At 34.9% G+C, this 60,948-nt stretch overlaps 1 pseudogene across 1 annotated transcript; it reads left to right on the top strand.

Moving 5' to 3' along the window:
* Positions 1-2,884: 2,884 nt before the first annotated feature.
* Positions 2,885-42,400, top strand: LOC149797146 (uncharacterized; annotated as a pseudogene). Its single transcript, XR_016421634.1, has 11 exons — positions 2,885-3,124; positions 11,480-11,894; positions 13,102-13,153; positions 16,620-17,090; positions 17,336-19,534; positions 20,164-20,339; positions 22,407-22,488; positions 28,490-28,644; positions 31,048-31,176; positions 36,935-37,219; positions 41,248-42,400. The product of XR_016421634.1 is annotated as an uncharacterized LOC149797146 (transcript).
* The last annotated feature ends 18,548 nt before the right edge of the window (positions 42,401-60,948 follow it).

The raw sequence follows: 60,948 nt of genomic DNA, 5'->3' as shown, positions 1-60,948 counted from the left end.
GTAGCTTTAACCAATATTCGGTCATATCGCTACGTCTGCAGTGTGACAGTTTATAGTCATGTCGAGCAATGGGGTATCATACCGCATACATGTAGCATCATTACCACTCAATCAAATTATCCTGATAGCAGGCCGACCAGTCCTAACACTAAGCTTTTAACGCTGAGAACATTGCAATATCATGTTTATGTCTTTGGTACGACTCTGTCGCGAACCCGCGACCATCTGAAGTGGACGCCCTAACCATTAGGCCAACTGAACGGTGGCAGCCAAGGGAAGATGGTTACGGAAATGTAGTCATTGTACTAGTCAATTCATCATCTTGGCGTGGATACGAATAAACATGAAACCAATCATTCCTTATAACATATAGGCATACAAACGTTTGAAACCGCTCCTGTGGCCTAGTGGTTAGAGCGTCCACATCGGATGCGGGAGGTCGCGGGTTCGAACCCCGGCCGAGTCATACTAAAGACATTTAAAAATGGTACTAACAGCTGACTCGCTAGGCGCTCGGTATCAAGAGGCTAGTGTTACGACTGGTCGGCCTGCTGTAAAGATACTATGACTGGGTAGGGCATGATCCTGCATATCTGCGGCATGATACCCCAGTGCGAGACGACATCACCATAAACTGCCACACTGCAGACATCGTGATGATATGACTGAAATTTGTTTACAGCTACGTTGAACATCGAAATCACACACACACACACACCACACACACACACACACACACATCAAACTTTTGAACAAGCGCAAACAGTTCAAAACAAAATTGTTTGATCTGAAAGTTTATATCACAAGGAAATCCATAAAATGATGTTAACCTAGTTGTGGCGACATGTATTAATAACGTACTTGAACGTAAACAATATATATATATATATATATATATATATATATATATATATATATATATATATATATATGGCATAATGCACTGGCATCTAAAAATAGCATGGAAAGTCCCACAAATTCCAGATATAAATATAGCGCAGTAGTTAGCATTGTATATCCACTGAAAGTATTGCACCTTAAACAAAGAATGGAAAAGGAATATACAGATACATTTATATATTGCTCTTGGCTAGTTAACTCAGTGCCACTTGTTTTAGCTGTGTCAATTATCCAAACATAGATGATTATCGGGATTGAGTGCAGCTGTCTTGGTTGTTGTTCAGAAATTTGCCGCATAAAACTTAATTAATATATTAATTGATGATCTGTTGAAGATTACTCCTAAAGGAAATTCCGAGGCTTCTAATAATATCGTCAATCAGTTCCTCAAATATAGTACGATCTAAATCCGAAAGCAATCTACGTATACTTCATTGATTGTGCACAAAGAAGCTCACACAAGAATGATCAATGTAAAATAATTACTTATAGACAGTAGTGATCCGACCGCTAAATGCGTTATGTAAGCTGTTTTAATTAGGTTCTTCACGCGTGCATTTGGTAGGCCGTTCTATACGGTGTATCAAAGGCATCCAACCGCTGATGTTAGCCATGCTGATGAATGCACATGAATGTTGAATTGTAAGCATATGACTCATGAGATGAACACCGACGAGACTGGTAATATAACCTAGTTCGGTAAAATTTGCCGGTCCTAAAATAACTCTTTGTTTACATCCGAGAAGCTAAAAGTTGTTCTGGGCAAATCACCAGTAATATCGAAATAGAAAATATAACTCATATATGCACATCAAAATATTTTTTGTTTGTTTCTGATGGTATACTATTCAGATTAGGAAGTTTATGGAAGAGATACACAGTCATTATTTTTGTTGAGAAGAGCCAGAAGATTATACCAATATCTCTCTCTCTCTTTCTCTCTTTAGATCGATCGACGATCAGTCGAGAGACTCATAATGGGTCGATCTAAAAATTCTCATACTTGTAAGATTGTATGATAATATTCTTTACACACACACACACACACACACACACTAGCACACAGAAGGAAACCCAACAATAACACTTCATATTTTGCACTACTCCTTAAAGACTTGAAGGTGTTGTCCAATGCCGTCCTGTTCCATTTCTTTGTTTTCTGTGCAAGAGAAATAGTCCTCAAAATTGGCACAGTTTTCGTCCCGAGGTCTAAATTGATGTTGATGACAAAATAACGTATCACGATAACCGTATTATATTCGGGACCAAACACTTAATTTTCTGGCACATAGGTCTGGGATTTTTTTCTCTCTTAATTTCCAGATCTCAACTAGCAGGAAAAAATACCTTCCTATATTTTACGGCAAACAAACACCGTATTATGTTAAAACGTTGATTCGAAGAAAATAAATTATTTGGAGATAAAATAAAATAAAAGGTCACTACTCAAAACTGCCAAACCACCCTCGGCAAATTTTAGGTCAGTTCCTTATTGTAGATGAATTTGCTAATTGTATGAAGTTTATTTTAATCGTTGTGTCTTTTTAAACTCTAACTAATGTGGGATGACTAATCAATTACGGACATTCTGTAAGAAGACATTAATCTGACATTAGAGAGATTGTTCATAAAAAGAGAAAATGTTAACAATGAAGCCTACAATTTGCTAACTACACTATTGATAGACATGTGAAAAATTAAGTGGCACGCTAAATTTCGGGCAATATATTATGATCTATATTTTAGCGTATTAAACACGCTGACTCTAGAAAGGAAACAATATTTGGCTGACTAGAGAAATTGAGTGAAATTAATGAAAACAACCGCTATCCTGAAAATCAGTTGATGAATATCGGTCTTACAAAAGAATACATGTAATTTACACATTAACATACTCTCGTAAATGACTAAGATAATGACAGTGAAACGGTACCGTAGAACGTACCACCAAAAATAAACACCACTGTAAAGCAGTATACCGATAATACCGCGTTCCTCTAGTGAGTACATAAACAAGTTTAACTCAGCTCCGAAACATTCGAATCCAGAATGAAATTTGAATGAGACTCGTCAGCAAAATTACGAAAATACGGGTAAGTGAATGTTGGCTCCGGTTAAATCTAAAAACAGCCCGTGAGGATTTATAAATTAAATAAGCTTCCAGAAATAAACGCCGACGTAGAATAATACATATTGTGTTACTTTGAAGTGACGTGAAGCGCAGGTAAGATTATGAAATAAGTTTGCAGTTGTACATTATAACTTTTCTGCTATAATTAACTCTTAGATTTGAAAACATACACATTCTTCCCAAGCCATTTGTTACAAAACTTTACAGGAAAGACACGATAACAGGGCAAAATTAGTATATATTACTGTTTTGTATTCCTGCCAAGCCAAAAACGTAGTGTATTATGGTTGCGTCATTTCATACAACGATTCATCTCTTACTAATTTAGTTTCCGATTTGTCCACTCTATACAACCATGTTTTGTGGATAGCCAGCACTTGAGGTAGGGAAGAACCGTAATCGATTTTGTCAACGGTCAAAAGATCGGAGTCCCTGTAACCATAAAAGAAAAACGATTACTGCACAATAACAGTAGTTCATCAAATACTCGTACTAAACTTTATGGATTGCTTGAACTTTCGGTAGGAAATAAGCCTGTCTACCGCAGAGTCAAAGGATCACTGTGACTACAAAGGAAATAGCTTTTGCCATAAGAGCATTAGTTCCACATAAGATACCTAGAATATAAAAAGAAATTTAACAAAAACGTGGATGACTTGCACTTGGTGTTCGGAAGGAATCCATCAATTTTTGAGTCAAATACTGTAAGAAGAAATTAAAATAGTTTATGCACACTACCTGTTGTTGTATGTCAAAGACCTAGACCATACGATGTGGACGGTTTGCACTTAAAACATGGAAAACTCCTGTACAATTGGGATCAAAAGCTCAGAGGTTGTGGTCATTGTAATTGAAAGCAGAAAAATTTTCATTTCACAATAACATTAATTTCATCACAGATGGTAACGAACACTTCAACAATTAGCTCTATGTAAAAGAATTGAACCTGAACTTGTAGATGGCTAGCAAGTGGAAAACTGGAAAACCTATTGCAATTGTGGTCTGAAATTCAAGGTCAGTCTGCCCATCTGTTACCAATAGTGTTTATGCACATGAACTTGAATTCTCTACGCTCTATATACCAAACGTTTTGGATTGTGGAAGGAATGGTCCTATCGTTTTCGAGGTAAAAAATCAAAGTTATTGTGTCTAACGAAAAATAGTTTTCGCACACTAATATAATTCTCCATCACATCCAACGTTAAGGATGAATTTCGCTTACATAATGCAGAAGCCTGTCAGTCTTAGGATCAACAGGTCGAAATGGTTTCTTCACTAAACGTGAAGTCTCGGCTATGTACCTTAACCAAACGTTGGTCATCACCTACAAGTTGGATTGGAAAGGAACCAAACGAGATTCGACCAATCAGGTCAAGGTTAAAGACACTTCTACTTAAGGAAGACAAGTGACTTTTTCATTATGACTTTAGATCTATTATGAACCTCAACCAAATTGCTTGGAGTGTATGTGCTTAACACGAGGAAAAGGCTTTCTGATTTTGGAGCTCAATGATCTTTTCGGATGGTTTGAACATGTGGCAAAAGCTTGTCACAGCTCAATGTCACCATTACTAGAAGTAGAACATAGTATCCGAACAATTACATTAGTTCTACGTTACAGACCCATAACAAACTTTATGGATCAATTTCGGTTGCGCTAAGGAAGGAGCTTATCAATTTGGGAATGAAATGGTCAAAGGTCAAGATTACTGTAGTTAACATAAACTGGTTCTGCAAAACAATGTGTCTACACCAAAGTTTTGGATGACTTACACATTGAGTAAGAATGAAGCTTATTGATCATCATGAGAAAGTTCAAGAGTTAAGAAAACTTTGAATGAATGTAGACAATTTTTTTTTAAAATATTAATAACTCTAGTTTCAGAAAACGTTCCTGTCCAAAATACATGGAGTGCGTGTACTTACGATATGAAAGATGCCTAATGACTTTCGGGTGAAAATGGCAAAGATTAAGGTCGCTGTGACTAAAAGCAGACAAATTGTTGACGGAAATAGGTTCACTGCTTGAACTTGTACTTTTATTAAAGTTTTCTTATAGCTTGCACATACACTAATGAAGAAACGTAAAGAAGACGCCACAATAACATTGGTTCTACATCGTGTACGTGGACCAGTCTTTGCAGCTGCTTTCCTCTGAATATTAAGGAGAACTGTTTGTGTATTTTAGTGTCACAAGATCAAAAATCGAGGTCAGTATGACTAATATAACAAATATTGTTTTTGCCCAATAACATTGTTTCCACATAATTGACCATAACCAAACTCTGTAAATTGCTGTCACACTGAGTATGAAATAATCCCTTGGAAATTTTGTTAAATCATTGTCTGTTCAAGGTCGCTAAGTCTGAAAGAAGAGGATGAGATGTGCTCATATTAATATTAGTTCTACATAACAAGCCTAGGCCTAACCTTTGGATGGTTTAAGTTTGGAGAACGGAAGACGCTGTCAATTTTGGTCAAGCTCATTATAACTGAAAGATAATACAATGTTCCCGCACACAATTGACGTTCCCAACATGAACCTTCACGAAGCACTTTATATTTCTTGTACATATACGAACAAGGAAGTCTATTGATACTGAAGTTAAAATGTCAGATATCAATAAAACTATCCTGAAAGATAGTTTCTGCAACAAACACATTACTTCTGCATAACATTCCTGGACCAAACCTTGTGGACGGCCTACACTTCACATAACAGAAAGTCAGTAAAATTTAGTGCCACAAGAAGAAAGAGTTGCTGTGAGAAGTACGAGATTGATGTTTTTGCCCCATTCATTATGCTATGGGTCCTCGCACATCCGGTATCATCTCCAACCCCATGACATAGTTGTCCCCTACTTTGGCCGTTGTCTGTGATTCTCTTTCTTTGTTCCGATGGATGTGAAACGTCAGATACAAACACACACGTGACGTGAGTATGTCAGCCATGGGGATTAGAGTCTCGTAATGATGTCTTTGTTCCACTGGGCAACGAATGTGACAAAAACTGAATTCCGTATTACTCTAGTCTGCAGTGATTGTGGAAACGAAAATACTACAAAGACAGTGTGTGTGTGTGTGTGTGTGTGTGTGTGTGTGTGTGTGTGTGTGTGAGAGAGAGAGAGAGAGATAGAGAAAGAGAGTGTGTGTGTGTGTGTGTGTGTGTGTGTGTGTGTGTGTGTGTGTTAGAGAGAGAGAGAGAGAGAGAGAGAGAGAGAGAGAGATGATGATGATGATGATGATGATGATGAACTCCATAGGCAAGTCTATGGTAGCGTTTAATATATATGCGCTGTGTGAAGATTTCTTTACTCGGCTTTTACTGTTTGTAAGTTTTCAACGGCACGGTTTGTTATTTGCGCTCAGATTCATCTGTGATTGTCCACTTCTGCCATCAAAGTTTCCAACTCTGCCGCACAGATTATTTTATCCTCAGTTGCCACCAGTTACAATTTACTGATGATATTTAGACTTCTTTGTGTGGACGCAAACAATTCGGAATAGACGCGTACTCGCATCGAGATTAATTTGCTCGCACCAGAAGAGAAAGAGTTACTATATATATATAGGTCCAATAATAATACCAGCTGGTGCACCTACAATGGTGGGTGTTGTCATGATTCTTGTCATACCAAGATCCACAGTTGTTGCTGCAGCAAACCCGCAAATAGCATGTACAATCAAACTCGCGGATTTGTATTTTACAATCAACGCAGTTCTCCTGGGGATTAGATTTTCCAGACGTTTTTCTGCTTCGATTATATTTTACGGTGGTAAAAGGGTCTGTCATAGTTCTTCTATTATTAGGACAAGCGCGTATTTCAATTGCACCATAGACAGACCTTGTCCAGTCTCACCATTACGTGCAGGAGCGACACGCACGAACACTTCTAACCAATCACTCTTTTTGTCATGAATTATAATTAAAACCTATCCCTCGGGAATACTTAACCCTCCGACTATTGTGCATTCTGGTGGTGTGGCACCATTTTTATTAAAAACAGATCGATTACGGCAGCACCGTTGACATCTAACGATCGTCTTTGTCGAATACCTGTCACTCGAAAAAATACGGCCATGTTAAATAAATGTCAAGAAATTCTCAGTTGTGTCCATTTTGTTCTATAATATTCGATGGTAAACGTAACTAGGGTGGATACATTGGTGAATGCTACTTCACTATTATAGAAACCATCCCGAAGAGGTTTTGCATCTGGTGCTGCAGTCAACGCTTGAGCATTGTCACGTGCAGGTGCTTTTTATCAAATGGTGTCTGATTTCATTGGAAGAAATGTTTATCTCAATGTTCTCAAAAAACCTTTGCCACTATTAGAATCTAGAATAACCTGTAATAATCTAGTGGGACATTTATTTTCGACTTATTCCATGGGTCCGCTAACTTGATTCTGATTAAACTTGGTTGAAGTGTTTGCTGTGATAACGTGTTCTAAGTAGCCCCAATAGCAGCGATGTAGCTTGCGCGTGAGAACCAGATGTAAAAGCTATTTTAGTCTTTAAACAGAATCATTGTTTTAAAAACTTGCTTAAAATATTTATAAAGACTTGCTTATTAATAATGGTTTTGGGTTGATATTAGCAGCATTCCTGCTTCTATAGCAACAAGTCATAAATAATTTTTTACATCTTCTACAAATCTCTCTAAGCATATTGTCGTCAGATCTGTTTGGAAGTTTCGTTTAGACATGGTTTCGCAAACTTTTGTCTAAGCTGGTCATCATAACAAAAACAGAGGCTTCCAAGGTACGAGATCAAATTGTCATAAAACAGCCTGAGGACAAAATTGAACACCGGCTGAAAATGCAAAAATCTGTGGTTAGACTCTCATTTAGGAATACAGAAGAAAACGATTGTGATGATATTTTTGTAACCATTACACTTCTCCGAAGACGTATTTTAATAAAGAATGACATTTTGAAATTGAGTGCAATACTTGTGCTCACTTTGATGACTATGGCAATGCATGCCATTAATGTGTGACTTGTTCTCCACAACGACTGGGACATTTTGATTAAACTTAATTTTATTAGCATATACTGGCAATTTTGTTTTGTGTGACTTCTCTAACAACAATATTGCTTCCACATCATTATATGTATGCTTTCAGTTTTGTCTCTTCATTCTCAGACTGACTGTCGAAAATATGACATGATTTAGTAGCAACTCTTTATAGAACGTACTGTAATAAACCTTTTGTCTGTAGAGTTTGTAATGATTAGGTGGGTTTCACGGCAATCAGGTATAAATAAGTTTTACAGTTGCGCCCTCAAAATTTTGCGAGGTAAGTAACTTAGATTAAAAATATAGTATTTTTTCCAATGCCAAAGTTTACAAAAAGTTTAATATGAAGCACACAGGAACATGACATTATTAGCACGTACTACTTTTTTCTATATCTGCCGTATAACAGATCATATTATAGTATGTGTTCGTTCGTATGACCGTTCATCTGTTACAGATTTAGTTTCCGCACAATAATCTTTCCAATATGTACCTACTAAGCTTTGTGGATTGCTTTACTTGGGGCAAGGAAGAATCTTAACCGACTTCGTCATATATCAAATATCATGGTCACTGTGAGTCATAGAAGAAAAATAGGTTTCCACGCTATACGATAAGTTCTGCACCACACACATTGTGGATGACATGGACTTTGGGAAAGGAAGAAGCAGGTCCACCGCAGTCAAAAGATCACTGTAACTGTTAAAGGACAATAGCTTTGCCACCATACAAATAGTTACACATAACTTAACTAAAATGTCAATGAATTTAAAGGTCCAATGGAAAGGTCTGTGACTGAAAGAAAAAATGGCCTGCATACTATCTTATGTTGTGCATCAAAAACTTGAACCAAACTATATGGACGACTTCCATTTGGAGTATGGAAAAACTCTTTTAAAACTGGGATCAAAAGCTTAGCGGTAATGGTCATTGTGATGGAAAGCAGATAAATAGTGTATGTACAATAATATTAATTCATTCTACGTCACAGACCTAAACCAACCAATAACATGGAAAATTGGAAGGTCAATTACAATTTGAATCTGAAGTTTAAGGGTTAGTTCGTCCAATTTTGTTCAATTTAGTTTATGCACATTAACTTGAGTTCTCAAACATCTACATACTAAACGTTTGGGATTGGGCAAGGAAAGATAAGATCGATTTCGAAGTTAAATATCAAGGTCAAAGAAAAAAATAGTTTCCGCACGCTAATATTAGTTCTTTATGACAGACCTATATCAAACATTGGGGATTACCTTCATTTGAATAGGGCAGAAGCCTGTCGATTTCAGGGACGAAAGGTCTAAAAATATCTTCATTTAAAGTTAAAGGTTCGATTTTATACTTTAAGCAAAGTTTGTGGATCACTTACAAGTTGGGCGAAAAAGAAACCTAATGAGTTTAGGTGAATCAGATCTAAGTTAAAACACTTTTACTTAAAGAAGATGAATTACTTTTTCATTATAATTTTCGTTATATCACCCACCCTAACTAAATTGTTTGGAGCGCCTACACTTAGCGTTTCGGAAAAGCTTGCTGATTTAGAGTTCAAAGATCTTCGTGGATACTTTGAACTTAAGGAGCTAGTTGAGGTTGTTGTCAATGTCTCTATGACTGAAAGAAAAAATGTTTTCATTAGTTCTGCGATACAGACGTAAGCCAAAAATTGCAGACGGCTTACGGTTGTTTTAAGAATGGAGTCCATTGATTTGGGAATCAAAGGATCGAAGTTCAAGTTTACTGTAGTAGAATGATTCTGTAAAAGCATTTCATGTCTTGTACCTACACCAAAGATTTTGGATGACTTGTACAATGAGTAAGAATAGGTGAAGAGTTGTTGACGTGTTAAGGCCACTTTGAATGAAAGAAGAAAAATGTTGTAGAACTAATAAATATAGATCCAGACGACGTATCTTGTTCAAAGTGTATGTAGTGCTTGCATTTGCCGATGGGAAATATGCTTGTTGATTTTTGGATTAAAATGGCAAAGATTAAAGCTACTGTGGCGAAAAGCAGAAAAGTCAATCCGCCTTTTAAGGAAAATAATCAATCATATATCAGACTTCTGCTGTTAATAGCTGGCATGGAATCGATCTGCTGAAAATGACGCTCAGATGGCTTCGTGTAATATTCGTGCAATATTAACGACATCTTTATATAATTATCATCTGTCAAAATGTTAAACTTCCTCTGTAATTAATTGATGGGTTACAAACGGATACAATTGGGGCTAAGTATTGCTCTTCATATCGAACGTATTATAAATGATACATAAACACATATGAATTGAATATACAAAACTCTTTTGAAATTATTTTTAATTGACCAGATATTTAATGTGACATAAAGATTATTAATTCTTTATTTGGTATGTAGTTATTATTTTTGTACCAAAATATTAGCATACCCACTTGCGTGAATATATTGATTAGCAAATACAGAAATTGTCTTTTCTGTCGTGATTCTGAACAAAAACGTGAGCGAAAATATCTACCTTTGGTACTGATCCGTACTTGTTAAAAATATGTACGTAATTTAAACAATCTCGCCAGATAAAAATCAATTTTTGTTAACGCTGTTCACTTCCGATGTCAGAAATTCTTGGACGTATATCAATAACAGGGTTTAAACAAACTGTCAGGGCAGTGTTTGCCAAATGTCAATATATATGCACACACACACACTCACACACACACACACACAACTCATGTTTATCTGTAAGTTACCATAAAAAGGATACTAATACTTCATTTCTAACAATTTATTTCTCTTTGTTTGCAACTAGAGAATTCCTCGACCTGTATGGGACAGGTAAGTAATATCAGACGCCCTGTGACCTCTTTTGCAGGATATAGATTCTCAAAGAATTAACTTAGTCCTTTTTGCCATAGTTTTTAAACTGTGCATGTGATATTTTCACTAGAACATATCTTATAACCGATTTTCCAATTTACGCCTCCTGTCTCCTCTTAAAGTGTATTAAATCATTTGAAGTGACGTCATTGCATAGTAAATTACTTTGCTTGTAGAGACTGCCTTATGTTAAATCGTGAAAGTATTACATTGTGAAAGAGTTGTTTGCTACGTTTTGACACTATCAGAAGCTTTTCATAAAAAAGTTTCAAAGCAACATGACATTTTTATTTTCAGAACAAGACAAAAAGTGGATCAAAGTTTAAAGACCGTGCACTGATTTTCCCCTTTTTACTAAATATTTCGAGATTCTATCTACAGGTTTGCACTGACTTTGTCTCTCTATTCCAGCAATAAGCGGCGATGAGATTATCTTTTGTTCAGAGAAACGTTCAGTAATGCGATATTATATAAACATCATCTGCGATTTTCACTATTAAATTTGTATCAGTTATCTTCTAAAAAAGAGATAGCATTTTCACAAATGGCATTCAAGAATGTTTTCTTTTGCAGACTACCAGCACACTATTCGATGCAAGTGACGCATTTTTTTCTCAAAAATCTGATTCATATCTTGATTTAAAGTATGTAAACAGTGAACATTGTAGCCGGGTCTAGGTCCATTTTGGCATGCTCTTTCTGTAGGGAACACTCCGTTTGAAAATACCGTAAGAGCCAAACGACCTTCAAAATGTGTTTTATGGACAAACATTCCACGTCTTACACTTTCCCGAAAACAGTTCGGAAAATTGGTGAAATTTCGTCTGATGCATTCAGTCCATGGGAATGTTCTAAGCTGTCCATACCAACGGTGCAGCATGCCACAAGCAGGGAATTGGCCTCAGTTGATATCCAAGCCTTTATAAATGACTGCACTTACTGCAATAGCAAAATTGCCGAACAATGTACGGAACTGTCGCAGGACGATGTAAGTTTATAGAGGACAATAAAGTAAATCGTCGATAATCATTTATATTGATCATCTGGAATTTACGATAATCTCGACTTTAATAAAATTGACACATGGACCCAAACATAATTACTGTTATTCTCATAAGGCGCAGTATTCCTGAATTGTTTTTAGAAGCATGAGGCTCAAGCCTAAGTTAAAACACTAACATTTACAATTTTGGATTGGAATATATATGCTTCACTGAGTTGTAGAAACTCAAATCTAAGAACATTCTGAAAGGTGTGTTGTTATGACATTATACCTGTTGTAATTACAGTATATTGTAATTTGAATTCCAGAATTATAGAAATATTTTAATGATTAAATTAGCTCTCCTTGCAAATCTGATATCTTTGTGGCTATCATTAAATCACTGATAAAATACGACATCAGAGTTCAAGCGCCATAACCACAAACTGACAGAGTACAACAATAACACAAGTTTTTACTCCGAAGAAGAAAATGAAAATTGTGCTTACAGGCATTTGATATCATTCATATTTGGCATAGATGTGGAGAGATACAAACAATAAGATCTGTTGAATGCTTTCTGATTATAATTTCATTGAAGCTAAGTTACTGAAGTACATCTATTTGAAATTCAAGCAAGTTTTTTATTTTTGTTTCATTTTCATTCCTTTATTCAGACATATTTTAGTTGGAAACGTAAAACCCAAATTAAATATACCATAACTTGAAAAATATGTAATTTTTCTGCAAATAAAGTTAGAATAATTAAGTTCAAATTTTTTAAAATATAAAATCCAGAATTGCAAGTTCCATACTGATCATCACTAATTTCAAATAATTACGCATGCAATCTTTACTAATTTAAAGATTAACACATTTAACCATGACGCTTAGTTATATAATATGTAACGGTTGTATGCGTTTAGTTCTGATATTAGTAGAACTTGTATGCGTTTTTCTTACATGTAACTTGTACTTACTGTTAAATGCATGAAACTACAAGTTTGTGAATTTTCGTAAGTAGAATGTATATTATAAAGATACCAGTAATAAATCATAGACAGACGATATATTAAATAAAGGAAGTTCTTTATAAACTTAGGTATCGTAAATTGATCAAAGGTTACATTATACGCAGAATTAATGCACAATAATTGTCATCAAACCGAATCTTACGTCGCAGAGTCTTAACCGTTTCTCTTTTTACACACAGATATGTTTTTCGCTTTGCCACCAAAATACTGGAAGATCCGCAAGCGGTGATGGTGAGTACCATTACATAAAGAGAAGACAGTGGGACTTGTTAATACAAAAATATAACTAGGTTACGATATTTGTTTGGAGAGAATAACTTAAAATAAAGTAAGGCAATAATTTTAGATGATTGTGTCTATTTCAAGTGATAATGTGAATAGTAAATAATTTTTTCATTTATAATGCTAGTGCAGTGGGAAGTGGGGAAATATGCGAATTTGATAACACATACGTAATCTAAATACATGCCCTCGACGCAATAAATTTGGTTGTAAACCCCTTGTTGAGGTTAATTTTATGTTGTCATTGACAGTCAGCTTATAACTCTAAGGTAAATTTTCACAGAACATGGATAAGATCTCAGATTTTGATGTCGTGGGATAGAAAGTGCCATATACAATTTACGTTAAACGTTTCATTGCAAATTTGCTTATTTTGTTTTCAGTTGAATACAAAGGTAAGGAAGATAAAGGGTAACATGTCGGCTATAAGTTATATACTGAAATTATTAAACATCGAACTAGCAAGGATTTTGACGCATAAACTTATAGCAACGATTTAACTTTTGTTAGGAGAATAATATTATTTGTTGATTTTTAAAGATCCAACGGACAATGTATTTTTCGTTAAATAGTGACCGTGATGGCAGACAGCAGTGTCAGCCCTCTAGTAGCTCTCTTATGTGATTTTCTTTTAAAGGGTTTGAATCATAATGAGTCTGGATATTTTGGATATACAAGCTTTTGTGGCATCTTAGTTACATCTCCACTCATTATTGCAAGTAACAATTTACGTTCTAAAAGATGTCCCCACGTTTGAATGTTTTGTTTATTAATGATGCTCTGATTGATATAGGTGGTAAAATATAGGACAACTATGCACTAATAGGGCCCAGATAATACTGATAAAGAATCATATTTCTTATATTCTGTCTCCTAAACTGTGGTAATATAAATCTTAACCTTGTCCAACCAAATGAAGGCAATGCAAATTTGCGCCCGTCTATTTTGGTTCAGGTATTACATATTGAAGCAAAGCAGACAGCTGAGACCTGTGTGATTTATAGACTCATACCGAACACACTGGATACATACCACACGCTCAATACGATCATCTTGTCTTCGACAACTCCTTTTATTAGTATGAATATTCAACCAATTGCCAACATTTTCCAAGAACGATCTTCAAGATTCCTAGGGGGTTACGGCAAACTCCATTCCATTCAGGCCGTTCCTGGCAGCTTCATAGAATATGTTGTTACCAGCAGAAACGCATACATTTTGTAGGTGTCTCTACTAGATCACTTCTTTCCTAGCTGTCTTATATAAGTACATTTGCTGTAAAATCTAATAATTCAGTTCTACTCATAATCGGATATGGATCAATGATCATGTTACTGAAAATGGAATTATAGTTGCAAGCAAATTTGTCATTAGGAAAGATATGAATAAAAGTGCTTGTTGTAAATGTACATACACAAGGGGCAGCATAGCTTTTAATACAAAGCTAGATGTGCAATCGGATGATTTGGAAGCTCTTTGGCTTTAGCAAACATTTTGTTACTGTATTGACCACCAAAGTAGAATGCTTTTCCTGAAATATTTGATGGAATCCATATTCAAATATTATACCAGATTATTAAATAATTGTAGTGACTTCCATATTTTTTCTAAATACAATGTCAAGAGAATAAAAAAAATGTACAAATCCTAAAAACGTTTGGGTTAAGTCAAATTATCAAGGAATTTACGAGAGTTACCATATTAGCTTCAATATTATTAAATCACATTTGATATAATAACACACGCCATATCCTAGCATTCTGGGACAATCACAAAAGGCGTTAGTGAGATGTTTATTACCTTGAGCACTAAAATAAGTTAAATCGCAGGCCATGAAGCACAACGCAGTCAAATTTGAATTTAGGAGAATTACAGTAAGAAACGTTGTTACAAACTTGCTTCAGATTTATTGACACGAGTTCTTTTGCTTTGTTGATATTAGTGCTGCATGCATTGAATTTACGGGAATATTTACAACAGCTCTTGATGTGATTGTTCCACCTAAACAAGTCAGATTAAAATTAAAGAATATAAAAATGATTAACTACTGATATTTTATAAAATGTAAGTATGTGGATCTGTTACCTGTCAACAGGGAAAACTTTGTGTAAATTTCAAATCAGCGAACAGTCTTGAGCTAAATAAACTCGAAGATGTCTTTTATTATTGCCACATTGTAGAAAAGTTATAAAATAATTACCAGTCTCTGCTGGTAAAATATTATTAATAATCCTGTCAAAAATACATTCTGCGAAAAAAAGGTTTCGGTTGGTTGACACGTAAAGTGTCAAAAATGCAAGTCTGATTCACATTCATTGGCACTTTCTTAACGAAAATATCGGAATGGTTCTATTCGTACATGTGTTATTATGCCTGTTCGTCCGTCACTTTATTCTGTTTGTTCCCTGAAATCCAAACCATCTGCCCTGACTGAGAGAAAATGATGCTGGTGAATATCATCATTCACGATGATCTTTAGAGAACACTGAGGGTTTGGGGATGTTAGGTGCAACTCCACCAACCTTCCCTAATGGAGGAGCGGTATAGGCTTAGGGTCAGTTTTGTATAGGTAACATGGATTCTTAATACCTGAATACATCTCCATCGAAAGGATTAGGTAGATCATATTTAGTATTATTTATTAAAGGAATGAAATTATGACATCAAACGTTTTGGGTCCGGAATGCAGCTGCCTAAGGGAGAATTGGGGTGGAGTTCAATATGACATGGTGTGGATAGTTGTGACGCCAATTCTCTCTAGATTTAAATTACATTGATCCGGACATCGAAAATTAATTAAAATCCATTTTAGTAATCATCTAGCCGTATTTGTGGTTGCATGATTATTCGCGCTCAAGCCACGTTGATTTCTTTGTCAAATATATCCAATATCACGTTTGTTTTCGAGAATCATTTATTTTTCTTCATGTACTACTTTTAAAATAAACTTTTATATTTTATACGGTAAGAGCAACGTATTTTGAATTGCACTTGTTTGCTTGATATATGAATTTTACACTTTTCTCATCGTTAAGGAACAATTGCAAGTGCGACTACGTCCCATATTTTTAAGCACGATTTAGAAGAAAATTAAGAGCCATATAATGGTTCCTTGATATTCATAGGCGTTAATCGAAAACAAGAATTTGCAAGCATCTGAATAGAAAAAGGTGATGTGATTCAATTGACATTCTGTCATGCAAGCTATATAAGATTCAAAACAGTTGAAAAACCAATCATACAAATATACGAAGATCATGTTACTGTATTAACCTTTAAGAACTAATCTGGCTTATAACGGAAGTAAATAACGACACGGTCAAAAAGGATACAAGAATAAATTGCAAGGTACAAAATCGAAGTATATTAACTGTGAGACACGATTTTGGTACGGCAGTAAAATTTTCTTTTTAAGGACAAACTTGTGTGGACGAAATTACACCACTGCGAAGGATATTGCCTGATTACCTGTATATGCCGTATATTGAGCTAGGGTACGTTACAGTCATCACATCTTTTACAAATTGCTTAAAAGATGCATATGAAATGACAAATTGTGAAACTGTATTGCCCATAAATCCTGCAGAGATCGCCATGGAAGCTGTAGTAAAGACATCTGCCATGGAAATTAAACAATTTGATAGGTATAATTGTATGGCTGGAAACGATCCGTCTGTGGAAACTATGTATTGCTGGATTACATGTAGACAACCATCATTGCTGGCTGTTGTTTTCACTTACAGTGAATACAGATCGCTTTCACACACAGTTTACTTGAATACCAAAAGCATGAAAGAAGGGTCAGACAGTTTAGAAGAATGTGTTCAGGGTACAGGACAGAAATTTGATTGTATGCTTGATACGCGAGCGAACATTTTTCAAAAAGGTGATGTGATTCAATTGACATTCTGTCATGCAAGCTATATAAGATTCAAAACAGTTGAAAAACCAATCATACAAATATACGAAGATCATGTTACTGTATTAACCTTTAAGAACTAATCTGGCTTATAACGGAAGTAAATAACGACACGGTCAAAAAGGATACAAGAATAAATTGCAAGGTACAAAATCGAAGTATATTAACTGTGAGACACGATTTTGGTACGGCAGTAAAATTTTCTTTTTAAGGACAAACTTGTGTGGACGAAATTACACCACTGCGAAGGATATTGCCTGATTACCTGTATATGCCGTATATTGAGCTAGGGTACGTTACAGTCATCACATCTTTTACAAATTGCTTAAAAGATGCATATGAAATGACAAATTGTGAAACTGTATTGCCCATAAATCCTGCAGAGATCGCCATGGAAGCTGTAGTAAAGACATCTGCCATGGAAATTAAACAATTTGATAGGTATAATTGTATGGCTGGAAACGATCCGTCTGTGGAAACTATGTATTGCTGGATTACATGTAGACAACCATCATTGCTGGCTGTTGTTTTCACTTACAGTGAATACAGATCGCTTTCACACACAGTTTACTTGAATACCAAAAGCATGAAAGAAGGGTCAGACAGTTTAGAAGAATGTGTTCAGGGTACAGGACAGAAATTTGATTGTATGCTTGATACGCGAGCGAACATTTTTCAAAAAGACGTCGTATTTATGCAGAAAATTAAAGTTTCTGTGCCAGACTTTTCTATGCATTGTCTATACACTCTGCTTGTAGAGGATCATATTTTTGTAAACAAAGGAAACAATCAAGGGAAATGCAGAAAACTGTGGAAAATTATAAAACTGGATATTTGTATATATGCGGTGTCCAAAGGAATAACAGCTACGAGCGTTGTTCATGAAACAGGCCAAGAACTCCTTGGTGCTATCCACCCAAAATCATCATGTTTAGAGTGGAAAGGAATGACAACTAAGTGCGTTCTTTACAACACAATGAAATATTTTCTTGAGGCAATGAATGAATACCGACAAGACGGTGAATTGATTGCTATTTGCGTTTCATTTTTAACATCTGACATTGCGCAGGAATTTGCGTGCCACAAGATGTTTCCTCATTCTTTTTCTATGCAAGAATATAAGGGATACTGTTGCATGATGTTTCACATCGATGATCATAATGCCAATATACAGCTACTGGCGATATCATGTGAGGGTACACGGATGAATCTGGAGGGTTTTGTGACAGTCCTTTCTGTACTTGATGTGATATCAAAGCCACCATTAACCGTAGGTCAAGAAAGAGTCAAAGACGATCCTTTGAATCACTCCTCAAAACATAAGGTAAGCGATATAAAGAAAAAAGATCAGACTATGAAAGCACGCTGCACATCAACGGATAAAAGCACAAGAATGTTAGATAAAATAGTAGTTTTTGTGCCAGGCATAACCTTCAGTGCAATGGAAAATGACAAATGCTATGAAGATACCAGACAGTCACGTGTCTACCTAGATGATAAAAAATTACAATCGCAGAATCCAAGTGGCAGTTGTAGTAACGGAAACAGAGAAGAAATTGACCTTCGGAGACTAAAGAAACACAGTCTCAGACAAATTATATGGCTAACTTTGCAAGAGCTCCCTCAGCCACAAGTCCATCGAGAAGTGATTGTTGCTTTCTTTTCTGGCGAGTATTTACAGACGCAACAAGATGCAAGTCCTTGTACCATGGAGCACGAAGACCTTGGAGAAATATTGAAAAAACTGGCATCTGATGATATACTCTCACCATACATTACAATGAAGTATGAGATTCTTCGACTTTGCACAATGAGAAACTACCCAAGAGAGAACAAACCGTTTGCTGTAAGACTAGTAGCAGCTGGATTTTATTATGCTGGAAACAATACTCAATTGATCTGCTATTGTTGTGCAATTCGCATAGATAATTGGGTTGATGGAGACATTCCCATTTCAGTCCACCAGAAAATGTCACCAGACTGTAGTTTCTTCACAAATAATAGTTCGGTGAATATTCCAATAAAGAGACCCACTTCAGCAGCATCACAGACATTCGGACGTTATGGCATCCAAAGATCCAATGGATCAAACCAATCCAATGTAGCACAATGCGATTCATCCGTGTTGCTTCCATCGAACGAAGAACATCGGGTAAACATTTCAAATATGCATCAACATATGTCAGCCACAAAGAAAGTCTCATCCTTAAATCAGCTGGATGTGACAGGCGAACAAAATGTAGTAGACAATGGACAAACAATTGATCCCCACTCTGACTCCGTGCAAGATCCACCACCCAAATATCTACTGTATGCAGTAAAGAACACCAGGATAAAATCCTTCCATGGATGGCCAGCAGAACTTAAACAGAAACCAGAAGAAATGGCAGAATGTGGATTCTACTATGCCGGTAATTTCTAGAAATACAATCTAATTTTTTCAGAATATTTTATTATAATAAGATGTTAGAGACTGTCATGGCTATTATCTTATTTTTTTAAATTGAAAACATCTATAAAGACACGTATTATTCTAATTCTATTGATACATTGATTTGACACCAAATCCTACAATATACATCAGTTTTTACACCGCGTGAGCAGGTAATGATAACTCATTATTAGCAACGTCGGGATGCAAATAAGTCAGCACTCTACTCTTCATAGATGGAACATTATAAGAAAAGTCATAAATCAGTTGTCATGTGGCCCTTTAAATCCAGAGATGATTATAGAAGAAAATTATAGAGTCTTCAAGGTTGTAATGTATGTACACGTATTATTTTCCAGAGACAACACATACATTTTAACACTACTGAAGCGTTCTTCATATTTTGATTAGATGCCGTCCGTTTAGGGGTGATAATATTTAAGCTTCATGGAGTTAAGTGTATATGAATGCATGCTTAATTCATCGGATACCATGTTTAATTGAATCTAGTCTCCCAGAGCCTGACGCATAAATGAGGTTTTCACGTTTGACGCAATAATGAACGGGACATCTTTCTTCCAATATTTTGTATTGCTTGTTTTGTTTTAGGGTCTGGTGATTGTGTACGTTGTTTTCACTGCGGTGTTGGATTGCGACATTGGATGAGTGAAGATGATCCATGGATTGAACATGCCCGATGGTCACCATCATGTATATATGTACTCAAGATGAAAGGGGAGGAGTTTGTCTCTCTGGTACAAATGGCGGTGGAAATAGCTAAGAGTGTAAGACATGTTGCATTTGAACTGACTAGTAATTCACTAACTCTCTAAACGGTATCCATTAGTCTCTTTTCGCATGTAACTAAACTACATTTGCCACTTTATCATTAAAAATATTACCGAAATATCTGTAAGGGATATTTTCAAATATGCTCACCTTGCAATATTTTCTTGACGCTATAAAAAATACACAAATGTATTCGTATAAATTGTTTGGATAAGATTTCAAGTGCATTGGAAAATTATGATGTGCTATCCACTTATATTCCATTAAATTAGTGCTGCCTCAAATGTTCTCACTAGTTACACTTGGCGGCTTTCTCGTTTTAATTATCTACTCACTAATTACACTAGGCGGCTTTCTTCCTTTAATTATCTGCTCACTAATTACACTTGGCGGCCTTCTCGTTTTAATTATCCTCTCACTAATTAGACTTGACAGCCTTTTCGTTTTAATTATCTGCTCAATAATTACACTTGGCGACCTTCTCGTTTTAAGTATCTACTCACTAATTACACTTGGCGGCCTTCTCGTTTTAATTATCTGCTCACTAACCACACTTGGAGGCTTTCTCGTTTTAATTATCTGCTCACTGATTACACTTGGCGGCCTTCACGTTTTAATTATATACTCACTAATTACACTTGGCGGCCTTCTCTTTGTAATTATCTGATCACTGATTACACTTGGCGGCCTTCACGTTTTAATTACATACTCACTAATTACACTTGGCGGCCTTCTCGTTTTAATTATCTGCTCACTAATTACATTTGGCGACCTTCTCGTTTTAATTATCTGATCACTGATTACACTTGGCGGCCTTCACGTTTTAATTACATACTCACTAATTACACTTGGCGGCCTTCTCGTTTTAATTATCTGCTCACTAACTACATTTGGCGACCTTCTCGTTTTAAGTATCTACTCAATAATTACACTTGGCGGCCTTCTCGTTTTAATTATATACTCACTAATTACACTTGGCGGCCTTCTCGTTTTAATTATATACTCACTAACTACATTTGGCGACCTTCTCGTTTTAATTACATACTCACTAATTACACTTGGCGGCCTTCTCGTTTTAATTATATACTCACTAGCTACATTTGGCGACCTTCTCGTTTTAATTACATACTCACTAATTACACTTGGCGGCCTTCTCGTTTTAATTATATACTCACTAACTACATTTGGCGACCTTCTCGTTTTAATTACATACTCACTAATTACACTTGGCGGCCTTCTCGTTTTAATTATCTGCTCATTAATTACAATTGGCTGCCTTCCCGTTTTAATTATCTGATTACCAGAATGTTAAAAGTCACATAGAAAACACGTTTTAGGAAGAAGTGCATTGTTTTAATAAATACAATTAAAAAATATAAAATGTAACAACAACATTTTATATCCAGACCAAATAAATTTTCATCATCGCATGTTATGAGTTTTATAAACTTAAACTAACACATCAGATAATGTTTAGTTCATGTACAAATAGTAATGGCGGTATTTGTATGTATGAACTCCCTTTAGCCGATGAAGAAAGTCTTCATCTACAACACAGCAGCGGCAGCAAAACTACTAGCAGGAGCAATACTAATAATAATAACGATAATTTGCATCAAGAGGTAGTTTTATTCGTTTATTTTGAGAAAATAAGGTGAACAACAACATAAATATAATTTTGAATGGCTTTATTGCATTTGAAGCCATGCTTGTAGATAACCTGTAAATAAACGGAAATGTTGAGGCTCAACATTTAAGTCTAGGTGCACGAAAACTCCGTGCTAAATGACAAATGAAACGCTACCTGAGCAGTTGCAACAACAACACCAAAACAAGAACTTTAATATTACCCGCTGATATTGTGACGAAGACGTGAAAACCCACCGTAACAACGAAAATCAAAATGGGTCATAGTTCACTTACTTTTGCTAATGACATTTTAGACAAATATTTCCAGAATCAACGTGTAAAAAGCAGTAGTTGAAATTTTCCTTTATTTCAAACAAATTTCATATGAATTTTAATTACATTTGATACAGGTCAATTGCATTTTGTGTTTTCAGGAAGTATCAAAGAACAGTGGTGGAGAAAACAATGTCAACCAAAATGAACGCGAAGAAACTACTTCAGTTGCCAGAAATGAGGGTAAGGCCAGAATCGGATGACCAATGGAGTGTACATCGTACAATGCCAAACTTGGCATTATAATCTGGCGATTCGAAGAACAGTGTAGACATGTACCAGTAGCAAACATTAGTAGCGACAATTGTTAAATATCATTATTGTTCCTTAAATCTTATCCACTCTGGAGAAAGAATATATATATATATATTTATTTATTTTTTGTCTTTTCTCCCCTTAACCTGGCTTAACGTAGGGGCATCACTGAAGACTTTGCGACAATCGTTCCATCTTGCCCTGTTTTCGACTGCTGTTGGCACTTTTATGTTTATGTCCTTCCAAATAGTCTTCAGCCTAGCCAGTGCAGGTGTTGTCTACTAAATCCTGGAATGGGCATCAGGTTTTTAACCTTCATCAGAGGTTATAGCACCAAAATACTGGAAATTTGTCATTGTGCCTAGCGCTTCTGTCCATTTACTCTTATTTCCTTGCTTGCTTGATTACCTGCATATACCGTAAATTGAACTGTTATCCATTCCATACCTCATTGATGCTTGGTTGAGATTGTTTACTAAAGTTTCCACTTATTGTTCATCTCGTTCTCAGCCATCGATATCATCGGCAAAGTGCGTGTTGGTTATTGTTCTGCGTCAACCACTAACACTGCCCTAATGGTCTTCCTAGGCATCAGACATGCTCCGTTCCAGGTAGATCCTGAAGAGATCCGGTGAGAGAAGGCACCCCTGTCTGACTTTGACTTTTGTACTGAACCAATCTCTGATGTTGCCATTGACAATAAATGAGCTAGTCGCTTTTTCACACGGGTTTACTATAGTGCTGATTGGTTTTGTGTTGATCTTGTATATCGCACTGTGGCCTACACGGCTGCATACCATATCCTGTCGAAGATCTTCTTAAAGACAACGAAGACATGATAGAGGTCCTGTTGATACTGCAGAAACTTTAAGAAGAGGATTCTGAGTGAAGATATGTTCTATAGTACAACGTACTGCTCTGAAAACCACCTGTTCTTCAGCAATAATGTGCTATGATTGGGTTTTCATTCTCTTGAAGATGATTGTAAGCATACCTTTGCTTGGGTGACTTTTGAGGATGATTATTCAATAGTTCTGATACACCTGCAGATTCCCTTTCTTGGAAAGAGTGATAATCAGAGACTGGATCCATTGGGTGGGCCATTCTCCTGTTTGCTAGATTTTGTTGCAGATCGTTATGAAGACATCTATCACGAATAATTATACTGCTTGAACAGGTTCTGCTGGTATTTTGTCTACCTTAGCTGACTTACCTTTCTTCAGAGCCTTTACTGCAGCCTCTACTTCTTCCCCTCTTCGAATGGTCAAAAATCTGTTGTGGTCATTGGGAAGTTTATAACAGCTTGGTCTCCAGAAGTCTCTTGGCTGTAAAGCTCTGAACAGTATTCCGTCCATTTGCTTAGAATCTCTGGATCTTCTTTGAGACTCTTTCCGGCCTTGCCTAGGATCGTGTTAGATCTCTCCCGTTTTTCCGTTGTCAGGTCTTTCAATAACCGGAATGTCTTTTTACCGTCATTCTAGTTAAGGCTGTTCTCGACTTCTTTACACTAGTCCTCTATCCAGTTTTCCTTCGCTTTCTACTCCTTCATGGTTTTCTCGCTTCCTCACACCAAAGAGGTCGATAATATCTGCGGTGAACCAGGGCTTCTTTATCCTACGATGCCTGTCAATGATCTTGCTGTCGTGTTGAAGTCTAGGTTTATTTCTTAGGACCCAGAATTGTGAGTGTTGCAAATTTGCTGTTTTTGGATGCTTCAAATGGTTATGCGCGCTTGGATGCTTAGGTTTTTCAAATGCAAACAGGATCATAACCTGTCGTGGCTTCATGGTCTTCCTCAGACGAAGTTTGATAGTCATCATCAGCAAGTCATTGTCGCTGCCAATGTCAGATAGATAGGAAGCGCTTCCTCGACAAGATTAACTCAATCTGGTTATGATGTTTTCCGTCCGGACTGTGCCAAGTCGATCTTCTAGGTAGTTTGTTAGGGCCATAGGTGTCTGTTATCACTAGGTTATCTTAGGTGGCGAAGTCAAGGATCTTGAAGCCTCAGTCATTAGTATGTTCATTACAAAATGGACCATAGACATCTCGCAAGTATACCTGTGCATATTCTCCTATCTTGGCATTCTTTGGCATTTCCATTTCCTTGAATAACTTGAATATCTTACTTGGGTGTTTAATGAATGAGAGTTTTAAGCTGTTCTTAGAACTCAACCACTTCCTCGTCATCATATTTAGATGTTGGGGCATAATTCTCTATGACGGGGATGGTGAAATGAGATCCCTAAGCGGATGGTAATCATTATGTTAGACACTAGTTGACAAACCATTCTCATACTTGTCTTCATGTCCACTAAAAAAATCTCCGTCAATGGTATCTTCCCCTCTCTTGGGTTAGTAGCCCCTCGAGTTCAGTATTGGTCTTAATGCTCTGCCATTCCACGTTCTAATGGTGGTGCTATCTCTTGCCCGTACGTTGATGGTAGTTTGGCCAGTAGCATACCTATCACCTCTGTCCTGGTGGAATTCACGTGAAGTACGGTCACTCAAGTTTTTGGATGTTGGCTACATGAACGTATAAAATAGATTATTTATCGTCGCCGTCGCCCTCATTATTGTTGCGTAATCGGACTGTATAGGTCAACAAAGTTGTCGAAGCCAACGTTAATAAAAGCGTACGAATTTATTTTAGACCTGATATTTGGAATGCTCCAAATACGTTAAGACGACACAATGTATCATTGTATACCTTAGCAATGTAATTAATTAAACTAGACTTTGAACTATATCACTAACAACAATGACGTATTGATGAATTCTTTTATAAAATATGTTGACTGATAGCTAAGCTAACGTTATAACGAGAAATTATATAACCAAAATTATATTTAAATATGGATGTTAGTGAGCTTCGCATGATATTGAGGCATAAAAAGAGGTAACACTGAAGATAAATGATTATTAGGGAAATATGAAAATTGGAGCATTGGTTAGGCGTAACCTGTATAATAATATACTGCTCATAACTGCTGATACATCTCTGTGCAAATTATTATTCACTCTTACCATTCCACAATCAACTATGCTCATTTTTTCGCGAGTTATTCGGTTATGATTCTACATAAGTCACATGTTTGGTTGATTTCTTAACAATTTAACTCCACCGTATAATGTAACCGCACAGCATTGCTTTTTACATTAATTGAAAAAGTCTTCGCATTTGATTTCAGGATTAAAGGAAGCAAACATTGAAGACATATATTTTTTTAAATAAATAAATCGTCAATAAGAGATTTGGATTTTAACGACGCTGATTTGACAGTTTTTCATGAAATACGGGAATTTGCCGAAAAGAAGAATTAATCACTAATGATAAAAATGGTCCTCAAATCATTTTTCGTGACACGGTTCTTTACAGTGATGCATAATGTAAAATATGTGTTCGTTCAGGAGCTTTCATTACAAATTTCCTCATTTGTCTCAGACATTATTTTCATGGAACATATTCTAATGCATTTTAAATCATATTCGCACCTACGAGCAGACAGTTCTATTTAAAACTATTTAACACACTTTATCAATAACCACGAGTTGCCATATTGTCAGTGATATACCAGTAGGGATATAGTCTATTCAACTCAATACTAGAAATATTTTTAATTGTAATCAAATAGTTTTTTCTCTTTGAATCTCGTTTGAAAGTTTCGTCTTTTAATATATGTTTTGTGTTCATTTTGGTTTTCGTTTAACCTTGTTAGAAACATTGGGTTGCAACTAGAAGCTGCGATTCACACACACACACACACACACACACACACACACATATATATATATATATATATATATATATATATATATATATATATATATATATATATATATATATATATCGCAGTATCAGACTGTTCTGCGCGTCGGGTAATTGTGCGCAACGATACGTCATTTCTGTAAACATTGGATCACGTGTTGGTTAGATCGAAAATCTAATATGTCTCAAGAAAGAACGATCGTCCTTTAATTAAAGAAAGCGATATTCATAAAGTGTACAAAAATATCCCACATATCTATTCTAAATTTATGTGAAAATTTGATTTCTAAATGTCAACATGAAGACCCACTCCATGACCTTTTTGACTTCTAATATTTTTCTTTTAGAATTATACAAATAAATAAATTATATAAAATACAGAAATGCTTACCTTAGAACAATATTGCTTCTTTATCCAAGTTTCTAATTTTGCAAGAAGTTGTCCCACTCCTACTTTATTGTTTGCTATCTAACTTGTCAACTTGCCGATCAAACGGTTTCTTATGAAATTCCAGGGGTTTTAGTTTGTTTCTAAATTCTTTAGTTGTTTTTTTTCCACAAACGAGATGTTATAAACACATTACATCCGATTCGTTGTTAACCATTATAGCTTAGTTTTGATAAGATGTTGAAATTTTACTAATTTTTTGTACAAGATCGGTTTATCTCTTGTCATGTAGTGGCATTGTTACGTTGACTTTTATAAAACCAGCTTTAAGCTTGGCCTAGTTCCTCGACTTAAATGTTGACAGAAAGAGTCCAAAGTAATGTGTTTCATTTCCATGGCCTTATGCATTAACGTTACATCTTTTAAAAGCCATGCCCAGAATAGGTCGACATATCGCCAGTCATGAACGCACAGGGGTAGTATTCCGTGTGTGAAAAATTATTATTAATTTAAACAGAATGATCTGGTGACAATGACCGCTTTTCAAATGCTAAGCATTGCAATATTTTATTTTCGTCATTCGGTCGACTTCGTATGCATGTTGCGTCAGTATTGGTGACGGAAAACATTGCGCAGAAAAGCCAGATAACGGTACATATATATATATATATATATATATATATATATATATATATATATATATATATATATATATATCAGAAACTAAGCATGAATATAGTACTACATTGTTTACTTTCTCAAGGCGGTCGTCACAAGAAAGAATTACCAACACGGAAACGTATACCAAATATATATTCCTTTTACTGATCTTTTATTACGGTGAAGTCATGACCTCACAATATCATGCTAATATATCTGGTGGAATAAAGGAGAAGACTGCATTATTCGAACTGCTTACATTATTGAAAATCAGATATTACAATTTGGCGGTAATATTTTGTTGTTGTTGCAAGACGTCTGCAATTGACCCAAGTTACAACTGTTTGAAATAAAGGAACATATTAGGTTACGGCAATCTTGAGATATCTGTATCTTGTAGCCGATATATGGTCACCCAAAATACTGTCCAGGAAAATTTAACAAATATAGTCCATAGAGTAAAGATAACATCCTGTCACAGTTAAGATTTATATTAAAGAAACAGTTTTTACTGATTCTAAAGCCCACCCATGATAGATATAAACACTATCACATGCGCAATATAAAGTAATACAAAGTAATATGCTTAATAACGTGCAACGTCTGGTCAGTCCAGTATGTAGGGTGATCAACAAAACTAAACAATCAGATGCATAGATCCGATAGTCAACCCCCCCCCCAAAAAAAAAACAAGCAACAAATAAGTCAGAAGTTCCTTTTGAGAAATCGTTTCCTTCTCTAACATTATGCTCATTAACAAAGTCCGCAATAAAAAATGAAACCTTTAAACCAAATGAGCAATGGAAATTCGCTGCCTAAGAGCCATCAGCCCAAATGAACTGAAACAAGAAAAATAAAAAGTATGCAAATATATTATCTATGTTGCTGTTTTTAATATTTTCTATCTTTTTGCCCTTTTTTAGACAATTCCTTATCGTTATTATATCAGCCTCCATTACGTATATGTTCCTTGAGAAACACGATCGCCCGAAGATAATGTGCATTTAGAAAGATTATTATGCGACATGCAATTGTCACATTTTCTTCTCATATTTGTCTTACTTTAATAATTTTTAAATAAATAGTGATATAATCAAATACTGCAACCACAGGTGACGCTGTTGGCAATTCCGCATCATCCACCCCGTCTCCCCGAGACACGAAGTACAGCAGTACCTGCTGACAGATGCTGCACAGAGTGTGCTATCTATGGGGTACCAGCCCAAAGTAGTGTTGTCTGCGATTAAGAGGGTGCTGGCAAAAAAGGGTAAGTACATTATAAAAAGGAAAACAAATTTGACTGTCTATTGTCCACTTATAAATATATAGATATTAGGGACGGAGGTGAGGTGCTGTCCAAAATCTAATAAAAATAACTCACTATTGGTGCCTGGAAAATGCGCCTACTAACGGATAGTACATTAGCAGACAGACCGGAGCTACGAGCAGCTATAGTTATCAGTGAACTTGCCAGATCTAACATTCAGATTACAGCCCTCAGTGAACGTCGCCTGGCTGAGGAAGGACAACTAACACGAGTGGCCGAAGCAAGCAAGAGTGACATAAAGCTGGTCCTGGGTTTGTCATTTAATCACAGCTAGTCAGAAATCTCTCTCCCAAATGGCGTTATTGGCAAGCTAATGCTGGTAGAACATCCTTTGTCTGAAAAGCCACCTGCAAACATCATCAGCGAATATGCACCACCAACAATGACCAGCCCAGATGAGTAAAAACACAAATCGTATGACGACCTGAATTACATTTTCGCAGAAGTACCGAAGGCGGGCATGCTTATCACCCTCGGCAACCTCGACGCGTAAGATGGCACAGATCACCAGATATGATCAGGTGTCAATAACAAAATGGCTCTGGCTAATGCAAACACAATGGACTCCTGCTATTGGGGAAATGCGCTAACCACAACTCCTAATTACTATTACAGCCCTCCTCCCGCCAAAAACGCAACCAAATTCATCCACGCTTCAGGCAATGGCATCTCATCATCAGGAGAACAAGCAGGCTGACGAGTGACGAAGGATATGTGAAGTAAAAAATGCTTGACACCCATACAGTCTCCAATCTCACCATGCTGCCTGAGCTTGGCAGATAACTTCAAAGTTAAAAGGTGCTCAAAAAGTTTAATGTCATCAAATTGAAACAAGAGGATGTAAAACATGTATTTGTCGAAATAACTGTGCAGCTAACAACAAACAATGGATACAAACTACGCGAATGTCATGAAAAGTATGGCATTTTCCGACACAGTTTACTTGGCTGCATCTTCGTAACTATGGGTCTCACCACACATACACATCAAGATTCTTTTGATGACAATGGTGATACCATAAAGAGACTACTGAATGAGAAACATCGGCTACACAAGGACTTAGCACTTCATCAACAATATCGACAGCATCCAACGACATCAGGAGGATTATACAATGCAAAGCCAGAGAACTGAATAGATTCCGTCCTACCCACACGGGAGTGATAAGAATAAATTGTATGGTTCTTTGCAGACAATCTCCGGGCCACGGGCAACAGGAACATAACCAATACATGAAAGTTGTCAGCAGCAAAAGTGCTAACTGTCAAAGAATATATGGTACAAAATGGGTAGAACACTTCAACAACATCATCAATCAACAATCATCTATCAGTGAGGACCCAACTGATCGACTACCAGAAGTGGAAATCCCTGGATAAATTGCCCATCCTATAACCCTGACTGAAGCTGAGAAAACAATTGACCTGCACAAACGACAACACAAATATAAAAAATGTGGCACTTTAAGTATTTCGTTCTCTTGCATGATCACAGTGAGATAAATGCATCAATCATTTTGTGTCGTTGTGGTCGTAAAGATGGATTGGTGTCTAAGTTATTCTCATATGTCGTCCATCTCAAAGTGTGATAGCAATCATACCTTGAATTTGGAACAGTAAGCACGGCCAATGTATTATAAATACACATCTTTCTTCATTCTGGAACCCATGTTATGTTACGGTGCTTTGAATCTTATTTAAGCTTTCGATTAGACTTCTTCTGTAAATCTTAGATCTCAAAGATTGGAATAAATGTTTACTAAACTTAAACTGTAAAATTATTAAGCACTGCCCTTCATATTCAGGCACACTCTCTTACTCTAACGCAAGTGAAAGTTGATATCATTTGAAAATTTTAGTTAAGGTTTCGGTTTTAGTAATTATTTTTATAGTAATAAATGCTACAGATTTGGAGAGATACTTGTCCTATTCTCAAGAAAAATGTATTGTCAATGTCTATTAGTCCCAAATCCTGAGAGGTATAAAATTATCATACTTACACTGTATGATTATTATTGCACTGCCAAGGCCTTTTCTAAATAAAGACATATCCATATTAAACTCCGTATTAAATATGAGGCGCGGGAGAAACACCTAGTTCGTTGAATTTCGTTTTGACTAAGTGTTATATCTAATTGCGCTTCCAAGGTAGATATTTACGAAAAAAGGATGCAATGTATCGCTCTAAAATAACTTCTACTTTTGCAAGGTATAAATTACTTTTAGTAATAGGTAATTTGCTGTTTTATCGTTTGCACCATAAAGCATGTCACAGTGCATGTTAAGCAATACGATTTCAAGAAAAGCCGTGTTATTTTAGACGAAATTTCTATTGTTTTAAAAGGAAGTGAAGAATTGAAAGGACAAATTATCATGGAAGCTGTATTTGACATAGATGACGAGGAAGCGGCGAAAAGTGAACTGCCACTAGCATTACCTGATGATGGTAAAGGCGATGAGAACAGTGTTAGAGGTAAAATAAAACCCTTTCTTGTACGGTTGCGTTATTTGCTTAGTAATCCTATCTTTCCTATCCTACGTGTACCATTTTATTTATTGTGCAACGTTCGAAACAAAACTCAAAAATGGACCATACTTATTTTCTTTTTTCTCGACGTTTCCCAAAACCTACTACTGACTCAATGCACAACCGGCTATGTCAATCTAATTGGCTCCCTTAGAAAAAGATCGTGCAGTTTTAGTTTTCTTACTCGTCACCGGATATCCAATCTGAAACACGTTCTTTATTCAGTACCTTCTTCAAACAGTTCATTTATTCAGCAAAGGGAGCAGTTGTACAAGTGGCCGAATGCTACTGTTGGCAAAACTTATGGTAGTCTATTGTGCATATAAAATGGAACACCATGACTAGAAATGAGTCAGTTCGTAGAATATAATATAATTGCTAAGAACTTTAACATCTCTGTAGGATAGAAACCGAAAGGGTTAACTGAGGTGCTGCTGGTCTTACATTCTTCAATAATTTAAAACCTTTTAGTTTTGGAAAGGAAACAATGCTCTTCGTACCGCTTGATCATGCAAACAACAATTTTGCACGATGTCTATGAAATCCGTTGAAGTCTTTTAACAATTTTATCTTTCTTTGTTTCCTGAATGTACTCAAAGAAACAATGTGTTGATAAAAGCTATCATGTGTTTGATATTTTTACAATATTCTTTGAATATATAATTTGAAAAATAATATTATTTTCAAGATTGTAACCAATATGTTTGGTATCATACTGAAATAATTTAATACATCTGTTGAAATCATAAAATCATAAAGTAGAATAGTCAGTTCAACAGAATATTTTAACTGTGTGACCATCAAATTTTCAATTGAATAATTGGATCATGGCCATTACAAAATGTACATTTCTAATATGTTGCCGTTGTAAAATATTAAATAACATTTTTGACGTGTTTGAGGATTAAGTTTAATGGCCTAAACCTTTTAATGTTTTGTTTCAATATTCCAAACTATGTCGATATTGTTAGTTTGTTTAATTTGTTTTTAATATTTGGAATTACCTGGTGAAGTGACCAATGACGATTTCATATTAAAATCTTTGAATATATTAATATCATCATTGAACACAGTTTATCTATATATGTTAACTGTGTAATACATTTTCATCATTGGAAAAAATAAATGAAAAGGAAGAATGCCTTAGATATTTATGCTACAATCCAAATAGACGTGTAACGTGCAAAAGTGCCAATACAACTTGGCATAAGTTTAATACTTATAGAAAATATATTAATATGCAGGACTGAGAATGGATAGAAGCACAAACTACATACACACTTGAAAAACAGTTTTAATTCTGTGATGATAATTATTAACTATTAAACGAGCAGATGGATTTGTTGACAGATAGACATTAATGCAGTCGTCACTGGATCATTAAGAAAAACCCTTGGACGATTACAAGTTTTTTGAAACAATGAGGCACTTACAAATCACCCCAAAATTATTAGAGAAAAGATATTTACCATTATCAATGTATCGATTCATTTGACAATTTCAATGAAGCCGATCTTCAACCAATTGAAAAGTGTTGCTGATAGCATAGCAAAGCAGAGGTTACAAATGATGATGTTGAATATTTCAAAGACGCGGTGGATCATTTTTGTTTTATTCATCGTGTGATCTGCATAATATGAAAATGGTAATTTGTTGCTTTGTGATATATTTCAAGAATGTGTATATGTGTAAATACAAAGTTAGATCGTGCCCATTACATTTCAGTCCCATGACTGACCCATTTTTGTAGCTTACATTAAGTGTAATTGCGCTTGTAGGTTTTAGCTAATTATAATGTTTCAGATGCTTTAGTACGACATCTGTGTATTTCCCTAACAGTAATGTTATGCAGATGAAGAGAGCATTTTCTAAAACGATTGTGACTAGGGCAGATGAAAACTGAAGAATGTATCATGTATACAGCGTGTGTCGATGTGTCAAGATATGGTTGTAATGAACGTTGTTCGGGCAAATAAAAATAACTTCAAGCTACTCTAAGAGAAATATAATTATAACGAAATGGAAAGATAATGATAGGGATGGTTATTTTCCCGAAGTTGATCTTTACGTACCTGAACATTTGCATGATTGTTTTTCTGGCTATACATTGGCACAAGAAAAGATTGTTCCTTCAAAAGATTATATGTACAACATAAACTTAATAAAGAAAGTACATAACTGGAAGGGGCCCCGAATGGCCGAGTGGTGTAAAACGCTCACCGTTCCGGATCACTGCTATCTCACCTCTGTCTGCGTGTGTTCGAGTCCAAGGCTCGGCTAGCGTGGGTACGTGGAAATGCCTGCCAGTAGCTTCTCGTGGTTCGGTGGTTCTTCCCTGGGTTTTCCAGGGTTCTTCCTCCACCAATTACACTGGCAGCCATGTATAGCCTATCTTGTGCTGAAAAATGGCGATAAACCCTAGAACAACAGCAATAACATAATTGGAAACTGACACACCAAAATTGTTATGTTACCTGGTTCCTTGTTTCACAATAACATTGATAGCATTCATTAAAAGAAATTAAAATTCTGATACAAGGTGTTGAACTGACAAAATTACACAGGGTAATATTGACCAATTAATGAATATTGTCTGGGATTATATATCAAACTAAACGCACTGGAAAAAAAGCTACCAACAGTTTCGGTATTGTTCAAATGTAATGAGGAATGTTGAGTTTGAAGGACAATATGAAAATTCAGGAAACAAAGAAAGTTATATACAGAAAAAAATGCGAAAATATCTTGAGGTATTTTCTTTTAAGAAGAAGAACCAACAGAGTATGGTGTTCTCACAGTTGTTGAAAAGTGCAAATGGTTAACATAGTCATTTTATTACAAAAACAAAACAAATACATGTCATAATATACGATTGTTAATGACACGTGACAAATTTTCTATGAGTCAGTATCAAACCTGGTGATTATTTTTTCACAACGATATGAAACAAAATATGAATGATTCACAAAATATAGTTATGTCACATCATTGGTAAAATAAAATTTCCATGATTCTTACTAGGCTAATTGAACGGCGTTTATGTGTAATAATTTGTCGGGTTGAGATCAAAATTAAATATTTTCAATACAGACAAATTCTGAAAACGAAAATTAATCCAGGTGAATAAATAAAAGAATTCAAAATATACAATATTGGAAAACAATAAATACATGTCGGGAAGTTCATTTTCTTCGGCAGAACATGTTTAACTAATTTGGAAGAAAATCTTACACATATTAACTTTTCCTACAACCTTATAATTTAACCCCCCAAAAGATGCTTGAATAAGTTTCTGTTTAATAAATTGTTTTTCGTTTCTTTTGCTGTATGCCAGGTATTGCATCATCTTCCAAACATATACTATCCATGAACATATTAGATTTTGACGAAAACGAAGGAGCCCAAAATTGAATCTCATAGTTTATGTAATATGATAATCACAGAAGTATGCTTCTAACTAATATTCGAAAAAGTGAGCAGCAGCAAAGTAATATAGTTTAGCAGATACCTTATTCTATGATCCAGTTTAGCAGTCATCAAACAAATAAAAGGTAACATAAACAGCAACAATATATATATATATATATATATATATATATATATATATATATATATATATATATATATATATATATATATATATATATATATATATATATATATATATATATATATATATATGTGTGTGTGTGTGTGTGTGTGTGTGTGTGTGTGTGTGTGTTTGTGTGTGTGTGTGTGTGATTTCATTTTCTGTTATATGCATGGGTCAGAGAAATAATTCCAGTCTAACCAAGACATATTTTATGTTTTTATATTGGGTTTGTATCATATCCAATGCAACGTTTTAAAACACGTAGTAACATTACATGTTTTCACACAATCGCTCCTTTAACTAGTCCATAATATCATTCCTTGTATTAATCTGTTTCAATACCGTACTAAACGTTCATTGCCAAATAATATAATTGATCACAATTTGTATTTTATAACCATTTACTTTAATCAATTTATAAATGTGTAATTGATTGTGCTTGTTTTGAAACACACTTGGTCTATCTGATATAAAATCAATATGTGTTTTTTTTATTCAATTCCTGCCTTTCTGTAAAGTTGTGACGTTATTGCATATCGCCAAGTTTCAGTCAAGTTTAATGTTGATCGTGTTCATCTGAAGGTTTGAAGATTGATCCATGCATAATGTTAAATGGTAAAGTAGGCAACTGTGACGTTAGCGGTGTGAAGTATATCTGGCAAGGAATGGCAAACATTGTTATGTAATCAAAACAAAATTCTACACCACTTTCATATACACTGATTAATTGTTTCATGCTGCATGAAAATATTTTACAATTCATTTGTTTTTCTTCTATTTGTTGCGGCGTCTAAGCTTGCGATATTTTGAATAGCATATTCTGTTCGAGGGCATTTGATTACATTGATTCGTGATGTCTTAACATGCCAATATCAAGAGTGAGTAGCTTTACAATACGCAACAAATTGTGTAAGTTTGTCTTTCGTATGATGCTTTTAGAGAGAATCAAGATATCAGTTTTACCAGTTACTACTTCATTATTCCTTGTAACGAATTCGTTTTAATTATGATTTTTTCCTACAGCCATAAATTTGTATACACCGTAAAAGGGTTTGAATGTATGCAGTTAATTAAATATCACTGCAAAATTCTAGAGTGATATTTTTGTATAACATTATTTCCATATTTTTAGCAAAATTCTTTATATGTGCATTGCTTAGTATATATAATTTACATTGTTTGTTAGATTATTTTTTTGTTTCATTATATGTTATTGATAATGTGACATTCTATGTTGGACTTGACCTTGTAAAACTTAAGTTCATTTCCTACCAAGCATTAATTATTGATTTGAGTTTTTAGTAAATATATTTATCTCAATGTGAGACCTGTACACTGGAAATTCCTTATGTAATGATGGGTCTACATATTGTTTACTACATATTTCATATTGCAATTGTAGTAACAGACTTCTAATTATATGTAAAAAAAATTAATAAATATTATGAACTTTCAGAGGTTTAGTTTTCATTTTGTAATTTTTTTTCGAAAATGTTAATTGTGACCTGAAATCAGGTGGAAAGCTAAATAATCTTCTTAATTGAAAAAATATTCATTCATGTTAAAGATCTAACAGAATCAATTGTATTATTGTTGTTTCCAGTAGTCATTTGGGCTGAAATTGATATCTTCAAATTATTCAATTCAAGTGATTTTTGTCTCTGGTGCTGATAAAAATAAGATTCGTAGACAGAAATATTTGTTAGGAATTATAGTGTGAATTTAATCCTGGAATTGTATTACTGTGGTTCAGCAAATGACTATTGGTACAAGATCATGATACAGGCCACCAATATCAACACTTTCAGCTCTGAATTTAATTTGGATTTCTACTAAATTTTATTCAGAACGTAAATTATTAGGACTTTTGTCTGTAATGCTATGATTATTTGGAATTTATGATGGAAATAGTATGATACTTATCGCGTAACAGTCAAAATATTGATGCGCATGCTGACACATTGACATCTATTCATTATCAATTCACTCTGTGTTGCCCTCAACCAAAGTCTGAACATTTCAATGAATATTCAATGCTTGCCAGCCCTTCGATATATTACGACTGTGTCAGGCATTGATCTTTTCCACCACCTTTAATTTGGCTATACGTAGAAAACGACGGACATGAGGCAGGGAGTGGAGACAATGGCCAAGAACCTATCGCTGATATAGAAATAGATCCAGAAACGACACTGAAAGAGAACCGAGAACTGCGTAATGTTACGCTTTGTAAGATCTGTCTGGACAATACAAGCAGCGTGGTTTTTCTACCCTGTGGTCATTTAGTGACATGTTTGGACTGTGCTCCCGCTATGAGAAAATGCCCTATCTGCAGGATGCTGATCAAGGGAACAGTGAAGATATGTTTTTGATGAAACCCAGGTACTTTTGCCAAAGGTAAAATACGCGACATTACAGTTTTGTGAAACCTATTAAGATTTTTGACAGTTGTAGTCCAATACATTCTCTCCTATTCAATTAACCATTTTGCTCGTTTCTGTTGAAGTAAATTTGAGTCAACACTCTAGCCCTGGGTCCTCCTTGTGTCTTGCCTAATACGTTACCGTTCCGTTTCAGTCACTATTAGCCTCTATTTCAATATATCATGTTATATTCAGCCAGTATAGATCAAACCAGTCAGCAGCGTAATGCCACTGATGTTTCATTCTCAACTATGTCACATTATATATACACAATATTGCTCCACATTAATCAAGCCACCGGTGTCAGCGATGAAAACTAAAACTACTAGAAATGTTATTCTTGAGACTTCGATGCTCTACAAACGTGCCTAAAATATGATCGAATGACCCAACTGTGATTAGTGGACAAGGGTAACACTATATGCCCTTACCATGCCGTACTTGAGAATACTAAAATGAATCATCTCTCTAAGAAATTCTGAAACAGATGTTACGGCATTCACAATGTTCCCTACAAGCGAAGCACTTCTAACACTAATCATGGCATGTCCATGTCAAGTAAATTAGCCTGGATAAAGACCTCAAGAATTTATTCAAGGACGCTCAGTACAGATATCACTTACACCAATGTATTTTCACTCGATGTTCATTTGCTTACTTTTTTTAAACCAGTTTACATCTGATTCATAATGGTTAAGTATTTCAAAAGATTTCAAGCAAGAAATCGAAAGCGATACACCATAAAGACACAGTATCATTTCTTCGAAATAGAATGTTAACTCAGTCATAAACGAATTGGAAATGAAGATTGTATGATTGTTCAGTCTCTAGTTTGTGACCATCAGCATATTGAATGAACGTATGAATAAACAAATCATTGAACTTTGAATACTAGCATTTTATAGGAGATGTCCATTTTTAAAATCACAAGGTCACGATGCCTCTGTGTTCTTGAAATAATTGAGGTAAAAGACTATCCCATCGCCTTGTGGACCTTTTTAACCTTATGATTAGAATTCAAAGGCGAAAGCTTTCGCAGCACTTTCACATATTGTGACGAAACACTTTTAACGTCTAGCCCAATGCTCATATTTATTTTATCTTGCCTCAACCAAAATAGTAATGAAATTACACAACTCAAAGGATTATGAAAATTACACGAGTGACTTACATACCACTGGAATAGATTTCTGTCCACTAGTACAACTGGACATGAGTCCCGCGGGCCCCTTGTCTCCTTTCCTCGGCCGGACATGTTCATGAATTAAAAAGTGCGACATTCGCACATAAAAGCAGGACTGTAGCGGTTCCATTCCTACAATTCCAATCAATTGAAAATCTCGACCTTCGAGATTTAACCAGTCGCGAAAGCACTAGTTGCGAAAAGGACGTAAATCCTTTAATTGATTAATGTATTGAACAAAGTAGAAGAGATTTTGTTCTACCTCTGTATTGTTTAAGCCACCCTTTCTTCCATGATCATAGTAATCAGTTTGAATTGGGTTTCCTAGTACATACCATTGAGAAGAGGGCTAACTCTGCCATGTTCCTTAGTCGCACATTAGCGTATGTGTTAACATGTAGCTTATGCCTTATGCACAACGTAAATATACCGTTATATCTGGAATCATGAAGACTGGTTAGATAATGTATGCTGATGAGCACTACACCCGTATCAGAAAAGTAGCTTAATGTGAGCCTTATTTAATACGTGTGTGTGTGTGTGTGATTTGGATTTTTAACGTAGTTTTAACACATATTTAGTCATATCGCTACGATGTCTGCAGTGTGACAGTTTATAATCATGTGTAGCACTGGGGCATCATGCCACAGACATGTAGCTTGATGTCCCACCCAGTCACATTATTCTGAAACCAGGCAAACCAGTCCTAACACTAACATATTAATGCTGAGCGCCATGCGAGGCAACTGTTAGTACCATTTATGTAAGTCTTTGGTATGACTCGACCGGGGATCGAACCCTCGACCTCCCAAGCTCTAACCACTAGGCCACCAGAGTAGTCTCATTTACTACTTCATTGACTGGATTTACCTTTGCATTTGAAGTTTATTTACAATCTCTGTTCATGACATCAGCAGAACAATACATTGCATTTATCTAAATAAGTAGCTCAACCTTGAAGAAAAAATAAGGTAAATGTAGCCTACATTCATTCGATTTAGGTCATAACCATATAGTTATTTTCCTGTTATACATTGAATCATGAAACATGTTGAGGAGATGCATCTGGTAATATACCACACCCATGTGAAACAGTGACAGTATTGACCTAGTTTCAGCTTTCATCGACTCTTGGCTAAATTTGCTTGTTTGACTAGTCATCAAACGAGACACATCATATTAGTGCAAGACATTCACGTCACCTTTGTTCTACATTTGCTGATTTAAGTTAATTTTGCTTATAGCTAAGGGCCACATAAATGTGTTGCATGTCATGTACATAATATCTTATCTAGAGTAATGAAACTTGGTTAGATAATACATTTTGATTTCATGCTACATCCATGCTGGTCTACACAAACATGTTAGTATGATCCGTGCAGTTGCATATCAATCTGTTTATTCAATGATACGATTTCTATTTAGTAACTTTAGATTGTATATTGTGATTGGTTACGCTCAACGGGTAAACATGTGATTCATATTGTACAAGAGGGGATCCGGGTGGTCAAGTGGTGTTTAGCTCTCGTTTTGAGATCTCACCTCTTTTGGTATGTAGGATAGCTTGCCAATACGGCGGCAATTCTTTCCGGCGTTTTCCATTGTTCTTCCTCCACCAGTCATACTGGCCACCATGTATATCTTATCTTGCCCCGGGAAGTAGCTTTAATCTCCAAACATCAAAAACAAATTGTACAAGTGAATTACTGTAACAATTAGATAGGTGAAATGTATGCATTTCATCCTGGCTGTCGCTCTATTGTTGTTCAAAGTTAATGACTTTCACCTAGTAAAATCGGACTTTGAGTGGCTGACAAAGCTAATGACATCTGCAACAGATTTTAAGACCAATAGTTAAACGAAAAGAAAGAAAACAGTCTCTGATTTTATCATCTCATTATAGTACATATTCTTTGGTATCATATAAACGAAGCTATTTTATATGGTTTTATGGCTTTCATACCCTGTAACAGAGGCAACTATTTCTTTGTGGTGATTACTTTCGTCAAAAGCTAATTATTGCATGATAATTAATGTTGATGGTGGTTTCTCCTGGCTACTAAAAACTTCGATAAGGCTAGCGGTGTAACATTGATTACAGTGTGAATATTATTAGTTTTAGCTCTTTATATTAATCACTGATGCCCAATTAACTTGCTATGTAACATTTCCACTTTTACATTGAATGTTTTACATGTCTATCAGACACAGCTGATCATATGCAAAACTCTGACTTAATTCAGAAGAAATCAAAGTTGTCTTTGAAGTTCCTTTGATTTCATTTTGGCGTGCTTAAAGATTAATACTTACCAACTGTATTATAATCTAAAGCGCATAAACTACTTTACGCACGTCTCTAGTGCTTCATTTATGTTCTGTATAAACACTAGTTCGCAACCATCAAAAATTGTAATTTATATGATTTTTTCTGTATTAATATAATCTATGTTATACATCTAATACGCAGTGATCGGATTAACCTAACTATGAAGTAGAGGTCAGATGAAGGACTGTAGGCGTTTGCAAAATTATAATATATCTTTTTACGAATTACTTTAAAAAATACATTAGATTTCCAAGCTACCCGGGAAGCGCATATGGCGTTGATTAGGTCTAGTTTGGTATATTTCTCAATGTTATAGTGAATTTGTCCTAACTAAACATTCATTTTTTTTATAGTTTTGTGAACTTCAATAAAATCATAGTAACAACATTCTCCTTGAATTATAATCTTATGAATTGCAAAGGTAGACAATCGCCTCAAAATAAACAATTTTAAAACTTTTAGTTATTTTTTTTTTGTTATTTATCTTTAAAAGCAGTCCATGGCCAGTATACTTACAACTCTACTCTCCCGCTTTGAGAACAGACTGAAGTGGTCCAGTGATCACAGCAACGCTAGTACGAATCTTGTATTGGGTATCTCGCAACTGATACAGTCCAGCAATATAACACCTAAAACATCTTGGAATATATGACTGCAGGATGGAAAATCTAGGTGTGTAATATATTAGATATTTACAAGATATTCAAAATAATTAAATGTCACTTGGTCATTAATCCTTTTGTGTACAATTTGTCTCAGACAAATGTTAATTATTTTTGCCAGTTCGTCTTCAGACAAACCTGGTGAAGAAAAGGCCACAAAAATAATGACATCATAGATCAGTTATTTTCATTCTTCCTAGAGTTTGATTTTGACTTGTGTGTTATAAATTGAATGGTATTTTTTACATAAAGTTTACAAGATATATACATGTTCCCAAATCTTTATATGTAGGACAACCTGGGGTTCCGCATCCATTATTTGAGTAAATCTGTGCAAACCTTTGAAATTGCCTTTATAGCATTCTTTTGGAATATTCGATGTTTTCTTTCAGCAATAATAAATCTTTTTGGAGCAGCCTGTTATTATACATATCATTTTCATAATCTGCAAAATTATAACAGTGCGATTATTGATATAAACGAATTTAAAAGATAACTCATTATTTGAAATATAAATTTAGTACAACTAAATATATATCTAAGAGTATTGCTGTATTACTGTTTTCATAAGACAGTCTGAAGCCATGTACGATTTAAAATATTCCATCGCGACTGTGATGACATGATGTATTGGCAGAGTTAAGACAGCAAGCTAATCTGGTTCTCTGAACTAGGTCTATCAAAGCCAGCTGTAGCCCATCCCAGTTAAAGCTGTATTCAGAAGCCTTGAATTTCAATTTATATCCATATATTTTAAATATAAGATGTATCATTTCAAACCAAATTAAATTGAAATCTTTTAAATGACACTAATATCCTTATCTCGCTGCTCTCTGAGTTTAATTTAATTACAGGTGATATTATATATTCTGTAGTTGTTTGTTTGGTTTGCTTGTTGGGTATGTTTTTGTTGTTTTTATTTTGGCTTTTATGTTTTGATGCATACACGCTCACACACACACACACACACACACACACACACACACACACATATATATATATATATATATATATATATATATATATATATATATATATATATATATATATATATATATATATATTCCTTTAAACCTTTCTCCATATTTGTAGAGACTCTTACATGCACAGAGTTTCTTGCGCTTTTACATTTTTAGATGTTTCAAAATAAAATGGTATGCCAGCTGTTGGTGAACATAGATTAATTGTATGGTTCTCTGCGCTCGGTCTGGCATTGCTTCGAACCTAAGTCCAAATAATAACGAATTCAGAATACATTCGAACTCAGCAGATTAACATATTTAAAACACTAACTGAAACTGAAGACTGAAACCGAAATTAATTTCTTCCCTATTTTTTTTTAAAGTTAGTATAGATTTTCTTTTTTTGCTTGAATTGTTTCGTACACTTGTACAAATTTCTGCATGTGTGCTTGACAGTTTATTTTATACATATTTGTTTTATTGTATATACAAATAAGAGACAGATTTAGATTTGTATCCTCTCGACATAGCTTCATTTAAGATTTAGCTCTACGTATGTGTATATATGGTTATATTTGCTTGCACTTTAAATCACCTGTATTGAATTAGTAATAGATAGTAATTTGTTGACATGATGGTTCTGGATAAAAAAAATATATGATGTTTCAAAGCAAAATAGTTTAGATATTTTTTTTATGTTGCATATTTCCAATATATAACTATATTCTGCACATATACTTATACATTCATCCGATAATATTTAGACTTTACTATGTGAAAACTGCGTGGAGCTTACAGAAAACGATTGTTTCGTATAGTAGAATCATGCAGCAACTGAAAACCTCTTTGCTTGGCCAGTGTGCATATTCTTTAAACATAGAGAAAAACGAAGACTAGAAAATAGATAAGGAGTTCTTTACGTCCAAGATATAAAGATGTTTTGTGGTATTATAGTTACATGAAGGTGTGTATCTTATATATTGACAAATGCAAACATTATGAATACGTATTCAGTATAGTAGCATGAACGAGTTGTCATATTGTAAATGAACACTTCCGATATTTTTGTGTGATTATGAATACACATTTAGATTTTGCATCCAGGTACAAATCATGAAGTATCGCCTTGCATCTTGCATTGGAAATAATTATGACACTTCAAATTATAGTGTACATAATATACAAAGAGTTTACCTTTTTTGTTGTATTCAAGCATTAGATATATATTGTAACATATTGTGTATCCATCAAAACTATCCGTTTTATGTTATTTGTGTCAGAAATTGTGAAAACCAGAAAAGAGTTCTTTTCATTTATGTGGCTGTAATAATGAAATATGTGGAAAATACATATATTTTGTTTATGTTTATTTCAAACATTATATCGATTAATTGTTGTCGGAGATTCTGTATACATTTTGTATGCTTATTTTGTAACATAAGACATTTTTAATCTGATAGTGTGTATTATATATTTATATCTTGTTTTACTATTTTGCTGAACAGAAATTACTTTAATATACGATTCCTCCAAGAACCAGTTTTCTAAAAAAAATACTTAATGATATTTTGTGTAGTTCACAACTTTTGGAAACGTAAATGTAGTTTACCTTTAAAAACAATCCACTTAGTACATTTCAAACATATATGTGTTTTGAGGAACCCCACTGTTTTGGATTTCAAAATAATATTAATTGCCCTCAGTAACCCTAAAATTCTGATATAGAATTGTTTCATTCCCTCCCTCGTTGTAGAACTATACACCACTTACATCATTGTTTTGGTTTAAATTGGTCATACATATATAGTATATAACTTAGAACGATTTTAGGTCGACACACATCGCCTGATAGCGACAGTACAGCAGTGACAACACGAGTGATATGTATAATTTGGTTTGCCTAACCACGAAGTAATAATTGTAAATAGACCAGTTGCATGTGCCACTATAACCTTTAATTCAGAATGTTTTCGTTAAAATTAGCTCGTGTTATAAGCAACATATTGGAAACCATCCATTCCTGATTGTATGTTATTTCCTTCTCTCGACGATACTGAATGTCCGTTGGTTTATTATTTCGTATAGTGACTTTCGAAACTTCTGCTTTTTGTGATAATTGTTATTTGAGAAGGAGGCAAGTACTGTGTCTAAAATCATTTTTTCTTTTTTCTTAGAATGCCATTTTTATTGATGAACTTCATCTCAGTTACTAAATATAACACATATGTACCTGCGTTGGTTTTGTTGGTACATACCTACCTACCTACATACATACATACTGTGACGTGGAAGGTACACGAATAAACAAGTATTTACAGCTTTTGGCAGCGAAACTTTCCCCTTGATGTTGGTACTTTGTTTTTACCCGGTGATTGGTATCGGCGCCCCATATATCTTCTTGAAAACTGGCGCTTGCCTTTGCAAACAAGACACAACCAACTTTATCGACTTTAATTTCGTTAGAGTCTTGGAAAACTTTCTCAAGCGCTTCACATCGAGCATATTTTTAAAATAATTACCACACGATTATCTTCTTGATTTATTGCTTCTCTCTAGTCTTCTTTCTCTGAGAGAAGATAATCATCCTAATCCAGAATCAGCCGGACCAAACATGTATTATACTCGCGTATGGCCATAAGGAAAGTAGGAATGAAGCTTACCTACGGTATTGATATACACTGGTTGCACCTATCCTTTCACGAATCTGTTATTAACTACACCATTCCGTTCTTAATATGGGGGAAACTTATAATAATGGCCGAGTTCAGATGCAGGGGACAATACATACATACATACATACATAAATACATACATACATACATACATACACGGAAACTTCAAAATTGTAGACGTAGGGAATAGAACATCGACTTAACCTTTAGAGCTCAGCCACAAAAGAATGATTTGTATACCTAAATGTACACACACACACACACACACACACACACACACACACATGCACACACACTGAGAGCATAATGATATGAACTTTATGCACTTGTTTTGACCCATTAGCTAACATGTGTGTACTGCATATTAAACCGAAATATAATAAACAAATAAGCAACATATTTTATGCAAGCAAACTTATAGACAGACCCATGAAGAACTGATATCTGTTGAAAATACAAACTTAGAAAAATATTGGGAAACTAATTATTCGAGAATGTTTTATCCATCATTTGTATTACAGTAATGGAAGTTGTTAGAAGGCTGAGCATAGAATGATTTATATAGATCGAGAACTAAAAGGAACAACCTTACTGTGACTCGTAATTTTCAATTTAAGACTGATGGCTGCATGAACTATTAAGTATATATTGCTTTTGACAATGTAATATTTGAAGGACACCTTGTTAATTAATAACCTGGGACATGTTGGATGTATTGTGTATGTTTGTTTACAATTGCAATGATCTAAAGAAACACAGTGCTGTATTAAATATGCAAGAGATAGACTTTGAGCCATATTGAACAGAGTGTAGATACATGATGAAAAGACTCTAAACATGAAAATGATAAAGATGCTAGATGTTTATTCTTGCTGTTAAAATACTAAATATTGACAACATTGCAAGTAATGTATTTGTAGTATCAGTTTTTTATACGTATGTACAATTAATTAATATACTAGATATATCATTTGTTTACTTCATTTTAATTTTGCTATATATCCATTTTTTCTGTATTCAGTGATCAAAATTAAATTTCATTTAAACTAAAAATTATATATTCAAAAATGTGATATGAATGGTATTATGCATGCAATGATTTTCAAATCTGTAATATAATGCTCAGCATTGTATTATTTAACAATATCTAGAAAATATATTTTAAGGAAATGCAAGACTGATAAATGTAAGTATATTTATTGTCATTTTTGTTGCAACACAAACAAATACCTATATATATGCCCTGTCACTTGGATGCTCTTTGTTGGAGGGACCCGAGCTATGACCTGTATTGCTTCTATCGCTTGCCTAATAATTGTATCAAAATAGTTAACTTTGGACAATTGCAAAGCAGTTGGTGCGTGACAGTCCATTTAGCTAGCGGAAATAAGACTTTGTTGTCGTCTTGGTTTATTTGGTTCTGATGCCCTTAGTTTCCTATCAACACCTTCTGTTCCATTTTTGCTTTAATTTAGTGTTTTGACTGACCTGTAAAATGCCATGTATCTCATAAATATGCGATAGCACTTGGCCTCAGTATGAAATTGTATAACTACAACTCTTGAAAACACTAGAAATCAGTTATATTAGCAGGTAAAATTAATGTTCATTCCAATTTGAAGCATAATCTTTGGCGACCGATGGTAGATACAGAAATATCTGTGCAAATCGGTTATTTTTACCAGTCGTCATGGCAATTCTCTGCAAGATATCATATAATTGATACCTTTTTGTGTCTCCTTGGCAACAATTTTTATTAATATAGCTGGTGAACTAGTCCAAGTTAAATATTTTACCAGATTTATCTACTATAAATTACACTTCTAACAAAAGGTGATCATTTATTATTCTGATCAAGATAATTGCAGTTCCATGTTGTCAAGGTTTATAGCTATTATTTGAATGTAAAGAATGTTTGTTTAGAAAGCATGACGCTACCTTGTAGACCCTGCTGAAATCGAAGCTAGTGATGTGTTTCACATCTCTTACGGGTGCAAATAATATATTTACTGCAAATAATGCTGACGCGAACATTTCGTATCCTCCATCATATAGCTTCAAAATGACATTGTTATTTGGATATCGCAACAGTGTCTTGTTTTGACGTCGTCACACGCATGATGATACTATATGACTGTTCATTTGATATACAATTTAAACAAAGCGTTGGATTATATTATACGCCTTGGGCTGCAGGTGTCATATTGTATTACTTAGAGTTTAAAACATATCATATTTATAGGTTACTTCAATTTATGGGAAAATATGAACAAGTTTTTGGATGGAATACTGCACGACCTTGGGAGTGCAGTATATCCATCCGACGAAACGAGTTCATATTTTCCCATACAAATGCAGTAAGCTTTTTATTATATGCTCATTTTTTAATTCTACCTAAGGCTTAATTATATAAACAAAATACACTACAAGAAACAACGTAAATAGTACAGTAAGGAAGATGTAATTGCACTTGGAATATAGTCGACATTACAGTACAATTTCGAAATGTGTAATCAAACTTGAGAACTCATGACATGGCTTATGTTATTCGGATTTGCAGAACTAAGAAAGTACATTTTGAGGAAATTCTGGATGTAAAACTGTTAGTATATTTTTTTGCCATTCTTATTATCAGCTAAAGGAGACAGTTTAAGCCTTTATAACTTACATATTATTTGTAGGTACCAAGCAATTTTATGAAATCTGGTGTCTATCGTAAATTCTGAAACAATGTATCAAAAAGTTAACGTGGAATGTATCAAAACAGTTGGTAAGTTGCAGTCCACGAAACATCTGCTTTAGCTTATTCAGAAACACATTTAATCAACGAAAACGTATCGCGCCTACTATACGAATGTACATGATTTGTATACAAAGTAGTTCCTAATACACTATTGGACACACGTGTCCTGCCCGTGGGTGCAATATGAAGGTGTGCAATATCGTAAAATATTGAACGATTCTGATAATGTAAAGTTAATGGAGAAAAATATGAGCCTCTTATAAATTGTATTACTCAGAGTTTCAAACATATCATATCAAATGAACACGAGTTTAATACTATATTTATCGCACAGAGTAAAAGATTTTGAAATACTGCATGGCATTGCGTCATGGCTGAGTGTAACGGCATAGAATGATTAGCAATGTTTATGGTACGACATCATGATGAAATTGTTCTAATTTTAAAACCAGTTATCTGTTTGCAATTAGCCACATTTCCTGGTTTACACTGAGCCAACCTTTCTGGTTTACACTGAATTCTTTATCAACAAGCAATTGTTATATGTATTGTCTCCGAACGATCCATTATGTTTAATTGATATCTTAGAATTTAATGTGCGAACTGTACCAATTCAACGACAGTTTGTTTCTAACCCGCGTTTAATGACGAGGAAACATGAGACAAACCCGATAAAACCTCAGTTCATATCACTTTGGTGAGACTTCCAGGTCCTATACCAAAATGTATGATACATTCTATCGGTATTTGATATGCATATCTGAAAGTGCCCATTTATTTGTTGAATTTTTAAACTTCAAAATACTTTTGTCATATGAATATGCGATTAATTAATTCACATTGTATAAATGTTTGAGCACGTTTTTTTATCATCACTTTTGTAAATATGTGATAATTCATAGATTTCAATTTTATTGATATTGACATAGTTTAGATTATTGTATTGTAAATAGTATTTTGTATTAAACTGAACTAATCTTTGAACATCAACATTTTAAAAGAGCAAATTAAAGATTCAATATTGAAATCATTAGGTAAGGTCAGAGCTTTATAATGACCTACTCATTCCAGACTAGTCGAAATGAATGTAATCAAGATAACATGAAATTTATTGTAGGTAAAAGAGTAGCTGAAGCATCTCCGAGTTACCCACGTTAACCCAATACAATAGATTCCATAGCGCATTCATTCAAAGACAATATCAGAACACAAAGGCTCTGACATCTCTGCCTACAGCATGACTGTAACATTCATTACTGGTATTCGCTATTTTCGATGCTTATAAGAGTATTCATTACATATCAAACTGACGGTTGTGTTTAATTTAACATCAAATATTTAATCATGACATTTTTATTCGTTTGTTTGCTTTCTGACATTTTGTTTAATTCAGTATAGATCAACTCACCAACATTTAATTATCACAAAACTACCACATTTAACAAATAAACAGGAATAGACAAATGACAACAATACTGCAGTGAGGTCATTATATGTCAGTTTGTGTGTCATCCGATAACAAGTCAAATAAATAGTTAATGACGTATAGCACAGTTAAATTACTTTATTTTTAAAAGCGCATACCTTTGAAGATATCCTTTAAATTATTCGCAAATATTTTAAAAGACCCTTGATATATATATATATATCGTATGGTTTATGAGATTCTTTAAAGATATGAGTCTATACAATATCTTATCAGTACTAAAGCGCGTTGGTGCCAGGTAAACTAACCATGTACAAGGGAGCTTAAAATTCATTTGATTGAGTTTATTTTTCGTCTGAATGAGTTAAACCTCGAGCTGTGACTCCTCCTTCAGACTTTGAATCTCGCTTGAAAGAGTTTTTAGTTTGTTTGAACGAACTCAAAAGACGTAGTTTAAACGAATTCATTTCTCTTTGAAACATATAAAGACCTCGTTTGAATGAGTTTGCATACTTTTTATCACGTTTAAGGAATTTAAGTTGTAATTTCCTTTAAATGATGGATAATTTTATTTTTACGGGTTAGCAGTTCGTCTGAATCGGATTCAAAGCTTCTTGGAATGAGTTTCGCCGGTTTTTGATCTCATTAATCGAGTTATTTATTTATAGAGCAAGTTTAAATCTTTTCTAAACAAGCTTGTAACTTATTTTAATGAAGATCATGTTCCGGTTAATTGATTGCATGGACAGTTTGATAGTTGTAACCTTTAGCATCTCGAGTCAGATTTAAAGCCTGCCCAAGCAACTTGTTTTACTCGTTGAAATAAAAACACTTTCCATCAAGTATACATTTTTACTATGACGCACTAACAGGCTTCTTGTATTAAATAGGAATCTGCATGGTCTTTTCTGAAAGACATGTGATATTTTCTAATAACTTGAACAATATCAGATATTTGATATAATTTACAATATTTTGTTTAAAATGTATTTCACGACATAATCAAATGTCCATATGATAATTACTAATTTTATAAAATATATCGGAAACATTATAAGATATATTACCCATTACAGTAACGGACCTTTAAAGATATGTTAGAAACTGCTTAAAAAGCTTTTTTTACAATCGGAAATATTATTTTCAGATTTTCTATTTTCATCTTTACTGATAATATTTTATGCCAATTAAGCAGAAACGTCATGAACATTGGTTACAAGAAATATATTAACATGTTAGCGCAACCTATTCATGTTACTTCACAACATTTATCAGAGCTCTGAACCACGTTTAATTTAACTAAACAACACAATTTAAAGACAGAGACATTAAATTAAACATCACGTGCTTTTAGCAAGCTAGACAGAATAATTAAATGCGTTCCGTTTTTTAAGATTCTAACTATCATTTGTAGATAGCAGCAGTGGCTTAGTAGTTAGTGTCTCGGACTCACGACCGGAGAGGTGCGGGTTTGAATCCTAATATCAGAAAAGTCTCGGTCAGCTAACGATGTGTGTCATTGTGCAAGGCACTTTGCTCTATTTGCCTCAATACTAAATAACCTTCTTGTGTTGTTGTTCCGTAAATCACCAAGACAAACTGTTATTAGTAGAAAATATGGTCGAAATAACATAAAAAGTATACATAAAAGATTGTCCTTGAAAATCGGCAGTGTTATTCCTCTTTGAAGCCCGTTGCAATCATGTTTTAACAGGGTGTTTGCCTACACAGTTGCAAATCAGCATATTTATTAAATTATGAATCCCTGTTTACAATAAAATCAGTGTTGATTAAAGAATATGAAGTGTGATAAAGTTGAACATTGACTTTACATTCCGAAATGCAACTTTTGCTTCCGTTTCCACGTGACGATAAGCGGATGCTGCCGAAATTAAATTAGGCTTTGTTTGGTGCTACATCCTTTCTGTTGATGAGTAAACTTCATTTTCAAACGTTGTTTCCTGCAAAATATGACAGTTATACAAACGTGAACATTTGCCATCCTTTTACTATAACAATCTATCATAATAATACTAATGAAGTTATTAACTTTTTGTCAATACTATACCATATTGATGGAGTCTTTTAATGAATACTAGTCTGAAATTTTCTTGTAATGTACAATCAAATAATTCTAATACCATACATGGAAACATTGTATTTGACTTATTGTACAATCATTTCATAATGGGATTTGTGCTCAATAGTTACATACCTTGTTTAAACATTTGAATTAGAATTTACAGTTGATTTATTTATTCTTCACAGCAGATGTGCATGCAGCTTTATGATATTGCACATGGAAAGAAAGCATAACACGACAAGATATTTACCAGTCTCATAATTTATAGTTTCCTAACTAGTTTGAGGCTTATCATTATCATATATGCATGTGATGTATTTTTAGCTTTATGTTACATAGACCAGTGAAGACTTTGGTGGCCTGTTGTCCTTTGCCCGTCGTTCGTCCGTGTGTTAGAACCAGTTTGTTATCGCAAGTCAAACTAATCCACTTGAAAGATCGGACAACAAATATGGCCGCCACCTAGCAAAATTTGCTACCGCAACTAATCTGGAATGGACTAGCATTTCAACATGGAATGCCCAATAAAAGGCTGTATATAATATGTATACGGTTGGTCCTAAATAAAATTGGTGCCAATTTGATATTCTATATGGGCACCATGGCAGGCATCTTGAAAATCTGTTCATTGCTTATCCACCTTACCAGAAAACTATACAGGCATGGGGATTTTACTTTAAGACATATAAAGGTGTCTAGTTGGTCCTAAATGAAAACTACCCCACTTAATCATCCAATTTGACCACCAGCTTGACAGTCTTGTTATCGCTACTCCTTCCCATCAGATGATAATGTGTCCACTAAGTTTCGCTGAAAGGCTTCTTATAATTTCTAAATGGTGCCGACCGAACGTCCAAGACTGTCACCACGGCATCCATCTTGTTATTGATACATCACATGAACATAAAGTCATAATGGCATTGGGTTTTCTCTAGAAGAAATTTTGTATGTTTAGTTGGTCTGAAATGCAATTTGTACTGATATGATGTTCAATAAACAAACACTAAAGTGTCGATTATGAAAATCTTAAAGCTCCTCCTCTTCGATAAAAAATTGTATCAACAGTGGGTTTCAACAAAAGACATTTGTGATGTCAAGTTGTTACTAAATGAAATGGTGTGGATTTAATAGCTATAGTGGCTAATCAGAAAATCTTCTAACAGAATAATATTAGAGACAATTTCAACATTCACGATCTGAAAAGAAGAAATGGTCTTGTATTTGATTTCTGGAAATTAGTTTGGACAGTAGAGCGTCAGACCTTTCCATGGTTTCTTGCTTATGTATCTACCACAATATAATATTGGTGAATAGGGCTTATAAATTCAATAAAATGAGATCAAGGTAGCGTTAATATCAGGAATGACATTTCTCTGAGTATTTCAGTTGGCTTGACGTCACACTAATGGGACGTTACCTGTACTCAAATATCGGAATTTCATATGCTTTTGAGTAAATCTGTTTTTTCCTATTTTCCAAGGGTATAAAGATATTTTACTTGTGGAATCAGTAATTGATCATGTACGAATAACGCTTATACTCCGTTTGGAATGTTCACACGTTTGCCATAGCGCACAGAAAATCTTCCAACCATTGGGCTTAAACTCTTTACCCTGTGCCGTACCAGACATTTGTACACTGAAAACGGTTTATTATCCCCATATAGATGACGAAATAGACTATAATCTGCTGAATACTTATGTCAACATGTAACAGGCTTTGACTAAGTCTATTGTCAAACATGAGGTATGTGTATGCTTTTCCTCCAAGACCGACTGTTGCCAATTCACTTTATCTCTTCCCTTTGACTATCTTAGCCAATAACATCATTCATATTTTTGAGCATATAGTTCTTGCTATTGAGAAAACATTTTAGTTTTGCTGATGAAGAAACCTCATAACAAATAATACGTGCACATATTAGGTGTCCTTTTGAAAAAAAGCTAAGCAAATATCTTACTTGTATAAGTCTCTGATTAACTCACACAGAATTATTTGTTTGTCTTGACATACGGGAACTTGTTGTTAGTGTGACTACATGCTTTATCTGCATCTTACTCTTTGCCATGATTGTTTACGATTCACAAACAAAAAAAGAGATGACGGAGCTACATTACGTCAAGATCATTGACATTTCATATAATAAACGAATATGGATCCATATACTGCATAATAAAAATTTCGTAAGACTGACAGCTTCCGAATACCTTTTTTGCACAGATTTTTTTAAAGACTCTATTCACAATAGTTATATAATCTGCCTTGGAACATCAAAACTATTTTTTTCTCGCGCAAGTGTGACTTAGTATGCTGATTGTCAGTTTTAAACGTTTTATGACTAATGGCTTTTGTATTTAATATGAACTTTAATAATAAATAAAATTCATAGTCTAGCGATGGTGTTCTTGTTGTCGCATATCTACCTGGTAATTACAAATAAAATAATTATACTTAATCAGGGCGTATTAACTTGATAAAATTCTACAATTTCAATTCTTTGATTATGATGTAAATTATCAAATATAGAATTATTTAAAATTTAGTAAGAGACAATAATTGTAAATAATACTGAAATTCTAAAATGATTTATCTCAGAGCATGAAGTTGGCAGCGGAACTGTATCGAGCAATAAATATAAGATTAAGTTTACAAATGACTTGAATTTCTCGTTAAAGTTCAAACAACCCATAACACGTTATTTTTCGCCATTCACACTACAGAATAAAAAAGAAAATACTTTTTTGTGAAAGGGACAAACATTTAACTAAATCCAACAATACGTGACATGGCAACAGCGCTGTGGACACAGTCATGACCTGATTTGAAATAGGTCAAAAACTGACAGGGAACAATACGAAAGTCAGTATTAACCTGCCATTTTTATGACTGCATTATCATGTCAAGTTCTTTTAGTTTCGTTTCTATAATCGATGTCAGACAGAATGATTTTACTTGTGCATTTCTTAAATATCTTACAATAATGCTAAACAATATGAGGTCAAAGTTTAATTCATCCCTTTTGATACAATTTTGATACAACCAATGTAGTGCGATAAGCACACTGATAGACGTTTCTGGGTCCAGGTCTAGAAACAGTCAATTTTTTAAACTCTACACGCGAATTGTTTTGCAAAATTGAATCAGCTCAAGTTACGTTTGGTTCCTGGTTTTGAAAACAATGGAACTCACATATATATGTGTCTGTATGTCAACGTGCGTGTGCGATTGTGAAAAGGGGAGAAAGTGTGTGTTACCTTAATGTGGAACTTCTATTATTTAACTCTAAAACATGTTATATAATGTTCAAATAAGTATTTGTGCATCTCTGTCAAAAAGGGAGATAGAAAAGGAGAAAGAATTAATATTACGCGATAGAGATAAAGAAAGTATAATGTGTATGTGTGTGCGTGAATATTCATTCGTATTTTTAAAAAAATCAAATAAGAAAACTTTGGGACAATATACTCCCTTTGAATAATATTGCAATGAAAGTACAAGATCATATTACTAAAGTACCACATACATGTTTTTATCTTTCAGGAAATATTCATTAAGCACAAAGCATCTACATGTAAAAAGAACAAACATCCACAGCAAAAATATATTGTGTAAATTAGCACATAACTGACGTAGCCCCATATACAATAAATATAGGTCACTGCATTTGTATGGGGCAATGAACGAGTTTTTTGGATGGAAATACTGGACGACCTTGGGAGTGCAATATATCCATCAGACAAAATGAGGTCATATTTTCCCATACAAATGCAGCAATCTTTTTATTATATGCTCATTTTCGAACTTTTTTAAACTAATAAATATGTTTAATGTTTATAGTGCTCATATACCACAGTCTAAAAAGGCTATGTCGTAGAAGATGCAATTGTTTATTTGTCATCATACGTTTAAAAGTGTTGGTCTCGAAATCACCGTGTGTGTGTGTGTGTGTGTGTTCATGCGTTTGTATCTGGTAAAGAGAATTAAAATGTGTCAGAATAGCCTTAAGACGCGTATTGGGATTTATATTTATACTCGACAGTGAAAGCTTAATACATACTCGAGCTGTGTCTATATCCTATAATCGACATTGGCGTCACAATGTGCTGTCAAGTCGAGTATCAAGTGTGTCAGTTAATGGACTAAATTTAAAAGCGTTAGAATTGGCATATCAGTATGAGGCCAAATTCCAGACTATGTGCGCTTGCACGCAAGATGGGGTCACTAAGAACCTTTTTTATATCCCGGGATGTGACAGGCTTTAAATAACATCTTTACTCTGAGGCATGCAAAAACCAGATCTGTATCCAAGAACAAAATGATAAGGTTTTATGAGGGTTATTTATTAGCAATATCATTCAAAGCTTTGTTGTCTATGTGAAAGGAAAGACAATTATTAGTAAACTGATTGGCCCAAATTGTTATTGTCAGGAAAGGGCTAGTTTGGTCTCGCCATTCCTTATTATATGTATCACATAACTATTTCCTTCACCGCTCCTGTGGCTTTGTGGTTGGAGCGTTCGCCTCGGATGCGTGAGGTCGTGGGTTCGATCCCCGGCCGAGTCATATTAAAGACTTATAAAAATGGTACTAACAGCTGTTTTGCTTGGCGCTCAGCATCACGAGGTTAGTGTTAGGACTGGTCGGCCTGGTGTCAGGATATTGTGGCTGGGTGGAACATCATGCTACATGTCTGCGTTAAAAATCCAAATCACACACACACACACACACACACACTATTTCTTTCCCAGCACGCATCAAAAAGAAAATTGTGTTGGATGCATCAGCGTGCAAATTAATCTCATCTGGTTGGAAAAAAGATCTACAATTTAATTATTTCAGGAATGTGTACCACGTTTGAAGATCGGAGTAAATCTCCATTTTAATGAATATAATTGGGTATGGCTTTAACACAAGAACTGTCAGATCAATCAGCCTTGCCAGGAACGTTCTGCTGGGCAAGACAACGACACATGCAGTTTTCAATGTGTCAGTTATGGATTGGAGAATGTGTATAAAATATAGTGTCACGAGGCTTTAACATTTCTGAGATGTATCAACAGAAAAGTCTTACTTTCATCTTCCGTGAAGTTAGTTCATAACCCCAAGACATTATAAAGTAATACCAATATTGGCACAAGGCATTAAGTATTTGTTAAAGTTCCCTTTGTAGATGATTCCAAAAGCATACAATCTTCCTTAAATATATACTGTGTAGAGAGAACGCCAAACCGAAGCGATGCATTCCATCGAATTGCAGTGCTAACATTTTACATGTTAGCTGGAGCTACAGCTCATAGGAAGATACTTGCCAACAATAGTGCATGTTATCCCAAGTAAAGCCGAACATATGGTACTAAGTGGAGGATAAGTGTACCATTTATGAAGGCACTAACTTTTTATTGTTGAGGCATAACACAACGGTTAATAAAGGTTTTAATAATTGTGATAGCCTATTCCATAATTTTATATTATACCGAACTTTTATCAGGAGATATATTATCATTTATAAAGATCCTTGATTATGTTGCAAAGAGTGTCCCTTATTTTGAATACACTGTGGAGGGAGGATGGTCCTGAAGGGGCTGGAAATAGTCTTGTCACCTATTCTATATAGAACAGATCATAGACAAAGTTCAAGATGAAGAGGAGTCCTAATTTAGCCTTGCCACTCTCCATCATGCGTCGAAATTACTCATCTTAGTATCGCTAATGAACTCTGCGCACAGCATGTTTCATGGCACTTCCAAATGGTGTTACAGAACAGTGTTCAACATTTGGAAGCCTATGCATATTATAGCAATATATATGTTCCATGCTGTCCGTCAATGATTGGTGGAGAGCTGCGACATCTTGGGCATCGGGGCTAAGTTCAATTCAGGTTTGCTTGGTTTGACTTCGAACTACAAGCGGCATGTATAGTCTGTAGTTTGGAAGGGGAGAGTTTGAAGATCAATTTAAGATCCTTCCCACAATTGTTTCTCGTTTCGTTCGGAGATCGGGGACATAATGTCAATGGACGCGTAACAAAATAGATGGACTCTGGGTACTTATGTGTGTATTGTATGGTCATGTTAAGGCTTACGAACCTTCTTGCTATGCCGCCAGTGACAGCCTGTTGCACACGGACTGGATTTTAGATGTCCGTTTAAGGCTGTGTAATAGAAGAGGTTCATGGCAAGACTTTCCATCAGTGACATTCACCATTCATAACAGTATGTCACTTATGATTTCTTTGAAGCGTATTAGCTCATGTAATGACAATATGAGAGGAAAACTGTATTAACATCATCAAACTTTCTGAACCAACTGGAGTATTTCATCTGCATGAATGTGAAATGTGAAAATGCTTTTCCTGTTGCCACGATCCACAAAAGACAGGGTATGTGTATTATTTCTTATGTGCGTTGCAATAATTGACAATTTAAATCAGATGCAGTCGAACTGTATACACCAAAGGTAAACAAATTAAGGGCCCACATGATGGAATACTTAACGCATCATTGCTGATTCCAGTGTTGCAATCCAAGATGGGTATACCAGACATACATTAACTATAGAGATCTTTTAATATTAAGTCACGAGACATAAAGGTGATACGAAGAAAATGAAATAAAGTTACAGATGTGAATGTGCATCAGATGTTGGCAAAGTAAGAGTATGTAAAAATATTAAATCTGGCAGAAGGAATGAGAAGTGACGTTTATATATCATAAAACGTCCGCCTCCAGTCAGGATGTGAGGCTGCTACACAGAGTTTATCCCCTCTAACAGAGCAAACTACAAAGAGAAAATTTCTTTTATCACTTAACGAAGAGAATCAATCCAAAAGTGAGTTTTCTTTATTGAGAATTGAAGAGAAAACAAAACCTATATAATAATGTGTGTAATATTAATGCTGATTTGTACACGGATTATTGGAACATTAAGGCATTTTTCTTCTTTTCACGGCTAAAAGCGAAGGTATTCTCTCTCTCTCTCTCTCTATCTCGTTACGATGTCAGCGCAGCGAGACAAAATGATCAGATACGTTTCTTACGCTTATACGGTAAATTTGTTTGCAAAACAATTAAACCCCAATTTGGAGCTGCCATTGGTTGTGTCAAATTGTATTTTCCATTAGTATTTTAAAACAAAAATGACTTTCTACTCCACCAAGGGTAGACTATGTCACAAATTTTCCTACATCATTCATGACTGGGACCAAAAGCTCTGTTTGCAGAATAGTTAAAGATGTCATGTGGAAATGGATTTTTTCTTAGTTTATTATTTGAGACTTATGGGCCAGTAAAGAAAATTAAGCAAGACTAATTTAATCTAGACAAAAATGTCCTCCTAACAAATATACACAATGATAATGACATAAACATATACTGTTATAAATTAACTGTCATGGCTTTATAACATGACTACTAGGCAGGATCGACTTCTTTTCTAGACGCAAACATGGATAATTGCTTAATATTATATCAACAGAGATCCTGAACGTATTTACGATTAATTTCTTCTCTCTCTCTCTCACTCTCTCTCACTCTCTCTCTCTCTCTCTCTCTCTCACACACACACACACACACACACACACACTACTATTTCTCGTCATGAATGTTCGATACATTGAAACGTAATCTTACTCACAACTGTGAGCAGCAATCAAACGGAGTCTATTTATTACTACAAGACTTCCAAAAACATCCGCTTCTGGAACCAAAACATCTTGCTGAAGGAAATTACAAAACTTATACGTTCGTCTTCCATGCATCCGTAAGGTGGCAGGGTCCAGTTTCGTAAATTGGCCCCTGGAAAATGTCTTAACGTAAGGCTATGGTGTGACTTTTTCAGCTATTATTGTTTAATATTTAAAGATATGGGCATATTCGGGCTTGTGTTGTTCTTGAAACTGATGTCAGGCATGTACACCTTCCATAGTTACTCTGCACCATGTTGATAGTGAAATACCACTAGTCGACTAGGAAGAAGAGCTAGCCTCCCATAGCAGTAAACACATGGGACAAGTAGAATATCTAAAAAACGGCTTGGATGACAACTATTTTCAATTGCTTCAGTCTGTTTAGTACGCACTGTTTTGCATAATTGACATCTTGGAAAAGGGATTGTTTGCACTGTGAGCATCACATGGTGTCAAAAATGACCATCGTACATGAAAATTGCAGGTATAAATTTGAGATTGGGGTACATAAACTTCTTCTGATATGAACTGCCATTGACTTCTCTGGTTAAGTGGATAACATTCTTATGCTTTGTTTTAATATAGGTATCCAAAAATATGGACCTTTTTGACCTCACTTGTGTATTTAATTTTTATGATTTTTTTATACTAGGTCGCTGATTGCGGCATTAAATTTGTACATAAAAAGCTGCCCCCTGCCCCCTAAGAACAAATGATAAATAACTAGATCTTTATAGCCCCATATGAATTCACGCCCCTTTCTTCTTCCATGTTATGTGTCGATAGCATGTGGAATAGAGACAATTACGTCATCGATGAAAGCAGCCTTGGTAGGAGCTAAAAGAAGTTTAGATAGTATCATGCAATAATTAATATCTTTACTTGGATATTTGAAATTTGTTGTTCAGTATCAATTAATGAATATCATCCAGTTCTTTCGCTTCGTGCTGCTTCCCATCTACCAAAGGGATTAAGGGATAGTTTTATGCACAAACTGAATGCCACATACATCTGCCTAATATAAAAAGTCATGTAAAAATAAGATACACGAGTGAAGTAAAAACGGTCCATATTATTATATAGGTATAATAACGCAGAACATAAGAATATCATTCACTTGACCTGACAAGTCAATGAAATTTCATGGAATAATTCGTGTATGTACCCTAATCCCAAATTTATGCAAACATTATACGAGTAGTGTATGGGGAAGATTCAGGGATAAGGGGAAATTAACGTTAAAATAGGTGGTTTGTACTTTGGGGACAATGGGAATTTAACATGGGGAATTTTATCATGTGTGGAACTATAGAGGGACAATGGATTGGGACTATCTAGGGACAATGGAAATTTAACATGGTGGGACTGTCTAGGGACAATGGAAATTTAACATAGGAGATTTATATAACACAGATACAACAGACATTTTTAAAAAAATAATTGAGGCAATGTCACCAAACTTAGGCTCGAAGGGTCTGATACACAGTGTCTTGCCATCGCGACTGATTTCGATTTTGGCTACGTTGTAATGTTGAAACTTGAAAGGGTTTTTCATTGTGAAGTCCTTTGAAGGCTGAATTCTTGACGATGCCAGGGATCAGACGTTTGGGTAATTGTCCATGGAATAGAAGATCTTCGATCATGGATCGCTGTCCAGCAGGAATAGTGAACATTTTCACTTCCACTCTTCGTATCGGATACTTGGCGGTCGTTCTACTCAAAGTGTGACTGATGTCATTTCCCACTTGAGGTAACACTTCCACACGACGCACGTAGAGCCTGGCTTCTTGGATGATAGTTTTGTATGCGTTGGCATTGGCCTTCAAATGGAAAGCAGCACTGCCACGATTTTATCTCAGACGCATATCAACTCCGTTGAGTACATACTTTTCTTGTAACCACATGTCCAAATGCAAACGATCCAACAGTTCCAAACCACGTCCTTGCAGAATGTTCTTACGA

Source organism: Sinohyriopsis cumingii, chromosome 6 (genome assembly GCF_028554795.1).
Source record: "Sinohyriopsis cumingii isolate HCF-2022 chromosome 6, ASM2855479v2, whole genome shotgun sequence".
Classification (NCBI taxonomy): Eukaryota; Metazoa; Mollusca; class Bivalvia; order Unionida; family Unionidae; genus Sinohyriopsis; species Sinohyriopsis cumingii.
Note: the sequence above shows the minus strand (reverse complement) of the source record. Positions and strands in the feature narration are given on the sequence as shown.